The sequence below is a fragment of the Triticum urartu genome, chromosome 4A (assembly GCF_056163025.1).
Source record: "Triticum urartu cultivar PI428250 chromosome 4A, HENAU_Tu73, whole genome shotgun sequence".
Classification (NCBI taxonomy): Eukaryota; Viridiplantae; Streptophyta; class Magnoliopsida; order Poales; family Poaceae; genus Triticum; species Triticum urartu.
In genome coordinates this window covers 426053697-426125785 of record NC_141876.1, presented here as the reverse complement: position 1 = coordinate 426125785, position 72089 = coordinate 426053697, and the positions used below count along the sequence as shown (strand labels likewise).

Below are 72089 nucleotides of genomic sequence, written 5' to 3'. Positions count from 1 at the left end.
ACCTTCGTCTATCAATTGATAGTCAGGAGTAATTATGCATCCGTGCTATCGATGCTTATTATTCTTGAGGTCCGTCAAGCCATTCTATCTCGGAATGACTAGGAGAAACAAACTCCAGTACCTCATCCATATCCAGGATTGGGTCAAAATAGTTGTGCTCCGCAGATCAAAATGCCAATCCAGCTTTTGATTCTGTTCTACCCTAAAGTATTACCATCTTATGCCAAGAATGCCATGAAAATTGCACAACCTCTCATGAATTCTTGATATAGTGATACTCCTCGCCATCGTTGTTCATTCCTCGGTTCCTGTGTTATCATAACCGGAATGCCGACAAGTGAATCGTGATGTGTGAAATCAATACTCCTAGCAACTTCGTTGCTTGGTAGTTAAAGGACAATATTCTCATCCTTAGCGTGTTGGTTACTGAACCATCGTTCTGAGATTGATCGTGCTACCTAGTCTTTTTTTCCGGTGCACTCTTCGATCAATGAGTTAGGATTATTCAATCCCTTGCTTACTTGATCATGTCATCTTGCTCTGAAAAGCAAGATTGTTCTCGAGCTTAGTAACATATCAGTGGTTCGTGATTTTCCGAAGATCTTGTTGGAAGTATTACCTGGCTGTCACCTGACCGCTATGTTGAGTTCGTGATCAAGTTGGTTTTCTTATAAATCACCCCTTCTCCAAGAATCTGTGTTGGATATCCCTGAGCTAGTTGGTTGAGCTAGACAACAACTTGGAGAGTTGGAAGATAAAAGCTTGTCTGACTTAGTTCGTGTTAAGGGATATCTTTGTGTGTGTGTGTGTGTTGAACAAAGATGATATCTTCATCGATTTTTCCTCGTGACCGGTTGTTAGATCTATTGTCTTGTCAAAACTTTGACTCGAGTATGGGCTATCGTCAAGTCAAATCAGAACCAACGATGTTCGTAATGTTGTCTTGCTTGTGGCTGATTCCTCGAGCATACACCATTACATCTTTTGGTCTGACCAACACTATCACCGTGTTCACCTGATGGTGGAAGTCCAGTGATATGGAAATTCCGATGAGTTGCTATTGAGTCCATCAACAGCATTTTGTCTCCCCCATGAGTCATGTTGAACATCAACCTAGTGTTGGAAACTTTGTAAGCAATGCCTTCGTGTTCCGTTCATGAAGCTTATGCTTGGATGGAAGAAGTGACTTCCTCGAATTCATGTGCACCTGGTGCAAGTTGCCGCCGTGAGTTCGAGAAACATTGTTTTTGTTTCCCCTGGTACCATCCCAAGTCAGTTATGCATGTGTGAATGTATTCTATGGTTTGGTATATTAATTACCTCCACTCCATATGTATTCCTTAGCCCACCAAGCCACTGATTGACTTGTTCAAGGCAAAGAAGTCTACGCTTGGGTTCTAATCCATGGACTTGCGTAAAGACTTCGAAATCCTTGATGATGGTTCCCGACCAGAAATCGATAGTGTTTTATTATAAGACTACCATGTGGTCATTCTTGTCTTGGACAACATGCTCACATGTGTGTAGCAGAACCAGCTCATTTTTGGAGCTTATTATCGTAGTTCATTTCCGGAGAATATCGCAACGTCATCTCGTCGATTTGTGTTGCAAACTTTCTTTTCAGACATGCTGAGTCTGAAGTATCCTATCACCAACCAGATCTGAATCTCAGGCAGATATGATGGTTGGAACATTCCCAACAGTTGCATTTTGTTCCCAGCTTGCACCACCATTGTGCCAATTTCACATGGGCTGCCCTCCTCAGCACTTGTTGTCCAAGATCATCTTCAAAAGTGGACTTACTATGGGTCCCATCCATCCCCAATGATAAGCAAAATCATCCATTGTGTTGTCTTCAACAAGGTAGTCCACATCATCCATTCTGGTATGGGTACGGCATTCTTTCGAATTTGTTCACACGATCATTTGTGAATGCCTTAGGCTGGTATAAAGAATTTCAATGATCTTGTATCAAAAGTAATTCTTTTTGCCACTTAAGGGAATAGTTCTTTGAGTCACCTTCCCCGAGGTGCCCCGTTTTGGAATCATGGCAATTTCCCTCGCTACTTTGAAACCCTCGTCAAATTGTTTCTTCTATCGCTCCTGATGCAAGTTTTGCCTCTCAGCTCCAGAGATGTTTCTATGTCTCATTCCGTGAGTTGATCTTGTGATCATCAAGATGATCCTAAGTTGCTCGAACCTCAAGAAGATTGATTCTTCTAAAAATTGTCCCTTTCTACTCGTTGTCATGTTGGACGTAGTTCTCAAAGCAAGACGCCAAGATCAATATGATGCAATGGATCAATATATTCGAGAAGAGCAGTTGGGTCATGAGGATTGCATTAGTTTTGTGTCCCCTCTGTCTTCTTACCTCACGTCTTGAATCTTGGGACGAGTTTCTTGTTTAGTGGGGGTGAGTTGTCACAGCCCTAGAATTGTTTGCAATAGTTGCATAAGAGAGCATCCATGCATCATGTCTAATTTTATGAAAGTTGAATTGAGGTTTGTTGAAACCCTCAGAAATCAGTTCAAAAATAACCAACTTTAAAAATCTTCTCAAATGAGTCCAATAAAATGTTCCTGTTATTCCATAGAATTATTGGCAAGAGCTAAAATTCAAACCAATATTTTTATGAGCTCAGAAACGTTTATTTTGGCCATTTGAATTAATCCAATAATCATTTGCTTTGGATTTATATTTAATATATATTAAATATAACTTCAATAATTCTGGAAGTTTGTGAGTGGCTTTGTATATATTTTAGCAAGCCATATAATAACCTACAGAATTTATGAAAATGATTTAGTGGCTAAAACTAAATCAAAACAGAGAGGAAATAAAATAGAAAACAGAGAAGGAGGGAGTACCTGGGCCTTACCTAGCAGAAGAGGCCCAGCCCACCAGGGGCTGGGTGGTCTTCTTCCTCCTGCCAGGAGGACAGGCAGGTGCATGGCGAGCGCGCCGACGACGCCTTGCCACCTCCTGCTTCAGCCGCACGACCCCGGCCCTCCAGACGTGCCACGGAGACGCCCAGCGCTCCCTCTCGCTTCCACTCACTGCCCTGGACCTCTCTCTCTCTTCCTCGAACGGTCTCCCCCTCCTCTGTTCTCTCCACCGAGCGCAGCCGTCGCCACCGCTCGCTGCTGCCGCAGCCACCGCCTCCCCCTTGCCTCGCCGACGTGTCCACGGCCATCGCCTCATCGCCAACACCCTCTCCGCTGAGTCAAGCAACGCCGGACGCTGCCGACGCCGTCGTCTTCAACTTTCTGCCTCCTCAGATCGCCGGAGATGCCCTGTCGTCGTCCGTGCCTCCCCGAGCTCGCCGTTTTCTCCCCTGCACTCGCCATGAGCCCCTGAGCTTTTCCCCTCACCTCCCCCTATCGCTAGCTTCCTCTAGCCGCCGCCCCATGAGCTCCCGAGGCCGCCATCCGCCATGGCCGACCTCCTGCTCACCTCTGAGCTTACCAGGCCCAGCTGTGCCGTCCGCCATGCTCCTAGGCCCCCCTAGATGCGGCCTAGCTACCTGGTTCCCTCGAGGGCGAGCCGTAGCCCTACGCTCGTGCACCACTGAGCTCCGGCCACCGCACTTGTCGCCGTTGCCGTCGCTACGGGCCGCCCTAGCCACTGCCGCTTGCACTGCTCGATGCGGACGAGCACGAGCAACGCGTAGATGCCCTCCGCCGCGGGTTTGGTCGCCCGTGGGCGAAACCCGAGCCTCGCCGCCGCGTTTGCTCATCGTCGGCGGCTAAATGCTGGCCTAACAACTAATTAGCACTAAGCTAATGAGCCACAGACTCACAGACATGTGGGCCCCGCTGCCTAATTAACTCTGGTTTAGTTTTTGTTTAGATTAAACTAAACACACGGGCCCCACAGGTCAGTTTGACCCGGCCACGTCACACGTTGACCAACCCCACACGTCAGTGCTGACTTGCTGACGTGGCTATTGACCTGACCCCACCTGTCGGTGACCCAGACAGCATAGTGTGACTGACCAGTGGACCCCATTGGTCAGGTTTGACCTGGTCAGCCGCAGTTGACCTGCTACATCACAGTGATGCTATGCTGACGCAATAAGTATTTTCTGGATTTATTTTTATATAGGAAATTCCAGAAAATGTTGCAAACTTCAAAAATCCATGGAAATTAATCTGTAACTCCAAATGCAAAGATTTATATATGAAAAATGATCAAAAATCCAATCTATCCATCTGTACTGGTTTCATGCATGTTTAAACAAGTTAACTTGCTGTTTAGTGCAAAAACATGATAAGCACTATTTAAGATCACAAATGAGTTTGAACTTTGAATCTTTGGTTCAAAATAGCTCAAACCCATCTGGTTGTAGTTGCATTAGCCCAACACACTCATTTTACCATGTCATGATCATGCATCATATTGTGCATTGCATTGATTGTGTTTCTTTCTCTGTTGCCGGTATTTGTCCCCTCTCGATAGACGTGGTTTCGACGATGAGTTCGATGAAACCGATGAAGAGCTATAATATCTTCAGAAGTGCCAGGAAAGCACAACCCCCTTGTTCATCCTGATACAATCCCACTCTCTCGCTCCTGCTCTCTTTTACTGCATTAGGACAACAACGATTCATCTGTTACTTGTTGCGGTAGTTGAACCCCTTATCCTCTGCATGACCTGTCATTGCCATAGTAAATAGATGAAACCCACTAGAATGAGTAGGAGTTGTTTGAGCCCTGATATGCCTACTCATTCATGCTTGTTTGTCATGCCTGCTATTGCATAGAGTTGTGTCAGGTCTGATTCATCGGGAATGAATCGAAGGTGTGTGAACATGTCCTACTGTGTGTGAGCTAAGTGTGTGAACACGTTTTGGTAAAGGTAGCGGTGAGAGGCCATGTAGGAGTACATGGTGGGTTGTCTCATTGAAACCGTCCTCAGGAACTGAGTTCTGTGTCTGTGATCCATGAATAGCCGGCATGTGTTTCACTTCGTTCTTGTGTCTGTCCCTTTGGGGAAATGTCACGCGGTGACATTCGGAGTCCTGCCTAGCCTGCTACAGCCCGGGTTCCCAGAGTCCTGTTAGCCCATTGCTACAGCCCGGATTCACACGCTGCTGACCGACATGCTCGATGTGATTCATGTATGCCTGTCCCCATAGGTTGGTGCCTCTTTGGGTTCACGACTAGCCATGTCGGCCCGGGTTCTCTGTCACATGAATGCTAGCGACACTATCATATACGTGAGCCAAAAGGCTCAAACGGTCCCGAGTCATGGTAAGGCGACACCCGTGGGAATATCGTGCGTGAGGCCGCAAAGTGATATGAGGTGTTACCGGCTAGACCAATGTGACTTGGAATCGGGGTCCTGACATTTTTGCAATCAACAACAAGACACGTCAATCGACAGAAACAAAGATCAGTAACTTCTGAGTGATAAAATGCAAAAAAAACAGAGTTCTAAGATTACTACCGAATCAAGCATTCAAGAGCAGTCTCGGGGACTACACCACGTGGATGCACTTGGCGTGCCCCCATTGGTTCGATTTCCCACTCAACATGGTCTGTCCAGCATGAGTGGAAGGAGTAAAAAAAGAGAGAGTTCTAAAACTACTGCCGAATCAAACATTCAACAGCAGTCTCGGGGACTACACCTAGTGGGTGCACTTGGCGTGCCCCACTGGTTCGATTTCCCACTTAACATGGTCTGCCCAGCACGAGTGGAAGGAATAAAAAAGAGAAAGTTTTAAGACCATCGTCGATTGCCAGCAGTCAACAACGGTTTTGGGGACTACACCCAGTGGGTGCACTTAGCGTGCCCCCACTAGACCAAGAATTCAGTCGACATGACCTGTCTAATTTGAGTGAAAAGAGTTGCAAACAGCTACATGACACACACCCACTGGGTGTACAGGTACAAGGTGCAAACTCATGATAGATGCACATAAGGTTCCAAAATGCTCATCCATGGACATCTTATGAATAATAAAGCAGCAGTTTTCTAGTAGCATATCCTAACAGAGCAAAGATCAAGTTGAAAGCCGGTCAGAAATCAACTTACAATCCCACTTACTCAGATGTTGGTTTGAAGGGCAGAGCTAGCATCATAGGCGGCCTTGTTGGTTTCATACACCACCTTCATTTGGTTCTTCATTAAGCCTGCCTGGAGCATGGCTTCCTTGGCAGCGCCGACTTGGTCCTTTGGGACGTGATGAGCAACAAAAAGAGGGGTTGTTGGAACAGACGAGGTAGCCGGAGGAGCTGAAGCTTGAAGTTGCACAGTCGGAGCAGGGGCCTAAGTAGTCGACGCCAAGGGCTAGTCAGTCTACAAAGGATCAGCAGAATAAACAGAAGTCTGAACTAGATCACTAAGTTGCTGAATGACTGGTTCTGATGCTGATATTGAGTGAGAAGCTTTGCTAGCAGGCACCCTCTTGCTCAGAGTCCTGCCCCTCCTCCATGTATCCCTTTGTGGCACTTCTTCATCATCGTCATCGTCTGGAAGTTGGATAACATTTGTTGGCGCTACAAAACACTCAACCGTAAAAGTTCAGTCAACCATCAAAACAGTTGGCGAAGTAAGAGCTTGGCTATGGAGCTGTACCTGCTCAAGAAGTGGCCGCGTCTGTGGTTTCCGCGTCATCCTACTCCTTGTCCATATCCATGGATGTCCCAGAAGTAGCAGTGCTGAAAGATCCTAACTTCACTCAGTCAAACAAAGAAAGAAGTTCCCAATCAAAACAAAAACAAAGAGAAGAAACACTTACGCAGAAGCAACATGAACAACCACCTTGATCTTGGGCAGGGCCTTCCGGGGCTTTGGTGGGACAACCTTGGGATGTTTCACGGCCTTCTCCATCGGCTCTAGAGTCGAGGTCCGAGTGCACTTCGGAACTTTTGTACTTGGCGCAAATATTTTGCCGCGCCCGCCTGCAGGATCCTGCGACTGCTTGGAACGCCGTTCGGAGCAAGGCGGTGAGTCAACTTCCTCACTACTACCAGAATCCTATATGTCATCGTCGCTTCCATCTTCAGATTGCCAGTCGGCGCTTCCTCCATCACTCTCCACTCCCTCCTGGTGCTTCTCCCTGTTCGGCATTGAGTACATCTTGGTAAATCTGCAAAACATAAACTACAAGTATCAGTCGGATTCGGGAGAAATTGCAGATCGGAAGAAGAAAACACTCGGTATTTTGAGCCTGACCTCTTCTGGCTCGTGGTCAGCATCGAATGGCGGAATTCTTCTAGACCCCTGTAGGATCGAAAGTATGTCTAGAGGGGGGTGATTAGACTACTTGACCAAATAAAATCCTAGCCTTTTCCCAATTTTAGTTCTTGGCAGATTTTAGCAACTTTGGACAAGTCAAGCAATCTTAACACAATTCAAGCAAGCATGCAAAGAGTATATGAGTAGCGGAAAGTAAAGCATGCAACTTGCAAGAATGTAAAGGGAAGGGTTTGGAGGATTCAAACGCAATTGGAGACACGAATGTTTTTGTCGTGGTTCCGACAGGTGGTTCTATCGTACATCCACGTTGATGGAGACTTCAACCCACGAAGGGTAACGGTTGCGCGAGTCCACGGAGGGCTCCACCCACGAAGGGTCCACGAAGAAGCAACCTTGTCTATCCCACCATGGCCATCGCCCACGAAGGACTTGCCTCACTAGCGGTAGATCTTAACGAAGTAGGCGATCTCCTTGCCCTTACAAACTCCTTGGTTCAACTCCACAATCTTATTGGAGGCTCCCAAGTGACACCTAGCCAATCTAGGAGACACCACTCTCCAAGAAGTAACAAATGGTGTGTTGATGATGAACTCTTTGCTCTTGTGCTTCAAATGATAGTCTCCCCAACACTCAACTCTCTCTCACGGGATTTGGATTTGGTGGAAAGAAGATTTGAGTGGAAAGCAACTTGGGGAAGGCTAGAGATCAAGATTTACATGGTAGGAATGGAATATCTTGGTCTCAACACAAGTGTAGGTGGTTCTCTCTCAGAAAAAGTAAGTTGGAAGTGTAGGTTCGTTCTGATGGCTCTCTCTACGAATGAAGAGGTGGTGGAGGGGTATATATAGCCTCACACAAAATCTAACCGTTGCACATAACTTCCCAAACTCGGTGGGACCGAATGGTTAAACTTGGTCGGACCGATTTAGCAAAGCTAGTGACCGTTAGGGTTTTCGGTGGGACCGACATGCAACTCGGTAGGACTCATATGATTAGGGTTAGGGCATAACATAATCTCGGTGATACCGATTACACAAACTCGGTGAGACCGATTTTGGTAATAAGCTAACCAGAGAGTTTGTCAGGTAAACTCGGTGGGACCGATCGCTCATTTCGATGAGACCAAAACGTTACGAAGGGAAAACAGAGAGTTTACATTGCAAGCTCGGTGGGACTGACCGCTCATCTCGGTGAGACCGAAATGTTATGAAGGGAAATAGAGAGATTACAACCCCATCTCAGTGAGACCGAGATCCCTATCAGTGAGACCGATTTGCTTAGGGTTTGTGGCAGTGGCTATGACATTTGAAACTTGGTGGCGCCGGATAGGAAGAATCGGTGGGGCCGAGTTTGACTGTTAGTTTAGTTCATATGTGGATGTGAGAAAGTAGTTGAGGGTTTTGGAGCATGTCACTAAGCATTTTGAGAAAGAACCTCATTAAGCAACACCTCATCCCTCCTTGATAGTATTGGCTTTTCCTATAGACTCAATGTGATCTTGGATCACTAAAATGGAAAATGTAGAGTCTTGAGCTTTGAGCTTGAGCCAATCCTTTGTCCTTAGCATTTTGAGGGGTCCACTTTTCTCATCCATGCCATGCCAATCATTGAGCTTTCCTGAGATATTAATCTTGAAATAGCATTAGCTCAATGAGCTATATGTTGTTAGGAATTATCAAAACCACCTAGGGATAGTTGCACTTTCAATCTCCCCCTTCTTCGTAATTGATGACAACATATAGATCAAAGCTTCGACAAATGATAATAAGAGTGAAAAACATTGTCGCTTTGAGAAGTATGTGAAAAGCAAGAGCTCCCCCTAAATTTGTGCATAGTTTAAGATTTGCTTTGGACTGCAAATGCACAAAGAGTTAGGATCATGGGTTACTCTTCCATGTCACATACATCTTGGTGGAGCGCTAAAAATGATAATAATTAAAATACATGTACTCATCACCAAGCAAAGTGAGTGATCATATAAAAGGATAATGTCATCCAACAAGCATTAAGGTAGCATATGATCAAACACATGATCATCTAAGCAAGCACAAAGTATAAAGTATCTCAACCAAGCAAATAATAAAGTTCAACCACCAAGGAGAAAGCAAGAGAGAACAAAAGCAACACTCTTTCTCGAAGCCTATGATCTATACATTTTCTCCCCCTTTGGCAACAAGTTACCAAAAAGTTCATAAAAATGCGTAGTGCTAAATCGTCACTCAGGCTTGGTCTTCAGGTGGTGGTGTAGGCAGAACTCCAAGGACGAAGGCGACAATCGATGTAGATGGAGATGGTGGAGTAGGTGCTGGAGCTGGTGGCACTGAAGCTGTAGCTGGTGTAGATGAAGTTGCTCTAGTGTCTGTGACAGGCATAGCAGCAGACCTCTGACCTCTGGGCACTCTAGCAAAAGCATCAGTGGTTGTCTTCCCCTTCTTCTCCTGCACTTCCTCCCGAAGTTGCTCAACAACAGACTGTATCTCAGTAACCTTCACATCTAAGTCATAGAACTTCTGCTCCACGATCCTCTCCAAGCTCTCCTGGTTTGAGTCGGGGTAGCCAGTCCCTTCTCAATCCTCAGAGTGGAGGCAATCAAGTAGCCAAGCTGATCTTGCTTGCTCTTCAGAAGATACTGAGATGCCTCATCCATGGTTGGCATCTTTGCAGGCTTTTCAGCCCTTGCCTTCTCCTTCTTGGCTTGTGCGTGCACAGAAGATGGTTCATTTTCATCCATCACCACAGTGTTGTCCTCAAAGTCTGGGTAGATGGGCAGGTGCTTCTTGTCCAGTAGATATGTGCCAGTGCCCATCTTGGAGTTGATCAGCTCCTGGATCTGTGGGGCATACCCACAACTTCTCTTCTGATCTACAGCTGTCCTCTTTATGGTTTCCACAATTAGGCTCATGACTTTGAACTTTTGAGGAACATCAAAAATGTGCAGCAAGTTGATGGAGTGACCCCTGATCATCTTGTGATCACCTGACTTTGGCAAAAGAGTGTGCCTGAGGATCCAGTTGATTGTTGGCAAGCCTGACAGAAGGTAATGTAGTGATCCAAACTTGTGTGTCTCAAGAGCAGCATCTGGGATCTCTTTGTACATGTGTGCCATGGTGTTGTGATCCTTCTTCTTCTTGGCATAGACATCCAAGTCATCTTCTTGTTCTTCTGGGGCATTGATCAACTGAGCCCATTCTGCAACTGTTGATTGGTACCTAGTGCCTTCAGACATCCAGACAATCCTTCCATCTGGGTATAAGTGAGCTGTGGAGTAGAACTGCATGATGAGCTCATCATTCCACTTTGTGAGCTTCTGAGCCACAAACTCATCTACTCCACACGCCTTGAAGCTGTCATATACTCCAGGGAAGTGATCCTCATTTTCCTTAATGAATGTGCAATCGACCCATCTCATGTCACACACTATGGGCTTCTTGTCAAGTAAGATAGTCTCATAGAAGTCCCGTTGTTCCTTTGGATGGAACCTGTAGTCCACATCAGTTCTTCTTTTGGTGGCATATGGATCTGACTCTCTCCATAGCCTCAATCCTGAATCCTTCCTTATCTTCATGTTCTCAGCTACTGGATGAGTATCATTGTGGTCTGGAATTTTTGGCTTCAACTTCCTCAAGACATGTGACTCTTCTTCTTCCATTGCAGCTTCAGGCACTGGGGCCTTGTTCTTCTCCTCGGCAGGGATGTTCCTGGTGCTCCTCTTTGGTTTTGGCTTTGGAGCTGGAGCAGCAGTCTTAGGGTCGGTCTTAGGCTTAGATGGAACAGCCCCTGCCCTTATAGCATCTCCCATAAGCTTTTGAGCTTTGGATGCTGCTGTTGCATCCTCTTCCTCTTCTTCAGAGTCTTTCATTATTGAAGATCTCCCAAGCACTCTGGCAGTGGTCTTCTTGACCCTCTCTTTCCTTTTCTTTTCTGCCACAACTTCTCTTTGGGTGCAGATCCCAAAGTCTCTTGAGTGGATGTTCTGGCTTTTTACATGGGAGCTCTCTTGGCAGGAACCTTTTGCTTCATCCCTGGCTTAGTGGCAGCAGCTGTGCCATATTCTTTTTTCAGGACTTTCCTCTTTGAGGTGGCCTCTTCCTCAGCAGCCACATAGTCCTCATCCTCTGAATCTGAGGTTTTCTTCTTTCTGGTCCTGGTGGCTGCCTTAGGCAAGTTACTGGGTGTGCTCCTGCTTCCATCATCTGAGCTACTAGAGGGAATAGTGCCCTCAATCATGTTAACCTGCTCCTCAGATTTGTTCTGACTGTCACTCTGATCTGACATGATGCAAACACTGACAACAAACCCTATGAATAGATTATAGATGAGGTAGAGTGGATGAGCATCACAAAGTGCAGAGGTTTTTGCAAAAGAATGAATCAAAAACTTAGTTTTAGTTTTCCACAGAAAGCATTTCGGATCTACCAATTTGAAATCTCGGTGATACCAAACCAGCTGTTGGAACCTAAACTAGTGAACTCGGTAACACCGAGTCACAGTTCGGTGGCACCGAGACTGCTAGGGTTTCACAAAGACTCGAACTCGGTCACACCGATTTGCAATTCTCAGTCAGACCGAGAATCACATGTGCAATGGCCTGAGCCAAATTGGTGGAACCGATTTCAACAACTCGGTTGGTCCGAGATGGTTTCAGCAGAAACCTAACCCTAAATTTCAAATCCTCATCTAAACTACGGAGTGTTTTCATTGGATAGAGTGATCTCAATCGTGGCAAGGTACATGGCAAAACAATGTGCTGGGGAATCGGAGTGAGAACAGCAAAAAGATCAAGTCCATACCCTAGTTCGGCGATGGACTCACTACGGCGGCAACGGTGGAGACGATCCCGTTGACGGCGCTGGAGACCAGCGACTGGAGGCGGCTGGCGACGAGGAGGACGATCTGGAGACCCAGGGAGGCAGAGCAGGCTGAGCGCGGGCGAAGAGGTTCGGAAAGTTTTCCAAATTTTGGACCATGGGTATATATAGCCTGACCCTGTCAGTGTGACCAAGTGGAACAACTCAGTGGCACCGAGATGCATAACTGCGAGAAGTTACTGCAACTCGGTGTGACCGAAAAGTTCAAATCGGTTGCACCGAAATTAAAAACCTAGATCGACTTAGTGATCTCGGTATGACCGAAATGGATGAGTCGGTCATACCTAAACGCACAAAGAAGTTTTGGAAGTTTAAGTCTATGACGAATCAGGGACTCCGAGTGCTCCTCACACAGAGTGGTTCGAATCTGACTTGATCAAACTTTGTGATGCAGCATGAATAGAGTTTGAGAAGAGAAGAGCATAGATAGCTAGAGAAGGTTCTTAGGCATTCTTGTCCATCCACTTGGCAAGAGAAAAAGAAACCAACCAATCAAAACAACAAGTGGACGTCCTCGAATGAGTAAATTATGCAACGAACATGCTCACACAATAAAATGACAAATGAAATATGTGGCAAAGCATGCACAAACAATTCTAGCATCTATCAAGCAATTGGCGATGATTAGGTCATCTATATATGAGTATATTGACTTAGGAGTCAAATGAGAACATTTGATCATAGGTCATACTCATCGTTTAAGCACAAGTGGGGTTACCACTTTTACATAAAGTGTTGTTGTGTTCACACCATTAGAGTTGCTTTAGCTCAATTCTTAGAGTAAAGCTCCCCCTAGATGTGAGATCCCCCCTAAGAGGGATGAACTAACCTTGGGTTTTGTCGATGATGACTTCATGTAGGTGTTGAGGATGTGGATGCTCTAGGTTGATGTAGATTATTCGGAGCTATCCTTTGGAGTGAGTTGCACTTTCAATACCTACACGGGTTAGTCCCACAAGGAACAAACAAGGATATCCATAGACATAGAGTGATGCACACACAAGATGATGTCTATGAGAGCATTAGGTTACCTTGTCCCTTGTCTTACCAACAAGAGGGTTTGTGACTCCTTGAGCTAGTGCAAGATGTGAAAGTTGATTGACTTGTTCTCGCCAAAATGATAAGAGTGAAGTATGTTGGCGGAATCACCCTCAAGAACTCTCTAGTTCTTCTTCTTCGGGATCCACACCATCTTGATTGGAATCCTCTGAGTTGTAGTTGTAGTTGATGAAGTGGAACTTGATGTAGTCTTGGGAATCCACTTGACCAAGGTCTTAGGAGCTTCTTCAAATGCATCAATTTCCTCTTGAAGCTTGTCCTTGTGTTTTTCCTTATGGTCTTGTGGTGGAAGATCATCTTGAGCTTGTGTCCCTTTGAAAGAAGTAGGATCATACTTCTCTTGTTGAGGAACAAACTTCGTCTTGGGGTATTGATCTTCTTCCCACTCAACTCCATTGGCACTGAACTTTCGTTCAAAACCAATACCTTGATTCTTCCGGTGCCTTCCTTGCTTGCGTACAATTTCCTCGGATTGCTTACTCCCGGCAAGGCTCTTGTAAACACCTTTATCTATGATTCCCTTCAATAAGCTATTTTCTTGCTGAAGTGTAACTTGGCTAAGAGAATAATTAGTGGAATCAAGAGAACTACTAGAAGCAACAATATTGGATTTAGCATGATTATTGTTACTACTAGAGGAAGAATCCTTCTTGTTCTTGTTACTAGACTTGACTTGAGGCATGTAAGTGGATAAGAGTAAACGCTTGGCAATGTAAGAAGAACTTTTCTTGCAAAGATCATCAATGATTGCCTTTAAGAACTCATGCTCTTGCTCAAGATTGAGCTTCTCAAAACGTAATTTCTCATGAGTCCTTAAAAGTTCTCGATGATCTCCTAAGATAGTTTCATGAGCTAACTTAAGAGTGTTTAGTTCTTTAGTTAGAGACACAATCTTCTCCTTATCATTTTCATTCGTTTCATCTTGATTAGCATGATTAATTGACGTTTCATCATAGTATTCATCACTAGAGTTGTCAACAAGTAAATCATCATCACCTAACAAGTCATCTTCATCAGTATTGAAATCAACATACTCAGGGTGTGATACCTTTGGACCTTTGGCCATGAAGCATCTTCCAATTCCTTCATTTGGTGAATCAAATATGTCGTAGGAGTTAGTTGACACAAGTGCTAGACCGGCAACACCTTCATCTTGAGTATATTCGGAGTCGGAGTGATAGCTTCTCTCGGAGTGATTGTCGGAGTTAGAGCCGGATACCCATTCACCAACATGAGCTTGATGTCTTCGTTTTGTGTAGCTCCTTGATGACTTGTCCTTCCTTTCTGAATCCTTGCTTCTCCGGGATGTTCTTCGTTCATAATAATCATCTCTACTCCTTCTCTCTCTTGATGGTGATTCTTTTCTTCTACTTCTTTTTGGAGAATCTTCTCTTCTCTTATAGGGTGTCGTACACTCATTGGAATAGTGTCCGAGTCTTCCACAATTGTAGCAGTTTCGCTCTTGACTAGAAGATCTTTTTTCATTGTAGGACCTTGACTTGGAACTTCTTTCTTTGCTTCTACTCTTGTAGAACTTGTTGAAGTTCTTCACCATTAGGCTCAATTCTTCATTGAAGGTTTGTTTCTCACTTGATGATGTGGGAGCTTCACATGAGGCTTTGTAAGCACCACTTGACTTGTTATGGAGCTCCTCCTTATCCTTGAGTGACATCTCATGAGCAACAATTCTTCAAATGACTTCTGTTGGCTTGAGATCTTTGTAATTTGGCATCATTTGGATCAATGTGCATATGGTATCATATTTTCCATCCAAGGCTCTTAGGATCTTCTTGATGATGAATTTGTTGGTCATCTCTTCACTTCCTAAGCCGGCAATCTCATTTGTGATAAGAGCAAGCCTAGATTACATTTCAGCGACACCTTCACCATCCTTCATTTTGAACTTGTCAAGTTGACTTTGAAGCACATCCAACTTGGATTCCTTGACGGAGTCGATACCTTCGTGCATATCAATCAAAGTATCCCAAATTTCCTTTGCATTCTCAAGATGGCTGATTTTGTTGGATTCTTCGGGGCACAATTCGTTGAAGAGGATATCACAAGCTTGAGCATTGTATTGTAGCATCTTCAACTCTTTCGCGGTAGCTTCACGGTTCGGTTATCTCCCATCAAAGAATTCACCTTGCAAGCCAATACACACAATAGCCCAAACAGCGGGGTTATGTCCAAGAATATGCATTTTCATCTTATGCCTCCAACTAGCAAAATTAGTACCATCAAAGTAAGGACCTCTACGGTGGTAATTTCCCTCGCTAGACGCCATAGTCTCCTAGGTTGTGAAACCAAGGCTATGACCACCAAAAGCTATGGAAATCAAAGCAAATGGATCAAAAGTATGTCTAGAGGGGGGGTGATTAGACTACTTGACCAAATAAAAATCTAGCCTTTTCCCAATTTTAGTTCTTGGCAGATTTTAGCAACTTTGGACAAGTCAAGCAATCTTAACACAATTCAAGCAAGCATGCAAAGAGTATATGAGCAGTGGAAAGTAAAGCATGCAACTTTCAAGAATGTAAAGGGAAGGGTTTGGAGGATTCAAACGCAATTGGAGACAGAGATGTTTTTGCCGTGGTTCCGATAGGTGGTGCTATCGTACATCCACGTTGATGGAGACTTCAACCCACGAAGGGTAACAGTTGTGCGAGTCCATGGAGGGCTCCACCCACGAAGGGTCCACGAAGAAGCAACCTTGTCAATCCCACCATGGCCATCGCCCACGAATGACTTGCCTCACTAGCGGTAGATCTTCACGAAGTAGGCGATCTCCTTGCCCTTACAAACTCCTTGGTTCAACTCCACAATCTTATCGGAGGCTCCCAAGTGACACCTAGCTAATCTAGCAGACACCACTCTCCAAGAAGTAACAAATGGTGTGTTGATGATGAACTCTTTGCTCTTGTGCTTCAAATGATAGTCTCCCCAACACTCAACTCTCTCTCACGGGATTTGGATTTGGTGGAAAGAAGATTTGAGTGGAAAGCAACTTGGGGAAGGCTAGAGATCAAGATTTACATGGTAGGAATGGAATATCTTGGTCTCAACACAAGTGTAGGTGGTTCTCTCTCAGAAAAAGTAAGTTGGAAGTGTAGGTTCGTTCTAATGGCTCTCTCTACGAATGAAGAGGTGGTGGAGGGGTATATATAGCCTCACACAAAATCTAACCGTTGCACATAACTTCCCAAACTCGGTGGGACCGAATGGTTAAACTTGGTCGGACCGATTTAGCAAAGCTAGTGACCGTTAGGGTTTTCGGTGGGACCGACATGCAACTCGGTAGGACTCATATGATTAGGGTTAGGGCATAACATAATCTCGGTGATACCGATTACACAAACTCGGTGAGACCGATTTTGGTAATAAGCTAACCAGAGAGTTTGTCAGGTAAACTCGGTGGGACCGATCGCTCATTTCGATGAGACCAAAACGTTACGAAGGGAAAACAGAGAGTTTACATTGCAAGCTCGGTGGGACCGACCGCTCATCTCGGTGAGACCAAAATGTTATGAAGGGAAATAGAGAGATTACAACCCCATCTCAGTGAGACCGAGATCCCTATCAGTGAGACCGATTTGCTTAGGGTTTGTGGCAGTGGCTATGACATTTGAAACTTGGTGGCGCCGGATAGGAAGAATCGGTGGGGCCGAGTTTGACTGTTAGTTTAGTTCATATGTGGATGTGAGAAAGTAGTTGAGGGTTTTGGAGCATGTCACTAAGCATTTTGAGAAAGAACCTCATTAAGCAACACCTCATCCCTCCTTGATAGTATTGGCTTTTCCTATAGACTCAATGTGATCTTGGATCACTAAAATGGAAAATGTAGAGTCTTGAGCTTTGAGCTTGAGCCAATCCTTTGTCCTTAGCATTTTGAGGGGTCCACTTTTCTCATCCATGCCATGCCAATCATTGAGCTTTCCTGAGATATTAATCTTGAAATAGCATTAGCTCAATGAGCTATATGTTGTTAGGAATTACCAAAACCACCTAGGGATAGTTGCATTTTCAACCCCCTGGGTTTATCCTTGTTCCTAGTAATGCTCCACAGCCACTGAGCCACCGTCTCCTCGGCAACCTCCTCTGGGTGACCCGAGCGGTGTCTTCAGGGCCCGAGTACATCCACATCAGATGATCGCGGGCTTGGAGAGGCTGGATGCATCGACTGAGGAACACCTCCAATAGATCCATGCCAGTCAAACCCTCCCGAACTAAGTTAACGACTTGGTCAACTAAAAGGGACACCTCGCCTTTCTCCTCCAGGGTCACAATCAGTGAAGAAGGTTGGCGGAGTCGCTCCATATTGAAAGGGGGAGACCGGTCGACTGGCCAGGGGTCGGGACGTCTTTGAAGTAGAACCAGGTCGACTACCGTCCTCAGATTGACTCGGGAAGGGTCATGGAAGGAAAAGTGCTTCTACCCCTGGTTTGAATCCCTAAACCCCCGCACTTCTGGATCACGTGCGTCTTTTCGTCAGTCGGATTTCCTTTATTCACCGTTTGAGAATGGCAAGTGAAGATGTGTTTGAATAAACCCCAGTGTGGTTGGAATCCCAGGAAGTTTTCGCACAATGAGATGTACGCAGCAAGATACGTGATTGTGTTGGGGGAGGAATAGTGAATCTGAGCACCGAAAAAGTTCAAGGAACCCTGAAAGAACGGATGCGGACGAAGGGAAAAACCTTGATCGACATGGGTAGTGAGGTGGACACGCTCACCCTCGCGCGGCTGGGGCTCAGATTCCCCCTCCGGCAGCCTCCAAGATCCATCAACGATCATGTCATTCGCGGCGAGCCTCTCCAAATCCTCCAGCTCGACGGTGGAGCGGATCCAGTCCCCTGGATCCAACCAGGTGGTAGACCGGACCACGACGACGACCCCCGAGCCGTCTTCTTGCCTTTCACCACTGCCTTCTTCGCATGCTCCATAGCCGCAGTCTTCTCCTTCCCCATGGCGGCGGAGTGCAAGCAGGGCAGGCAGAAGCGTCGAGAGCAGAGAGATGCGCGGTGGAGAAGCAGAGGAGAAGAGGACCGAATGAGGAGCACTATGCATTGCATCGACCCGAGCGCTCTTTATGGGGCTGCTTCCGAGTGGCTGACCAGTGGGCCCAAGCGATCTTATCACATCCCGCAGCAGGCGCTTGCCCGATACGTGGCGAAAAAAGTGGCATGGAGATCGAGGCATCCTGTCTTTTCGCTCCGTTTACTGCGACACTCTCCATCCCACGCGCCTGTGAGATCCGGGAACCACAGACCAACCAATCGCATAGAAGGTTTCGCACTCTAATTCACTCGAAGATTACCAGCATAATTCATTCGACGACCACATAATCGATCAAGGCGACTGATGCAAGGTTGAAGTTCCAGTATGATTTCCAAACTCCGATGAAATACCTCTAAAGCATGGAATCAAGTTGGAACCAACTTCAACCCTTCTTCACTCGGTCCTCAATCCATTTGGGGGCTAATGATGATGACATGTACCTAGGGTGGGGTCATAGACCTGACCTAGACGCCCTACCCAAGGACACTACCCTAGATTCAAAGACATTCAAAGTATGACAGAAGATACCGACTGAAATCACCTTGGAGTGCAATCCACTCGACTAGCTATTCCACTCGGATACCCCAATTCCACTCGACCAAGATAAAGTCACTCGACCATATGAAGAATCACTCGGAGTATAGAAGATCTAAAGCCACCCCAGAATGACAACGGTTAGGCGTTCACTCCGTAGTCTTAAAGGTCATTAATACACCGGTGCGCGTCGGTCCTAAACAAACAGTTTTAACCCCTTTCTGCGAAGGCATTTGGAACTATCGCCAAGTGAGTGTGTGTGTGTGTGTGATAGGGTGTCCTTCCCACATGACCCAGAACTCGTCAGGGATAGGGCCTCCTGGGACCCAGGCTGGGGCCGTGTGCGATCGGGCGAGGCATCGAAACCCAATCATTTATGTAGGTATGTACATCCCACACGGTAATCCGAGAAAATCATTTCCGTAGATATGTACATCCCACATGGTGAAGCCCAAAAAACATTTCCATTCGTATGTATATCACACACAGTCAATCCAAGGAATATGTTTCCGTTCTTATGTACATCCCACACAGTCAATCCAGGGAAAACGTTTCCGTTCTTATGTACATCCCACACAGTTTTATGTATACGCTCATGTGTGAAAGGTGTAACTATCACACACGCTCTACCTTGGTTAACTGTTTGCTTTCATTAACTACATCACACACGATTTTGATGTAGAAAATTGTGTGGCATTGGGCTATCCATCACAAGCGATTTTACTGCCAGAACTGTTTACAAAGTTCCATGACCGTCTGTTCTCTTTTTATTTTTGCCTGCAATTTATTATTCCAATTGGAAATTTTGAAATATGAAACGTGCAATTCAAATTCTCAGCACAATGGTTCAACAAAAAATCCATAAATAAAATTGCCAGTACAATATGTTCAGTAATTACAGGGTTAGGCAGCAATTAACTATGATGAACCACAGTATTTAAAGGCGGTAAAGGTGAAGAGACAAGTGTAAATCATTTTGATTGCCGACGGTGTTGAAGAAGCGGAATGCCCATAATGTGCCTTCCTGCATGCCATAGGCACGAACCACTTTTGTCCAACCCCTTGTGACGATCACCCGCCCATCCTTCACCGCCTTCAGGAAGACTTCTAGAGCATTATCATGGTAGCATGAATTATATACTTTAACCTTACTTACCCCCACTCCGGTCATGCAGTTTGCAAGGTAATCATTAGTAAATAGCTTCGGAAACCACTGAAAAGAGAAAAATATCAGATAATGAGGTCTAATAGAGTAACTTGTTGCGGGCAGGGGGAAAAGGCAATACATTACTTACCATCCTAAAGTTCACTGTTGTCTTCGACAAAGTGTAAATAAAGAGCTTAATTCCAATCACCCGTTTCTTTCGCCTAACAATCTTTCTCAGTTTCCTCACTTGATGCTTGTTTATGAATATCTCATTGCCCCATACGCAAAAGGAATCGAAGCGTGGATCAGTACCGCTCATATATGTACCTACAAGCAACCAATAAATGTTAGAAGCTAAAATGAGATTGCACAAATGATGTAAAATACAACTACCTATGTTCCTAAGTATAAGTTTTTTTTGAGATTTCCATATGAACTACATATGTATGTATATAGAATTATAGATATAGTTTAGATTATAATCTAGATTCACTCATTTTGCTCCTTATGTAGTCTATATTGGAATCTCTAAAAATACTTATATTAAGGAATAGATGGTGTATAAGACATGGGATGCAGCTAACCTCGACGGCAAACAACAGCATCGCCCATTGTAGCCATGTGTAAGTACATGGAAAGCCAATGTTAACTACAACAGGGTTAACATCCACCAAAAATAGCAAATGTTAATAAAATGGCAGCATCTGTAGTGATATCTTCATTTCGAAAGAGTAGCACGGTAGCAAAGGGACGGATTAAAAAATGGATACAACTGTTAATTGCAACAGGCTTAACAACATCCTAATTCATGGTTTGTAAGTTTGTAGCCATTGAAATACAACTCTTTAAAAATGGATACAACTGTTAATTGCAACAGGCTTAATGGCCATTGAAACCGGTACTAATAAAAACGCAATTGGCAGAGTTAAACATCACAGGTCAGGTGCTGCCAGACCAGATAATGGCCAAGTTGTCTATAAAAAGGTAGGGAAAATAGCTAAAACATGTTAGGCATGTTTACTACAACATGCTTAATACATCAACCGTACAAAACATAGCCATTAATTGCAACTGGTATTGGTAATATTGAACTAGTGGGTACATACTTGGTAAGTCCTCAGAGGTAGTTGCTGGGGCACTTCATCTTGGCCAGAGCCCGCCCAAAGTTAGTGGCGAGCTGTTCCTCGGGTCAAAGCGTGGATCAGTGCCACTGACATGTGTACCTATAGGCAACCAATAAATGGTAGAAGTTAAACTGCAATTGCACAAATGGTGTGAAATACTGTAAGACATGGGATGCAGCTAACCTCAATGGCAAACAACAGCATCGGCTGTTATGACCCTCCGTAAGTACATGGACAAGCATGTTAAGTACAACAGGGTTAGCATCCACCAAAAATAGCAAATGGGCAGCATCTCTAGTATATCTTCATTGTGGAGAGTGGCATGGTAGCAAATGGACAGATTAAAAAATGGATACAACTGTTAGTTGCAACAGGCTTAACAACAACTTAAGTCATATTTTGTAAGTTTGTACCCATTGAAATACAGTTGTTAAAAAATGGATTCAATTGTTAATTGCAACAGACTTAATAGACATTGAAACCGGTACTGATAAAAATGCAATTGGCATAGTTAAACATCACAAGGCAGGTGCTGCCAAAGCAGAGAATGGCCCAGATGTCTAAAAAAAGGTAGGGAAAGTAGCAAAAACGTGTTAGGCATGTTTACTAGAACATGCTTAATAGATCGACCGTACATAACATAGCCATTAATTGCAACTAGTATTGGTAAGAATGAACTGGAGAGTACATACTTGGTAAGTCCTGAGAGGTAGTTGCTGGGGCACTTCATCTTGGCCAGAGCTCGCCCAAAGTTAGCGAAGGCGGAGGCGAGCCGTTCCTCCGGGTCGAAGCATGGATCAGTGCCACTGACATGTGTACCTACAGGCAACCAGTAAATGGTAGAAGTTAAACTAAAATTGCACAAATTATGTGAAATATTATAAGACATGGGATGCAGCTCACCTCGACGGCAAACAAAAGCATCAGCCATTATGACCCTGTTTAAGTACATGGACAGGCATGTTAAGTACAACAGGGTTAGCATCCACTAAAAATAGCATATGGGAAGCATCTCTAGTGATATCCTGAGTCATGTATTGTAAGTTAGTTGCTGGTATTGGTGAAATTGAGCTGGACACGGTAATATTTGAACATCACACAGTGTGCAGTACTGAAATAAACAAGGCACGAACATGCTTAATACATCAACCGTACAAATCATTGCCGTTGCAAGTGGTATTGGTAAGATTTAGATGGTCAGATCTTACCTGTTAAGTCCTAGGGGGTAGTCGCTGGGGGACTTCATCTGGGCCAGAGCCTGCACCATGTCGGCGGCGGCGGCGGTGGAGGCGAGGTGTTCCTCCGGGTCAGCACGCATAGCGGCCATCGCACCATGGACTGCCATCAGCTCCTGGCGAGGGGGATTTGGAGGCATGAGGATGTTTCGCAGGCGCCATTTAAGCAATCAGGCCAGGGACGTGATAGAGATCGGTGGGTTACCTGACTGGATCTGAGCAGAACGTAGATGTGGTCGAAGATGTGGTTGCGGCGGCGGCGGTTTGAGATGCCGGTAGGGGGAGGCGCGAGTGAAGGGGGGAATACTCAGGCGAAGGGGATGTGGTTGGAGGAATAAATTCTGAAGTTGCGCGCCTAATGAAAATTTCGGTGCGAAACTTGAAACTTGGGCGGGGGAAACACACAATGCAGACGAAGCGCGTAAAATACTCGTGTGCGAGAAAAAAGAAAGTTGGCATATCCCATCTCCAAAAAAATGTACACGTGTACTTGATTTTTTCGGTCAATGGTATGCCTAGTTTATTATGAGACATCGCACAGGTAAGTGACTTATGGGTCATTAACGCAAAAAAATGCAGATGGGTACGGCATAGAAATCGTGTGTTTTGTGATCTTCTAATGATTAACGCAAAAAAATGCACACGGACACACATGCTAATCAATGCTCAAAGCCCTCAAAGGATGCTCTTACCGACATTGTACGTTAATACTACAAACTTAAAGTACTACTGGTAATTTGCTCTAATGCTACAAACTTAAACTACTTCTCACATGCTGCCATCAGGGCCTGCTGGCCAGACGTCGGCGTTCTCCTTCCCGGCCTTGTAGGCGGCAGCCCACCGTGCTTCGATCTCCGCCAAGCTCTCCTCACCACGGCGTGCAGCCTCTTTTTTCTTGCGGCGGTGGGACTCTCTTTTCTTCACTGCTTTCTGCCTTTTCCGCTCCTTCTATGCGGCTTTGGCCGCCTCTAGATCCACCACCCATTCGGCCATGGCAGCCTCAAAGACCGCCCATGTAACTGTTTGGCCGCCGGCGGCGAGATGCCATCGCTTCCTTACCATGTGTGCGGTCGCGGGCGGCGAGGAACGCGGCATGGCGGGATGCACCGTTTCCTTACCAGTTACTGTGCGCCGCGGTACCATGGACGACGCCTGGAGAGAGCTCTGGGACGGAGGGGCCGGGCAGCCGTACAGTGCGGTGGTATTTAAGAGCTCAACGACAAACGACAACAGAAATTTGGCTTCCCTTACAATTTTGCTCGTTCATTATTGCACACGGTTCATCTCCGTCGCTTCCAGAAATAGTGTGCGCTGAGCCTATTGTGTGTTGTGTTATGATTGGCCGGAACCCCAGCCACGCGGATCGCGCGTGTGCACCATAGGATGCGCTGCGATCCAACGGCAATCCACGTCCCTCACATCACACCCGGGCACATGAAGCTGGATTGGATTTATATGTGCCAAATGCCTAGAAAATGCACATAATCCCCTAAATATGGTAAATGAGCCCGGAAAAATGCCAAATTTGAACGAGGTGATTTGCAGGGTGTATGTTCGTCGTAGGAAAAAAACCAGGGCAAAGAACGAAGAAACTTTGGATTCCCCTTCAATCTTGGAGATTTCCCTCTCGAAAGCATGGAACTTCCTCGGTGATGGTTCGATTTATGATGGGCGTGCATGACGAGCATTGTGGTTGGAGGACGGACGAAGAGGAAGACTATGATCCAAATGTGAAGGAAGAAATTAAAGGAAATATGCCCTACAGGCAATAATAAAGTTGTTATTTATATTTCCCTATATCATGATAAATGGTTATTATTCATGCTAGAATTGTATTAACCTGAAACTTAGTACATGTGTGAATACATAGATAAAACAGAGTGTCCCTAGTATGCCTCTACTTGACTAGCTCGTTAATCAAAGATGGTTAGGTTTCCTGACCACAGACTTGTGTTGTCATTTGATGAATGGGATCACATCATTAGAGAATGATGTGATGGACAAGACCCATCCGTTAGCTTAGCATAATGATCGTTTAGTTTTATTTCTATTGCTTTCTTCATGACTTATACATATTCCTCTGACTATGAGATTATGCAACTCCCGAATACCGGAGGAACACCTTATGTGCTATCTAACGTCACAATGTAACTGGGTGATTATAAAGATGCTCTACAGGTGTCTCCGAAGGTGTTTGTTGGGTTGGCATGGATCAAGATTAGGATTTGTCACTCCGAGTATCGAAGAGGTATCTGTGGGCCCTCTCGGTAATGCACATCACTATAAGCCTTGCAAGCAATGTGACTAATGAGTTAGTTGCAGGATGATGTCTTACAGAACGAGTAAAGAGACTTGCCGGTAATGAGATTGAACTAGGTATGATGATACCTATGATCGAATCTCGGGCAAGTAACATACCGATGACAAAGGGAATGACGTATGTTGTTATGCGGTTTGACCGATAAAGATCTTCGTAGAATATGTAGGAACCAATATGAGCATCCAGGTTCCGCTATTGGTTATTGACCGATAAAGATCTTCGTAGAATATGTAAGAACCAATATGAGCATCCAGGTCTCCGTCATATCTACATAGTTCCCGAACCCATAGGGTTCGCACGCTTAACGTTCGATGACGATTTGTATTATGAGTATTGTGTTTTGGTGAATGAAGTTTGTTTGGAGTCCCGAATGAGATCAGAAACATAACGAGGAGTCTCAAAATGGCCGAGAGGTAAAGATTCATATATTGGAAGGTAGTATTCGGGCATTGGAATGGTTCCGAGTGATTCAGGTATTTTTCCGGAGTACCGAGGAGTTACTAGAACCACCCGGGGAAGTGTTGGGCCTACATGGGCCTAAGGGAGAGAGAGGGAAGCCTGGGGGGCCTACGCCCCCCTCCTAGGGAGTCCGAATAGGACAAGGAGGAGGGGGCACGGCCCCCCTTTCCCTTTCCCTCTCCCTCTCCTTCCCTTTTATCTCCGGTGGAAGAAAGGAAAAAGGGGGGGGGGGCAATCCTACTAGGAGTGGAGTCCTAGTAGGACTTGATACGTCCATTTTGCATCATGTTCTCTTACTATTATTTATAATGTTTTTATCCATAATACTGCTTTTTGGAGTAATTCTAATGCCTTTTCTCTCATAATTTGCAAGGTACACACCAAGAGGGAGAATACCGGTAGCTGGAAATCTGGACATGGAAAAGCTACGTCAGGCTACCTATTCTGCATAACTCCAAACAAGATAAAACTTCACGAGGATTTTTATGGAATATATAAGAATTATTGGAGCCAATAAGTAACAGAGGGGGCCCACCAAGTGGGCACAACCCACCTGGGCGCGCCCTGGTGGGTTGTGCTCCCCTCTGCCCACCTCTGGTGCCCATCTTTTGGTATATAAGTCATTTTTACCTACAAAAAATAAGGAGAGGACTTTCGGGATGAAGCACCGCCGCCTCGAGGTGGAACTTGGGAAGGAGCACTTTTGCCCTCTGGCAGAGCGATTCCGCCGAGGGAACTTCCCTCCCGGAGGGGGAAATCATCGTCATCATCATCACCAACAACTCTCCCGTCTTGGGGAGGGCAATCTCCATCAACATCTTCAACAACACCGTCTCCTCTCAAACCCTAGTTCATCTCTTGTGTTCAATCTTGTTACCGGAACTATAGATTGGTACTTGTGGGTGACTAGTAGTGTTGATTACATCTTGGAGTTGATTACTATATGCTTTATTTGGTGGAATATTATATGTTCAGAATTAATATGCTATTTAATACCCCTCTGATCATGAGCATGTTTATCATTTGTGAGTAGTTACCTTTGTTCTTGAGGTCATGGGAGAAATCATGTTGCAAGTAATCATGTGAATTTGATATGTGTTTAATATTTTGATAGTATGTATGTTGTGATTCCCTTAGTGGTGTCATGTGAACCTTGACTCACTAGTGCAGAACCGGGCAATAGCACCGGTTCGTAAGGCCCTTTAGTGCCGGTTCGGTAACCGGCACTGAAGTGTGGGCACTAAAGCCCACCCCTTTAGTATCGGTTCAGCACGAACCGGTGCTAAAGGGAAACCACGTGGCGCGAGCCAGCTCTGGGGGCAGGGAGCCCTTTAGTACCGGTTGGTGACACCAACCGGTATTAAAAGGTTGGGGGGTTTTGGGTTTATGATTTCTTTTTCATTTAATTTTGTGTTTTCCATTTAATTCTTTTTTGTTTGCTGGTATTTTACGATACTACATATTGTACACGTTATGCATATATATAAATAGAATTTCTAGTAGAATCGATCATATATATATATACACACATGTCTCACAACCACCATTAATTAATTCACACATATATACACACATGTATATATATATATACAATTAGCTAGCTATATACAATTTCTCCTAATTGGTGCCTTCGGAGCCAGTGGCATTAGCCTAATTGGTGCCTTCGGAGCACGATAACAATTGGAAGTGGTTCATGGGGCCGGTAGCGGGTAAAAGTATTCTCCTTTGGGATCTATGACCTGGTTGAGCAAAAATCCCGCTATTTCCTCTTGAATTGCTTCTATGCGGTCCTCTGGTAGGAGCTTCTCCCGCACCTCTTTGAACTGTTAAGAAGGAGATCAATATGCATGTGTATTAGTTGTGTGACTAGATATCGATAATGGTGTAAAAATTGTGAATAGTGTTCTGACAAACGTACCCACTCCTGTCTTTGAGATCTGCTCCTTTCGGACGCCATCATGCGAATGTTCTCGCAAACGTAGTATGCACACAGATTATTCCCCGGCGCCTGCTTCAGGGCCTTTACGAGAATGGAATTTGATCAGATAATAATTAATCAAGCATGATAATTAAAGAGATGGCAGCTAGCTAGTACTACTTAATTACTTACCATGGGTCGATACCATTTCAGATTTTGTTTCCATGGGCCTGGAGTGGCCCTGATGAACTTTGCCCAAGCCCTGCCCGCCGACAAAGAAAATGAATAAATGGGTTATTAAATAGTTGTTATCAGGAAATGATCAACTAATTAAATAGGCCGAGATATAGTTAATAATGATTGAAATTACCTATTGACTATCCCCTTCACGATGGTGTAGTCAGTTGGTTTCTTAAGTAGTGAGTCTAGTACTTCAACTGTTCCTTCATCAACTTTAATGATTAACAAGATCTAGTGAAATCTGCATGCACACACGTTTGCATGTCTTAATTAAGCAGGCATATGTAAGCAAAAACATGTAGCTAGCTAGTAGGCAAAAACAGAATTTGTAGTACAAGACAGTGTGACTCACTCGAAGTTGTAAGGAAGTAGTATATCTTCATTGTATTTGAGGCGCTTGAAGAACTCTAGCATGCTTTCCTCTACACTTTTTTCGTAATATGGAACTAATTTCCATGTGTATTCATTAATGGTATTTGTATCAACGAACCCAATGCCATAGCGTCCACCTTTTTTCATTTCATAAATCTTCATCCTGCATAATACCACAGAAAATAATATAGTGAGGATAATTACAGGTAATGATTGATCAAAATGATCACTACAGCTAGCTTGAGACTTAAATTACAGAAAGAAATCACTTACAGACAATACCAACTGACGATAGATTTGTCGAGTGCGTCTTGATTGTATAACTGAAATAGTTCTGAATACTCAACGGACACAGCTTTCTCATGGTAGTAATGATCCTTCTTGACATTCACCATGAGGGACTCTCGATTGGAAATCTTGGTATTGTCCATGTACCATTGATGCAATTCATACATTCTCGTTGGGAGCTTCTTGACCTCATCTGGCTCGACCAAAGGTTGGCCCCGGACATATTTCCGTTTAATTTCCTCCTCTCTAGTCGGAGACATGGGCTCGATATCGAGGAGTTGTCCAACAGTGATCATGAGGCTTTTAGCCTGCTCAATATGCTCCTCGGTTATTACCACATCGCCCATCCCGGGAACGTTAACGGTTTTCCCACAATAATATTGGGCGCATGTACTCTCATGTGTTGTTGGCACAACAAGCGGGGGGGATTGATTGCGCCGCCTGTTCTCCCAGCTGGGGAACGGTTTTACCGCATGTTTTGCTAGCTGATTTGCTCGAGCTCGAGCTCGCCTCTTTCTGTATACGTGCTCGATTTAACTTCCTGAGGTGGCACTCATAGTCTGTGTCAATAGGCTTGGGAGCTGGTGCTCTAGCCATACGAATGAAGTGGTCAATCTTTTCCTCAGGCACTTTCTCCCTTGGTGGCGGTGGCGGTTTTGGTGCAAAATGGGCTTCCACCTCGGCCTTTGATATGGATGCGTTTTCCTCCTCGGACTTGTCGTAAGGCCTCTGCGGAAGAGGAGCGAGGCTTGGACCATATTGAAATCGCTTGCCTCCGCCTGTACCTCCAGTACTACCTCGACTATTACCGCTACGCACCATAGCTGAGGCGGCTCTCTTCCGTGATTGCTGAGGCGGCGAAGACGGCTGACGTGGCTGAGTTGGAGGAGGAGGAGTGGCCTGAAGCTGTGCCGGACTTGGAGGAGGAGTGTCCTGACGCTTTGCCGGACTTGGAGGAGGAGGAGTGGCCTGAAGCTGTGCCGGACTTGGATGAGGAGTGGCCTGATGTGTTGGTGGACTTGGAGGAGCGGGAGTCTGCTGACTCGGTGGCGGACTTCGACGAGGAGTCGGATGACGCGGTGTCGGTGGCCTTCGAAAGATGATGCAATCCTTTCTCCATAATATGATACAATGGTTGGCCTCTCCCAGTGTGTGCTCCTCGTCACCTCCAGGAATATCAAGCTCTAGCCCCGAATATTGGTCCACCACCTCATCAACCAAGACACGAGCATAGCCTGCTGGAGTCGGGTTGCAATAGAAGGTTGCCTCGGGGGGATTTGTAAAATCAAGGGCGTCCGCCACCTTCATGGATATGTTCTTCATTTTGAAGTGTAGCTCCCAGTTAGTGTTCTCCATGATGTCATCCACTGGGTAGCGATCCAGCAATGCGTCGCCTGGGGCGGAACCCATGCTGCTTCTCGGCATGGATGGGACGGTGCTATCCAATGCTGGATCATTCGCTAGCTGCTGTAGCTGCTGAGACCCCCTTTGCTGGCTAAGTGAGTCGATCTGCTCTTGCTGCCGCTGGAATTTGACTTACAAGTCCGCGTGCGCTGATTCTAGGCCTTGAAGGCGTTCATAGTCCAGCTTCCTCTGCTCCTCCTCCATCTTCCTCTTCTTCTCCTCCGCAATCTTCTTTCTCGCACGGGTTCTGTAGTCGGCATTCCAGTCTGAAAACCCCTCATACCACGGAATAGCACCCATGCCTCATGTTCTTCCCGGGTGTTCGGGATTTCCCAGGGCACGCGTAAGCTCGTCGTTCTCTCTGTTGGGCTGGAACACCCCCGATCGAGCCTCTTCTATTGCAACAAGTAGCTTATCTTTGGCTCCGTCTAGACATGCCTTCTTCGAAACTTTGCCTGTCTTCGGGTCCAACGCCCCCCACATGCGCATAGAACCAAGTCCTGCACCTGGGGGGCCAGCTCAATGTTTCTGGAGTGACACCTTCATCCTCCATCTCTTTCTCAGACTTATCCCACTTAGGCATTCCCACCGCATAGCCACCTGGCCCCAGCTTATGGAACTTATCCTTTTTTGCGGCATTGGCCTTGTTTATTCTCGACCATTCCTTATATAATTCCGAATCCTTGAATTTCACGAAATCGTCCCAATGAGCACTTTGCTTCTCTAGTGTTCCCTCGAATACTGGAGTCTTCCTTCCTCCCTTGACGTACTTGCCCCATTCACGATTCTTGTGGTTGTTGAATGCAACCGCCATCTTCCTAAGAGCAGCGTCCTTGACTTTCTCCACATTTGCATCTGTGAAATGATCTGGTAGGGTGAAATGTTCCATGATTGTTTCCCAAAGCAGAAGTTTTTGTCTGTCGTCGACAAAAGTAACTCCTGGACGTGGCTTTGCTGGCTCTCTCCATTCTTGAAGGGAGATCGGGAGTTGGTCCTTCACAAGAACTCCGCACTGACAAATGAACTTGTCCGCAATCTTCTTAGGCGCTAATGGTTCGCCATTAGGTTTGATGGCCTCGATATTGTACTTTACGCCCTCCTTCAACTTTTTGTTCGGGCCTCGTTTCCTGTTGCCTAAAGATTTGCTCGATCTGGATGGCTGAAAGAAGAAAGATCGATTCATTAATATATCTTCAAGTCATTTAAAACATGTGATGATCACCAGATGCCTGCTTATATAAATATATATACCTCGCCGGTCTTTGTTGTTTCAAGATCAACATTTTCTTCGTCATGTTCATAGTTCATGACTTCATCAATTCGGTCGTCGCGATCGAATATCATATCACCCTCCCCGGTGTTGTTTAGATATTCGGAGCCGTCATAATCTTCTTCATTCTGATCATCATCTAGCCCGCGAGGATTGCGTATGATATTGAACAGGGCCTCTTCTCCCTCTCTGCCGGTATTGTCCGCCATAGGTTTTATTTAACTAATCCAAAAGAACTATATTCAAATTACAATGCATGGATGCAATCAATTAATAAGGAAAAACTGAATCAATCATAGTACATAATAAGCATCATCGAATATAATCTCGAATACGTCGTCTCGAATAATAGATATAATCTCGAATACATCTTCTCGAATAATATATATAATCTCGAATAAATCATCTTGAATATCATATATCGAATACATCACTAGCTAGCTAGCTAGCTAATAAAGATCGAATACTAGAGAGTAATCTAGGAGGTGGACAACCAAAGTGAAGGAACCATCACTGGATCATAGCTCGGGTGATCTCCCCAAAGAACCTGCCAGGTATTGGAGAACCTGACGTCCATAGCAGCCATGTAGCGATGGACGTGCTCGTCCTCCTCCCTGACACGGCGACGTACCACCTCCGGCGGGGTCGGCTCCCTCCGCACAGAAAGTGGCCCACGCGAACGCCACCAAAGGAGATGAGGGTCGACGACGGGACCCGGGGCCGGGTTCCTCACCAAGCGTCGTGCCCCTGAAGGTAGCACCTCCCAGTGCCAGCCCGGCGGAGCCCAGTCCCGAACATGGGTCCTCTGAAGCAGGACGTCGTCGCGAACGGGTCGACGGCGAGGATGCGGGCCGGGCATCATCGACAACAAATACTATATGCCGCAAAAGTAAAGTAACATTTTTTAAATCATGGATTGTGATTTCATATATGCAAATTCTAAATTTTATAACTAAAACTAACATTTCTAATATTTCTATAACTAAAACTAACATTTCTAATATTTCTATAACTAAAAAACATTTCTATATAACTAACATTTCTAATATAACTAACATTTCTATATAACTAACATTTCTAATATTTCTATATAACTAACATTTCTAATATTTCTATAACTAAAAAACATTTCTATATAAATAAAATTTCTAATAATTCTATAACTAAAAAACAGAAAGATTGCTAACATTTCTATAACAATGTGTGTGTGTGGTACATGGCGGCCGGGGCAGGAGCTCACCGGCGAGGCGCGACGACGGGGGGCGGCGACAGGGACGGGGACGGAGACGGAGATGGCGACGGGGACGGGGCGGCGACGATGGGGACGGGGTGGCGAAGACGGGGACGGGGACGGGCCGGGCAGGGACGGCGGGAGGACGGGGCGGGGCGCGGCGACGGGGCGCGGCGCGGCGACGGGGACGACGTGGACGGGGACGGCGACGGACGGACACGGGGACGGCGACGAGGGGCGGCGGCGATGGGGCAGACGAGAAAGAAGCAGAGGGAGAGATGAGAAACTGACAATTTTTTTGAAGTGTTTTCTCATATAGAACAACCTTTAGTACCGGTTGGAGCCACCAACCGGTACTAAAGGTCTGTTTTGGCCAGGCCAAGCGGCGGGATGGCACCCCTTTAGTACCGGGTGGTGGCTCCAACCGGTACTAAAGGGGGTGCGCTGGGGCAGGTGTGGTGTGAAATGTTTAGTCCCACCTCGCTAGTCGAGGGGCGTCCGCACTGGTTTATAAGCCCCAGTGCGGTAGCTCCCTCGAGTTCCTCTCCAAAGCAGGCCTACTGGGCCTAAATGTTCTGTGCTGCCCTATGGGCCTACTGGGCCTTTACGGGCCTGCATCCTGGCCCAACAACAGGTTGGGTTTCTAGTCATATGCAGGCCGCTGTGGCGTAGTGGTGGGCTTTTTTTCTTATTTTTTTGCTTTATTTATTTTTGTTTTATTTATTTTTGAGTGGTTTTTTGCTGTATTTAGAGTTTCTTTGTGAATATTTTTGCTTTAGGTACAAAAAATTGCAAACTTTCCGTTAGTACCGGTAGTTTACAAATTTGAATAGTTTAAATTTTGAATTATTTGAAATTTGTGTGAATCACTAGTTTGTGAATAACTTAGCTTTGAAAATAGATTTTCCAGTGATTCTTTTTTCTTATATTTAATATTAGTGTGTTTTATCATTATATTCAATTTGGTAATTCTTAGGTTATTTAAAAAATGAAATGCCTTTGTAACGGATGAGTTTTCGTCCGAAACCCTGATACTTCGAAAGAGATTGTCCATTTTGTACACGAAGTGCATCCAGTTTTTGCGGTAACCCTCTCTACTTTTTTGCACATGCTATGTGGGTGAAATTATGATACCATGCCAACTTTCAACCTTTTCTGAGTTCATTTGAAATGCTTTTCAATTTCAGGGTCATTTAGCTGAAAAAATCAGTAAATGCATGAAAGAATTTGCTTGCACATAAAATTTCTCCGCGTTTCAAATGCCAAAACACATAACTAGCTACCCTAACTATTACAGAGATTCCCTCCTGGGTGTGAAACACAGAAGAAAGTGATTATGTGAAGCTGATCACATCCTAGATCTTTGGGTGTGAAACTTTTTCTTCGCGTGTGTCCCTTTGCGCCGTAGCCATGGAAAATCTTCATCATTTAACTGGATGATCGGGTCAATATTCATTGTGAATGGAGAAATTTCATCAAACTTTTCATAATCTCCTGACATGTCTATCTTGTCATCCACTCCCACGATGTTTCTCTTCCCAGAAAGAACTATGTGCCGCTTTGGCTCATCATACGATGCATTCGCTTCCTTATCTTTTTTTCTCGGCTTGGTAGACATGTCCTTCACATAGAAAACCTGTGCCACATCATTGGCTAGGACGAATGGTTCGTCTGCATACGCAAGATTGTTGAGATCCACCGTTGTCATTCGTTATTGCGGGTCTTCCGTTACCCCGCCTCGTGTCATATTGACCCATTTGCACCGAAACAAAGGGACCTTCAAACCACGTCGATAGTCAAGTTCCCATATGTCCTGTATATAACCATACTATGTTTCCTTTCCCGTCTTGGTTTCTACATCAAAGCGGACACCACTGTTTTGGTTGGTGCTCTTCTTATCTTGGGCAATCTTGTAAAATGTATTACCATTTATCTCATACCCTTTGAAAGTCATTATATTCAAAGATGGTAACTGGGACAGCAAGTACAGTTTATCTTCAATAGAGGTGTCATGCATGGTACGTGTCTGCAACCAGCTGGCGAAACTCCTGGTTTGTTCACGTGTAATCCAGTCATCAGACCGCTCCGGGTGTTTGGAGCGTAGCAAATTCTTGTGTTCATCCATATACGGAGCCACCAAGGCGGAATTCTGTAGAACTGTGTAGTGTGCTTCAGTGAGAGAATGTCCGTCCATACATATTATTTGTTCCCCTCCTAGCGTGCCTTTTCCATCCAGTTTTCCCTTATGCCGCGATTCAGGAACACCAATCAGCTTAAGGTCAGGAATAAAGTCAATACAAAACTCAATGACCTCCTCATTTTCATGGCCCTTGGAGATGCTTCCTTCTGGCCTAGCACGGTTGTGAACATATTTCTTTAAGACTCCCATGAACCTCTCAAAGGGGAACATATTGTGTAGAAATACAGGACCCAAAACGTTAATCTCTCCGCATAGGTGAACTAGGACGTGCGTCATGATGTTGAAGAAGGATGGTGGGAACACCAACTCAAAACTGACAAGACATTGCACCAAATCATTCTCTAACCTTGGTATGATTTGTGGATCGATTACCTTCTGAGAGATTGCATTGAGGAATGCACATAGCTTCACAATGGCTAATCGAACGTTTTCCGGTAGAAGCCCCCTCAATGCAACCGAAAGCAGTTGCATCATAATCACGTGGCAGTCATGAGACTTTAGGTTCTGGAACTTTTTCTCTGCCATGTTTATTATTCCCTTTATATTTGACGAGAAGCCAGACGGTACCTTAATACTGAGCAGGCATTCAAAGAAGATTTCCTTCTCTTCTTTGGTAAGAGCGTAGCTTGCATGACCCTGATGTATGTCGTCTTTTCCGTGCATACGTTGCTGGTCTTCCCGTGCCTCAGGTGTATCTTTTGTCTTCCCATACACGCCCAAGAAGCCAAGCAGGGTCACACAAAGATTCTTCATCACGTGCATCACGTCGATTGCGGAGCAGACCTCTAGGTCTTTCCAATAGGGCAGGTCCCAAAATATAGATTTCTTCTTCCACATGGGTGCGTGTCCGTCAGCGTCATTCAGAACAGGTTGTCCACCAGGACCCTTTCCAAAGACCACCTTCAAATCCTTGACCATATCATGTACATCAGCACCAGTACGGTGGCGAGGCTTCGTCCAGTGATCTGCCTCACCTTTGAAATGCTTGCCTTTCTTTCTTACGGGATGCCTGCTCGGAAGAAATCGACGATGTCCCAGGTACACATTCTTCTTACAATTAGCCAAATATATATTGTCGGTATCGTCCAAACAGTGCGTGCATGCGCGGTATCCCTTGTTTGCCTGTCCTAAAAGGTTACTGAGAGCAGGCCAATCATTGATGATCATGAACAGCAATGCCTTTAGGTCAAATTCCTCCCCCATGTGCTCATCCCACGCACATACACCTGTTCCATTCCACAGTTGTAAGATTTCTTGAACTAATGGCCTTAGGTACACATCAATGTCGTTGCCGGGTTGCTTAGGGCCTTGGATGAGCACTGGCATCATAATGAACTTCCGCTTCATGCACAACCAAGGAGGAAGGTTATACAAACATAGAGTCACAGGCCTGGTGCTATGGTTGCTGCTCTGCTCCCCAAAAGGATTAATTCCATCTGCGCTTAGACCAAACCATACGTTCCTTGCGTCATCTGAAAACTCCTTCCCATACTTTCTTTCGATTTTTCTACACTGCGACCCGTCAGCGGGTACTCTCAACTTTCCATCTTTCTTACGGTCTTCTCTGTGCCATCGTATCACCTTGGCATGCTCTTTGTTTTGAAACAAACGTTTCAACAGTGGTATTATAGGAGCATACCACATCACCTTGGCAGGAATCTTCTTCCTGGGGCGCTCGCCCTCGACATCACCAGGGTCATCGCGGCTGATCTTATAGCGCAATGCACCGCATACCGGGCAAGTGTTCAAATCCTCGTACTCACCGCAGTAGAGGATGCAATCATTAGGGCATGCATGTATCTTCTGCACCTCTAACCCTAGAGGGCAGACAACCTTCTTTGCTTCGTATGTACTATCGGGCAATTCGTTGTCCTTTGGAAGCATATTCTTTATCATTACCAGCAACTTTCCAAATCCCTTGTCAGATACACCATTCTCTGCCTTCCATTGTAGCAATTCCAGTGTGGTGCCCAGCTTTTTCTTGTCACCTATGAAATTCGGGTACAACAATTTTTTGTGATCCTCTAACATGCGCTGCAACTTCTTCTTCTCCAAATCACTTGCGCAGTTTCTCTTTGCATCGGCAATGGCCCGACCTAGATCATCAACGGGCTCATCCGATGCCTCTTCTTCAGCTTCTTCCCGCATTGCCGGCTCAGCTTCTTCCCACATTACTGGCTCAGCTTCTTCCCTCATTGTTGTATCATCGTATTCAGGGAACCCATGCCCAGGATAACTGTCATCGTCCTCTTCTTCTTCATTGTCTTCCATCATAACCCCTCTTTCTCCATGCTTGGTCCAAACATTATAGTGGGGCATGAAACCGGACTCAAACAGGTGGACGTGAATGGTTCTTGACGTAGAGTAATTGTGACCATTCTTACAGCCAGCACATGGACAAGGCATAAAACCATCCGCCTGCTTGTTTGCCTCAGCCGCAAGTAGAAAAGTACGCACGCCATTAATGAACTCGGGAGAGCATCGGTCATCGTACATCCATTGCCGGCTCATCTTCAATACATAGCACCGAAAACACCAAATTAATACAATACATAAAGTTCAAACATAAAGATCATACAACACTTAAATGCAACAAACAAATAACTCTCTAGCTAAAGAATTTAAATGCAACAATAAATGCGATCAAGATCGCAACTAAGGTAACAATTGATCCAACAGCATAATGATACCAAGCCTCACTATGAATGGCATATTTTCTAATCTTTCTAATCCTCAAGCGCATTTTATCCATCTTAATCTTGTGATCATCGACGACATCGGCAACATGCAACTCCAATTCCATCTTCTCCCCCTCAATTCTTTTCAATTTTTCCTTCAAATCCTCGTTTTCTCTTTCAACTAAATTTAACCTCTCGACAATAGGGTCGGTTGGAATTTCCGGTTCAACTACCTCCTACATAAAAATATCTATGTTAACTTGATGGGCATAATTTGTCATAAACACGAAATGCAATGAATAGTTTTAAAAGAGAATATACCACATCCGAATCATAACCCGGACGAGGGCCGATGGGGACGGATATCAAAACCATGACACTATGTATAACAAACAACGTATGGGTAAGATAATTATACGAGTAACTATATATCCAAATCACACAAACGTCAATTTTTTATATAAAACTTCATGAACAAGAGGCTCACCACAAGGTGGTGCCGGCGACGGGACGTTGCGGGCGATCGACGGTGGTTACGACGGAGATTTAGAAGGCACTAAGTAAACCACACCTACATATGCAAACTAAGTGTTATTTTTGACCTCAAATTGCATATAAATCAAATACTAGCACATATATATAATTCCTCCCAAATTACTAAACTCAAAAATCAATCACTATATAAAGCATTGCACGAGCTAATCTAGCAATGAGAGATGAAAGGACAAAGTTGCTAACCTTTGTGATCATTTGAATGGATGGGGGCCTTCAAATCTTGACAAATTTTGGGCAAAATGTGTGATGAGCTTGAGAGGAAGAGGGAAAAGAACAGAGCGGAGAGGGGAGGGGAAAGGGGAAGAACAGAGCGAGCTCGGTGGACGAAGGGTCTATGTAGGACGACCTTTAGTACCGGTTCATGATACGACCCGGTACTAAAGGTGTTGGAGGGGCCCGGGACAGACAACATCCTGCCACCACTCACTTTAGTACTGGTTCGTGGCACGAACCGGTGCTAAAGGTTCACCACGAACCGGTACTAATGATGTCCGCCCGCCTAGCCGTTGGAACCGGCACTAATGGACACATTAGTGCCGGCTCAAATTCAAACCGGCACTAACGTGCTACACATTTGACCCTTTTTCTACTAGTGACTACATGACACCTCACCATATTTGGGCCTAAGGGAATGCATTGTGGAGTAGCAATTAGATGATGGGTTGCGAGAGTGACAAAAACATAAACCCCAGTTTATGCGCTATTTCGTAAGGGACCGATTGGATCCAAAAGTTTAATGCTATGGTTAGAATTTATTCTTAATAATTTTCTCGTAGTTGTGGATGCTTGCGGGATGGTTAATCATAAGTAGGAGGTTTGTTCAAGTAAGAACAACACCTAAGCACCGGTCCACCCACATATCAAATTATCAAAGTACCGAACCCGAATTAAGCCAACATGATGAAAGTGACTAGATGAAATTCCCGTGTACCCTCAAGAATGATTTGCTTATCATAAAAGACCGCTTTGGCCTGTCCTTTGCCTCAAAAGGATTGGGCTACCTTGCTGCACTTTTGTTACTACTATCGTTACTTGCTCATTACAAATTATCTTGCTATCAAACTACTCTGCTACTTACAATTTCAGCACTTGCAGACATTACCTTACTGAAAACTACTTGTCATTTCCTTCTGCTCCTCCTTGGGTTCGACACTCTTACTTATCGAAAAGAGCTACGATTGATCCCCTATACTTGTGGGTCATCAGGACTCCCCCCCATGGCGCGCCCCTCCTGGCCGCCGGCCTCCTCCCCCCTCCTTTATATACGGGGGCGGGGGGCACCCCAAAGGCACATCAATTGTTCTCTTAGCCATGTGCGGTGCCCCCCTTCACAGTTTACTCCTCCGGTCATAGCGTCGTAGTGCTTAGGCGAAGCCCGTCGCATATCACATCACCATCACCGTCACCACACCGTCGTGCTGACGGAACTCTCCCTCGACCCTCTACTGGATCAAGAGTTCGAGGGACGTCATCGAGCTGAACGTGTGCTGAACACGGAGGTGCCATACGTTCGGTACTTGGATCAGCTGGATCGTGAAGACATTCAACTACATCAACAGTGTTAACCTAATGCTTTCGCTTTTGGTCTACGAGGGTACGTGGACACACTCTCCCCCTCTCGTTGCTATGCATCTCGTAGATAGATCTTGCATGATCCTAGGATTTTTTTTTTGAAATTGCATCCTACGTTCCCCAACAGAAACAAGCTCAGATGAAGATGAAGTCCCACTACCCCAACCTGGGGACATGCATGTGGAGTTCAAAAAGTCAAATCTCCCTAATAAAACAAAGAAAATTAAGATCGAGTTTATCCCTTTTTGCCTTCTATAGGAGAACAAGCAGGAATTATGCAAAAGGATATTAATGCTTGAGTAGGAGATCGATGGTTTAAGGGAGGAAAATTCCATCCTCGAGCATAAGCTGAGGAAAAAGGACAAGCCCACAACATCATCAGATCCATCATCACAACCTCCGAAGAAGGAAAATTGAGTACATGGGTATGGGAACTCCCCTTGGCTTGTGCCAAGCTTGGGGGAGGTGTCCCGGTATCATATCACCATCACATCTTTACCTTTATCGTTTTTCTTAGTTCGATCCTTTTGGTTATATCTTGATCTAGTAGAATAAAAGTTTTTAGTATGATCTAGTTTTGAGCTTTGCTTTGTGTTCTATCTATGTAATCGAGTCTGTGAGTTATATAATAAAGAGTAGTTTTGAGTTGAGGGCTTTGCTTTCTTGCTATGATCTTGAGGGAAATAAAAAGAATAAAAGAAGTAAAAAGATTATATAATGATCTTATGGAGAGTGATGACTTCACATATAAGAGGTCTGATGAATAAAATTTGTTGGGAGTTGACAAACATAGTTTTGGTCATTGTTGCAATTAATAGGAAGTAATAAAGAAAGAGAGGTCTAACATATAAATATACTATCTTCGACATCTTTTGTGATTGCGAGAACTCATTAAAATATTACATGCTTAAAGGTTGATGCTGGACAAGGAAGACAACATAATGGGTTATGCTTTCTTATATCCGAATAGAAGTTATATTGTCATGGATCCTCCAACATGTTGAGCTTGCTTCCCCTCCTATGCTAGCCAAATCTTTTGCACCAAGTAGAGATGCTACTTGCATCCAAACACCCCTTAAACCGGTTTTTCCATGAGAGTCCATTATATCTACCTATGGATTGAGTAAGATCCTTCAAGTAAGTTGTCATCAGTGCAAGCAATAAAAATTGCTCTCTAAATATGTATGATCTTTTAGTGTGAAGAAAATAAGCTTTACACGAACTGGTGATGTGGAAGAAATAAAAGCGACAGACTGCATAAAAAAGTTCTTTATCACAAACGGAAATATAAAGTGACGTTCTTTTGCATTAAGATTTTGTGCATCCAACCATAAAAGCTCATGAAACCTCTGCTTCCCTCTGTGAAGGGCCTATCTTTTACTTTTACCTTCTACCCTTATACAAGAATTATGGTGATCTTCACCTTTCCTTTTTCCACTTTTTCTTTTTGGCAAGCACTATATGTCGGGGAAAGATCCAGATATATATATATATATATCCACTCGGATGTAGGTTATCATAAAGTATTATTGTTGACATTACTCTTGTGGTAAAAGGTTGGGAGGCGAAACTATAAGCCCCTTCTCTGTGTCCGATTGAGGCTTTGAACTCATAAGTATCACGTGAGTGTTAGCAATTATGAAAGACTAAAAGATGGTTGAGTATTTGGACTTGCTATACAAAAGCTCTTACATTGACTCTTTCTGATATTATGATAAATTGCAATTGCTTCAATGACTGAGATCATAGTTTGTTAGTTTTTGATAAAGTTTCTGATTCGTACTTTACCTTGTGAACGAATTATCACTTTAGCATAAGAAATTATATGTTAATATATGTTGCTGTTCTAAAGATGATCATGATGCCCTCATGTTCATATTTTATTTTATCGACACCTCTATCTCTAAACATGTGGACATATTTATCGATTTCGGCTTTCGCTTGAGGACAAGCGAGGTCTAAGCTTGGGGGAGTTGATATGTCCATTTTGCATCATGCTTTTATATTGATATTAATTGCATTATGGGATGTTATTACACATTATGGTACAATACTTATGACTTTTCTCTCTTATTTTGCAAGATATACATGAAGAGGGAGAATACTTGCAGCTAGAATTCTAGACCGGAAGGGAGAAAATTTGAGAGACCTATTCTAAACAACTCAAAAAGTCTTGAAAATTTACGGAGAAATATTTTGGAATATGTAAAAAATACTGGGCGAAGAAATATCAGAGGGAGACCCACCAAGTGGCCACAAGCCTGGGGACGTGCCCTTAGGGCTTGTGGGCCCCCTAGCAGGTCTCCGGTGCCCATCTTCTGCTATATGAAGCGTTTTGACCTGGAAAAAATCATATGGAAGCTTTCAGGACGAAGGGCCACCGTCTCGAGGTGGAACCTGGGAAGAAGCAATCTAGGGCTCTGGTGGAGCTATTCTACCGGGAAAGTGCTACCTCTTGAGCTTGTGTTGGTTTTCCCTTGAAGAGGAAAGGGTGATGCAGCAAAGTAGCGTAAGTATTTCCCTCAGTTTTTGAAAACCAAGGTATCAATCCAGTAGGAGACAATGAACAAGTCACCTAGTACCTGCACAAACAATCAAGAACCTTGCAACCAATGCGATAAAGGGGTTGTCAATCCCTTCACGGTCACTCGCAAAAGTGAGATCTAATAAAAATAGTAAGGTAAATATTTTTGGTATTTTTGTTGTATAGATTGGAAAGTAAAGATTGCAAAATAGTAAACAAGATGCGATGTAAATAAAAGAGATGCAATATAATAAGAAAGAGACCCGGGGCCATAGGTTTCACTAGTGGCTTCTCTCAAGATAGCATGTATTACGGTGGGTGAACAAATTACTGCCGAGCAATTGATAGAAAAGTGCATAGCTATGAGAATATCTCAGGCAATGATCATGAATATAGGCATCACGTCCGTGTCAAGTAGATCAGAATGATTCTGCATCTACAACTATTACTGCACACATCGACCGCTATCTAGCATGCATCTAGAGTATTAAGTTCATAAGAACAGAGTAACGCATTAAGCAAGATGACATGATGTAGAGGGATAAACTCAAGCAATATGATATAAACCCCATATTTTTATCCTCGATGGCAACAATACAATACGTGCCTTGCTGCCCCTACTGTCACTGTGAAAGGACACCGCAAGATTGAACCCAAAGCTAAGCACTTCTCTCATTGCAAGAAAGATCAATCTAATAGGCCAAACTAAACTCATAATTTGAAGATACTTGCAAAGATATCAAATCATGCATATAAGAATTCAGAGAATAACCAAATAATATTCATAGATAATCTTGTTCATAAACCCACAATTCATCGGATCTCAGCAAACACACCGCAAAAGAGTATTACATCGAATAGATCTCCAAGAATATCGAGGAGAACTTTGTATTGAGAATCAAAGAGAGAGAAGAAGCCATCTAGCTAATAACTATGGACCCGAAGGTCTGTGGTAAACTACTGACGCTTCATCGGAGAGGATATGGTGTTGATGTAGAAGCCCTCCGTGATCGATTCCCCCTCCGCCAGATCGCCGGAAGAGGCCCCAAGATGGGATCTCACGAGTACATAAGGTTGCGGCGGTGGAAAACTGGTTTCGTGGCTCTCTGCGATCGATCTAGGGTACAAGATTATATATAGGCGGAAGAAGTACGTCGGTGGAGCTACGAGGGGCCCACGAGGGTGGGGGCGTGCCCTCCTGCCTCGTGGCCGCCTTGTGGCATTCCAGACTTCAACTCCAAGTCTTCTGGTTTGCTTTTGGTCCAAGAAAGAACATCACAAAGGTTTCATTCCGTTTGAATTCCGTTTGGTCTTCCTTTTCTGTGAAACTCTAAAATAGGCAAAAAAAATAGAAACTGGCACTGGGCCTCTGGTTAATAGGTTAGTCCCAAAAATAATATAAAAGAGCATATTAAAGCCCATTAAACATCCAAAACAGATAATATAATAGCATGGAACAATCAAAAATTATAGATACTTTGGAGACGTATCAGGAAGCTTCCCTCCTGGAGGGGGAAATCGAAGCCATCGTCACCACCAACGATCCTCTCTAATAATATAAATCTCAACATAACGAGAGGTAATTTAGTAACATGAAAATTTCTATGACCATATTTTCCTCTCTAATAATAATTACATGTAGGATCATATTCAAATTCAACGATATATCTATCATATAAAATTTTCTCTTCATGATCCACATGCACAAAAGTCTTATAATCTTCCAAAATAGTGGGATTAACATCAACTAAAGTCATGACCTCTCCAAACCCACATTTATCAAAATTTTCATAAGATTGAACACTCTCCGAATGTGTGCGATTATTTTTACCTAAAGTTGACTCTCTTCCAGACCCACTTTCAATACTATTGCAAACATTATTATCAACAGCATATTCATCATGAGGCATAAACAAATTTTCAGGATCATAAGATGAATCACCCCAATCATGACCATAGCAATAAGTAGTGGACATAGCAAAATTAGCATCCCCAAGCTTGGGGTTTTTCATACTATTAGCACAATTGACATTAATAGAATTTGTAATAACATCATTGCAATCATGCTTTTCATCTAAGGAGCTATCATGAATCACTTCATAAATTTCTTCATCATAATTTTCAGATTCACAAATCTCAAGTAAAACTTCATAAAGATAGTCTAGTGCACTAAACTCACTAGTAATTGGATCATCATGATTGGATATTTTAAAAAGATTAGCAAGTGGATGGGGATCCATATCAATAGATTTTTAGCAAGCGAAGATGCAAGAAAATAGAAGACACATGGCACACAAGCAAAGAAGAGATCTGACGAGAAAATGGCGAACAAAAAAGAGCGTGAATAAAACAGTAAATTTCATGAAGTGGGGGAGAGGAAACGAGAGGTGAATGGCAAATAATGTAATGTGAAGGAGAAGAGTTTATGGTGGGTACTTGGTATGTCTTGACTTGGCGTAGATCTCCCCAGCAACGGCGCCAGAAATCCTTCATGCTACCTCTTGAGCAAGCGTTGGTTTTCCCTTGAAGAGGAAAGGGTGATGCAGCAAAGTAGCACAAGTATTTCCCTCAGTTTTTGAGAACCAAGGTATCAATCCAGTAGGAGACAACGCACAAGTCACCTAGTACCTGCACAAACAATCAAGAACCTTGCAACCAACGCGATAAAGGGGTTGTCAATCCCTTCATGGTCACTCGCAAAAGTGAGATCTAATAAAAATAGTAAGGTAAATATTTTTGGTATTTTTGTTGTATAGATTGGAAAGTAAAGATTGCAAAATAGTAAACGAGATGCGATGTAAATAAAAGAGATGCAATATAATAAGATACCCGGGGGCCATAGGTTTCACTAGTGGCTTCTCTCAAGATAGCATGTATTACAATGGGTGAACAAATTACTGCCAAGCAATTGATAGAAAAGCGCATAGTTATGAGAATATCTAAGGCAATGATCATGAATATAGGCATCACGTCCGTGTCAAGTAGATCGAAACGATTCTGCATCTACTACTATTACTCCACACATCGACCGCTATCCAGCATACATCTAGAGTATTAAGTTCATAAGAACAGAGTAACGCATTAAGCAAGATGACATGATGTAGAGGGATAAACTCAAGCAATATGATATAAACCCCATCCTTTTATCCTCGATGGCAACAATACAATATGTGCCTTGCTACCCCTACTATCACTGGGAAAGGACACCGCAAGATTGATGTGGAATGCTACCTATCATAATTATCAATGTAATTTTCTTTATTTTGGCAGGAATGTTCATATCCTAAAGATTCAAAACAAAAGTTTACTATTGACATAAAAACAATAATACTTCAAGCATACTAATAAAGCAATCATGTCTTCTCAAAATAACATGGCCAAAGAAAGCTATCCCTACAAAATCATATAGTCTGGCTATGCTCTATCTTCATCACACAAAATATTTAAATCATGCACAACCCTGATGACAAGCCAAGCAATTGTTTCATACTTTTGATGCTCTCGAACTTTTTCAATTCTCACGCAATACATGAGTGTGAGCCATGGACATAGCACTATAGGTGGAATAGAATGGTGGTTGTGGAGAAGACAAAAGGTAGAAGATAGTCTCACATCAACTAGGCATCTCAACGGGCTATGGAGATTCCCATCAATAGATATCAATGTGAGTGAGTAGGAATTGCCATGCAACGGATGCACTAGAGCTATAAGTGTATGAAAGCTCAAAAAGAAACCAAGTGGGTGTGCATCCAACTTGCTTGCTCACGAAGACCTAGGGCATTTTGAGGAAGCCCATCATTGGAATATACAAGCCAAGTTCTATAATGAAAAATTCCCACTAGTATATGAAAGTGACAAAATAGGAGACTCTCTATCATGAAGATCATGGTGCTACTTTGAAGCACAAGTGTGGAAAAAGGATAGTAGCATTTCCCCTTCTATCTTTTTCTCTCATTTTTTATTTGGGCCTTTCTCTCTTTTTTATGGCCTCTTTTTTCCCTTTTTTCGTCCGGAGTCTCATCCCGACTTGTAGGGGAATCATAGTCTCCATCATCCTTTCCTCACTGGGACAATGCTCTGATAATCAAGATCATCACATTTTATTTACTTACAACTCAAGAATTACAACTCAATACTTAGAACAAAATATGACTCTATGTGAATGCCTCCTACAGTGTACCGGGATGTGCAATGATTCAAGACTGACATGTATGAAAATTTATGAACGGTGGCTTTGCCACAAATACGATGTCAACTACATGATCATGCAAAGCAATATGACAATGATGAAGCGTGTCATAATAAATGGAACGATGGAAAGTTGCATGGCAATATATCTCGGAATGGCTATGGAAATTCCATAATAGGTAGGTATGGTGGCTTTTTTGAGGAAGGTAAATGGTGGGTTTATGGTACCGGCAAAAGTTGTGTGGTACTAGAGAGGCTAGCAATGGAGGAAGGGTGAGAGTGTGTATAATCCATGGACTCAACATTAGTCATAAAGAACTCACATACTTATTGCAAAAATCTATTAGTTATAAAAACAAAGTACTATGCACATGCTCCTAGGGGGATAGATTGGTAGGAAAAGACCATCGCTCGTCCCCGAGCGCCACTATAAGGAAAACAATCAAAAAATAAATCATGCTCCGACTTCATCACATAACGGTTCACCATACGTGCATGCTACGGGAATCACAAACTTTAACACAATTATCTCTCAAATTCACAACTACTCTACTAGCATGACTCTAATATCACCATCTCATATCTCAAAATAATCATAAGGAATCAAACTTCTCATAGTATTCAATGCACTTTATATGAAAGTTTTTATTATACCCATCTTGGATGCCCATCATATTAGGACTAATTTTATAGCCAAAGAAAATTACCATGCTGTTCTAAAAGACTCTCAAAATAATATAAGTGAAGCATAAGAGATTAATAGTTTCTATAAATATAACCACCACCGTGCTCTAAAAAGATATAAGTGAAGCACTAGAGCAAAATTATCTAGCTCAAAAGATATAAGTGAAGCAGATAGAGTATTCTAATAAATTCCGATTCATGCGTGTCTCTCCCAAAAGGTGCGTACAGCAAGTATGATTGTGGTAAACTAAAAAGAAAAGACTAAAATCATACAAGACACTCCAAGCAAAATACATATCATGTGGTGAATAAAAATATAGCCTCAAGTAAAGTTATCTATAGATGAAGACGAAAGAGGGGATGCCTTCCGGGGCATCCCAAGCTTAGGCTTTTGGTTGTCCTTGAATTTTACCTTGGGGTTCCTTGGGAATCCCCAAGCTTAGGCTCTTGCCACTCCTTATTCCAAAATCCATCAAATCTTTACCCAAAAACTTGAAAACTTCACAACACAAAACTTCAACAGAAAATCTCATGAGCTCCGTTAGTATAAGAAAATAAACCACCACTTTAAGGTACTATAATGAACTCATTATTTATTTATATTGGTGTTAAACCTACTGTATTCCAACTTCTCTATGGTTCATACCCCCCGATACTACTCATAGATTCATCAAAATAAGCAAACAACACGCGAAAAACAGAATCTGTCAAAAACAGAACAGTCTATAGAAATATGGAGGTTTCGAATACTTCTGTAACTCCAAAAATTATGAAAAATTAGGACGACCAGGATAATTTGTATATTGATATACTGAAGTTGTAATTGGTATTTTATCGCTCTCTGGTAAAAATGATAATTATTTTTGTGAGCGCATGCTTTCTGTTTTTATCAGCAAGATCAAACAACAATCACCCAAGAAGATTCTAAAGGCTTTACTTGGCACAAACACTAATTAAAACACAAAAAACAATCATAACAGTAGCATAATTGTTCAAACACTCAAAAACAGGAAGAAAAAAGCAAAAATAAATTTTATTCATTGGGTTGCCTCCCAACAAGCGCTATAGTTTCACGCCCTTAGCTAGGCACAATATTTCAACGATGCTCACACAAATAATAATAATTGAAACACGAAGAGAGCATCATAAAACGTGAGACAAATAAGTTTAAGTCTAACATACTTCCTATGCATATGCATTTTCTAAGCAAACAAATTATCAAGACAAGCGAAAACTAGCATATGCAAGGAAGAAGAAAGAAACAATATCAATCCTCAACATAACGAGAGGTAATTTAGTAACATGAAAATTTCTATGACCATATTTTCCTCTCTAATAATAATTACATGTAGGATCATATTAAAATTCAACGATATATCTATCATATAAAATTTTCTCTTCATGATCCACATGCACAAAAGTCTTATAATCTTCCAAAATAGTGGGATTAACATCAACAAAAGTCATGACCTCTCCAAACCCACATTTATCAAAATTTTCATAAGATTGAACACTCTCCGAATATGTGGGATTATTTTTACCTAAAGTTGACTCTCTTCCAGACCCACTTTCAATACTATTGCAAACATTATTATCAACAGCATATTCATCATGAGGCATAAACAAATTTTCAGGATCATAAGATGAATCACCCCAATCATGACCATAGCAATAAGTAGTGGACATAGAAAAATTAGCATCCCCAAGCTTGGAATAGAATTTATAATAACATCATTGCAATCATGCTTTTCATCTAAGGAGCTCTCATGAATCACTTCATAAATTTCTTCATCATAATTTTCAGATTCACGAATCTCAAGCAAAACTTCATAAAGATAGTCTAGTGCACTCAACTCTCTAGTAATTGGTTCATCATGATTGGATCTTTTAAAAAGATTAGCAAGTGGATGGGGATCCATATCAATAGATTTTTAGCAAGCGAAGATGCAAGAAAATAGAAGACACATGGCACACAAGCAAAGAAGAGATCTGACGAGAAAACGGCGAACGAAAAAGAGGGCGAATAAAACAGCAAATTTTGTGAAGTGGGGGAGAGGAAAACGAGAGGCGAATGGCAAATAATGTAATGCGAAGATAAAAGTTTATGGTGGGTACTTGGTATGTCTTGACTTGGCGTAGATCTCCCCGGCAACGGCGCCAGAAATCCTTCTTGCTACCTCTTGAGCATGCGTTGGTTTTTCCTTGAAGAGGAAAGGGTGATGCAACAAAGTAGCATAAGTATTTCCCTCAGTTTTTGAGAACCAAGGTATCAATGCAGTAGGAGACAACGCACAAGTCACCTAGTACCTACACAAACAATCAAGAACCTTGCAACCAACGCGATAAAGGGGTTGTCAATCCCTTCACGGTCATCAAAAGTGAGATCTAATAAAAATAGTAAGGTAAATATTTTTGGTATTTTTTTTGTATAGATTGGAAAGTAAAGATTGCAAAATAGTAAACGAGATGCGATGTAAATAGAAGAGATGCAATATAATAAGAGACCCGGGAGCCATAGGTTTCACTAGTGGCTTCTCTCAAGATAGCCTGTATTACGGTGGGTGAACAAATTACTGCCGAGCAATTGATAGAAAAGCGCATAGTTATGAGAATATCTAAGCCAATGATTATGAATATAGGCATCACGTCCGTGTCAAGTAGATCGAAATGATTCTGCATCTACTACTATTACTCCACACATCGACCGCTATCCAGCATGCATCTAGAGTATTAAGTTTATAAGAACAGAGTAACGCATTAAGCAAGATGACATGATGTAGAGGGATAAACTCAAGCAATATGATATAAACCCCATCTTTTTATCCTCGATGGAAACAATACAATACATGCCTTGCTGCCCCTACTGTCACTGGGAAAGGACACCACAAGATTGAACCCAAAGCTAAGCACTTCTCCCATTGCAAGAAAGATCAATCTAATAGGCCAAACTAAATTGATAATTTGAAGAGACTTGCAAAGATATCAAATCATGCATATAAGAATTCAGAGAAGAACCAAATAATATTCATAGATAATCTTGTTCATAAACCCACAATTCATCGGATCTAGGAAAACACACCGCAAAAGAGTATTACATCAAATAGATCTCCAAGAACATCGGGGAGAACTTTGTATTGGGAATCAAAGAGAGAGAAGAAGCCATCTAGCTAATAACTATGGACCCGAAGGTCTGTGGTAAACTACTCACGCTTTATCGGAGAGGCTATGGTGTTGATGTAAAAGCCCTCCGTGATCGATTCCCCCTCCGCCAGATAGCCGGAAGCGGCCCCAAGATGGGATCTCACGAGTACAGAAGGTTGCAGCGGTGGAGAAATGGTTTCTTGGCTCTCTGTGATCGATCTAGGGTATAAGAGTATATATAGGCGGAAGAAGTACGTCGGTGGAGCTACAAGGGCCCACGAGGGTGGGGGCGCGCCCTCCTGACTCGTGGCCGCCCCGTGGCGTTCCAGACTTCAACTCCAAGTCTTCTGGTTTTCTTTCGGACCAAGAAAGATCATCACAAAGGTTTCATTCCGTTTGGTATTCCTTTTCTATGAAACTCTAAAATAGGCAAAAAAACAGAAACTAGCACTGGGCCTCCGGTTAATAGGTTAGTCCCAAAAATAATATAAAAGAGCATATTAAAGCCCATTAAACATTCAAAACAGATAATATAATAGCATGGAACAATCAAAAATTATAGATACTTTGGAGACGTATCAGGAAGCTTCCCTCCCGGAGGGGGAAATTGAAGCCATCGTCACTACCAACGATCCTCTCACCGAGAGGGTGTCAATCTCCATCAACATCTTCACCAGCACCATCTCCTCTCAAACCCTACAGTACAAAAAAAGACACATCCGTGACATTTGGGCTGAATGAATTTTTTTTTCTTTCATGCTTATGACACTTCTATGACCATAATTGTGACAAAAGCATGTATCATCATAGATGTGGTGGGCTCCTACTTCTTTGACCAAAACTCATGACAGAAAATGGGCTTTTCGTCCTGGGCGGGCCGGGGACGCACCTGCATGACATTCTTTGGGCCGTCCAGGACTTAAAAATCGTGGTAGATGTGAGGGTGAGGAAATTTTTGTGGAGTTCCCCTTTACGGTGGGTTGGTCGGGACTGAGTGATGCACTGTGGTTTGCGCTTTTCTCTCGTACGCACGCGTGGTGCGAGACGTGTCGCTATACTGAACCCGAGTGAGAGGCGTTCACTTTACTGAACCCGAGCGATCGCGTGCTGCTACTGAAGCCGATCGATCGATCCCTTTGCTGTTAACTGAACCCGACCGACTCCTTCGCTACTAACTGAACCCAAGCCGAGGCTTTCACGAGTCGAGACGTGGTGAGTCAAGCCGGTTGGGTTGGGTGTGGATGAATAGTTCCCCATGGGGGTTGGATGAACAGGACCCCGACCGTGTGTAGGTGGTTGTCGCTAGATGAACATGACCACGTGGTAGTACGCGGTTGCGCTGGATGAACAAGACCCCGAGGAGGCCGCCACACACGCCCAACCGGTTGGGGTGGATGAACAGGACCCCGTGGAGTCTGGATGAACAGTAGCCCGTGGATGAACAATGGCCGGTGGAGGCTGGAGGAAGTCGACGGTGGATGAACAGTGGCCCGTGGAGTCTCGTTTTGCGGTATGCCGCACACCCCTACGATGAACAGGACCCCATTTCGACCGTAGGCGGCTGGAGAGAAGTCCGTTTCATCTGTTTTGCAGTACGCCAGACCCCTCCCGATGAACAGGACTCCGTTTCGACCATAGGCGGTTGGAGATTAGTCCGTTTCGTCCCCTTTGCGGTATGCCAGACCCCTTTCGATGAATAGGACTCCATTTCGACCATAGGCGATCGAAGAGAACTCTGTTACCTCCGTTTTGCGGGACACGAGACCCCGAGTCGATGAATAGGACCCCGGTTTGGCTGTTCCGTCCAAGTCGCTTGGCTCTCGATGAACAGGACGCATTCCGACCCAGCCGGTTGGCTGCCGATGGACAAGCCGTCGCTGTACGCATTCAAAACCCCACCCGTATGTACGTACATAGCCGTATTTACTTTCTTGCATCTTGGCTCTACGTACGTGTACACGATTTAGACAGGACTGCCTCAACGTCTACGTCACATGTGCCGCTCCTTGCTCGTCCACGGTTCATCCTTGCAGAGAGACTGATCGATCAGTATGTACGTACACGTTCGCGACCAGAGAGACAACCGTACGTACGGTTCGACCGGGTGGGTCCTAGCTGTCAGGGAGGATAAGGAGGCACTTCCTTGCGTGCGAAGATATAGTTGATGGGTCCCAGCAGTCAGGGGGGGATCTTTTATTTTGCCCGTAATAAGGACACACTTCCTTGCATGCATAGATGTAGGTGGTGGGTCCCAGCTGTTAGGGGGAGAAGGCATTATTTTTCAGCGTAAAAAGGATTCAGTTGCATGCATGCGTCCATGGTCGTGGTGCGTCCCCACAGTCAGCCTCTCCACGTACAGTCATCTTCCGATGACTCTCGTTTGTTGACCATGTTGACCACACCGTGCAGAGTGCACCAAAGCCGATGGACGACAGTGAGGCCCCAGACTGGAATGCTTCAGAGATGGGGAAGATGTGGCAGTGGAGTCGCAGACGGATAGAAGTGGGAAACTTGACTGGTTCGGGTTTGGGGTGGGCCTACACTCGGCAGAGAATAACATGAGGTATGGAGGAGTGGAGGGATGGCCTGGCCGTCGGTGGGGTAGCATTTTGCTTCGAGGCACACAAAACAGCGCTGCTGGACACCGAAGGCTGGAGCAGGCGGTCCCGACAGCGCTGGGGGAAGAAGACAAGAGATTGAAGAAGAATGTCGGTCGTTGGATGTAAATCCAATGCCTTGCTTAGGCTTCAACCTTTGTATTTTTTGCGAAAGTGCTTAGGCTTCGACCTACTAGCCCACATGTCAGCCAGTCCATTTGGTGGGCTGGGTGAAACATTGATGTAGCGTCTATGCAGCCCGTTTATATATTATGTTAGAATTTAAAGCCCATTTGCATTTTTCTCGAAATCCACGGACTTGCTAGGCTGGGTGAAAATATCATGTTGGGATGGACGGAGAAAGGTTATAAAAATATAAACACATGATTGCACGTCTATTACTGCATTGGCAGTAAAATCTTTGCAAGCTTATATACGCAATCACCAGTTAACTTGCCAAGTTATTTATAACCAATTATTATTATTTTGTAAGAACTTACAATTTATGAAATAAAATATTATTTTAATTTGATGAGTTAATAGGACGTGGGGTATTATTATTTTTAGGCTAGACGTGGGACAATTGAGTTGGTTCTAAGGAAAAGTACTGAGAGAAAACTTAGATTACATCGAAAAAGAAAGTGGGAGAAAATTCAGATATAGGATTAATAAAAACGAAAAATAAAGGAAATGGGAAGGTCTATACAATGGTTGGATGAACAAAAGGTTTAACGAAACCTTATGTTGTTTATATTATATATATGTAATAAAATAAGATATATATATATATACTATTATAGAAGGGAAAACATAGGTTCAGTTTTGCATTCTGATAAAAAATAGAACTGAGTTGTGCGTCGTCTTGAAAAAAGAAACATAACTTGGGCGGCTGATGTTATAGACAAGCTAGGCTGGGAGGCCCAGAGGCCGCTTGATACCTACTGGACCCTAAAAAATTGAAATCAGTTGGATCAACTATGTCTGCATGTCGTGGGCTGCGCATGTTAAACAACTAAACCTAGGCCATGGACCTGGTGGGCCGGGGACTGTCAGCCTCTCGACGAACAATTGCCTCCTGATTCCTCTCGTTTTGTTAACCATGTTGGGAACGACAGACGGCGGCACCGCGGTAAGAGCACAAGGGCGGAGGACGACGTCGAGACCTCGGCCCGAATGAACCAGAGCTGGGGAAGACGCAGGCAGAGGGGAGTACGAGGGTTGACTTGTTCGGGTGTAGGGTGGGCCAGTGGAGCTGCCGCCATCGCAAAATTTGTGGGAGTAGAGGGATGGCCTGGCCAGCACCATAGGCTAGGATGGGTCACCGAGGCGTGCATGGCAGCGCCGCCAGCCGCTGTTGGAAGAGGACGAAAGATTGAACAAAATAAAGAAATACAAATGGATAGGTGGTTGGTCCCAGATGCCTGTGTACGAGACCTGCTGGGTCCACCTGAGAAGGAGAATATGTTGGGAGGAAGGAGATTCAAAGCACGACAGCCTAGTGAACTAATTACATACATAAAAATAGCCATTAAAAAAGCAAACAAGTTAATGGGTTCTTAGACCAAATATTTCAGACAAAATAAATAATTACGACACATAGACTAATGCATGAAACACTCAGATGATAAAGGTGCTTAAACAGATAAAGTACATCATCTAGACCTTCCTGACACGCTTGATCATGATGTTGCGGCTGTCTGTGTACTCGTTTGTTACGGGAAGCAGACACACCTTCATGTCCAAGATCCAACTGTACATGTCGTAGCATGCGTATGCGTCCTTGGCCGCGTAGGTTATGTAGGCTAGATTCAGAGGTACCTCTCACGTGTTTAGGTTCTTGGTATCGACGTCTTCTTTCATGTTGGCATAGCAGGGGTCGATGATGGTCACGGCAAGGTCAACCATAGAGTCCTTCTTCTTCCCGTTGTCGATAATCTTGTATTACTTTTAGATGTCGAGAAGCTTGGGAATGGAGTTGCAAACATTCTAACCTTAATTCCCATTTGTTTCCTTCGTCTTCATTTTGCAGGTTCTACATAAAGTGCACATGAAGGGAAGAAGAACTTAGCTTACTTAGTGTAGGCCTTATTTTTCTTCTTCTACCATTTCTCTTAAATGTAACTTCTAATTGCTCATTGTACACTTTCTATATATGTATTATGACCAATAAAGCATTTCCTTGATATTTATTTATATGTCTTTGCATGTATATTTTTTCCAATTGCAATTTCTTGTGGTATTCCTTAAAGTAATACTCCCTCCGTAAATAAATACAAGAGCGTTTAGATCGCTACTTTAGTGATTTAAACGCTCTTATATTTAATAAATACAAGAGTGTTTAGATCGCTAGTTTAGTGATCTAAACGCTCTTATATTTCTTTATGGAGGGAGTACATTTTTATTGTTTGAATTTCAAATACTTGGAGACTTATATGATTATTTAATTTAAACCTAAGTCTGATTTCAAATGTCACCTGTAATGTGATTTATGCACTTTAATCCTTATCTCACATAATATTTTTATATTGTGCTCCAAACATGACAAAATGAGCAAGTCATGTTCAATTGTCCCACACCTGACTAGACTTAGTAGTTTAAAGGGAAAGGTTTCAAATTATTTTTCCTAATTTTGCCCAAAGCAACAGTGTAAAGCACACAATCAGGTGCAGGGCTTGGTTTGGTAATGCCCAATTTTAAAATTACCATTTTTTAGCATGCATGAATGCAAAGATGCACAGGCAACACTTATTATTCCTATGTTGGCGAACTATGAGTCATCACTTACGTGTTGTAGATTTACAGTCAGCTGCTGCAGAGGTAAATCTACAGCACAGGCTTCGGCAAACTCCATGAGACAGTGGTGGGTCATTGTGTATAACCATAACTAACTGGTACTATATGAGGTTAGCTCTAGATGGAGTCTCAGTAAGATAAAGCCAGCTGGTTCTATTATTAGGCTTGCTTTTATCGTGCAAGTGTATGCATGCAGCCGCTAGCTACCTGCATGTGGGAAAATTAAATGCGTCCAAGACAAATGGTGCACACTGTCTGCTTTTCTTTTCCTCGGTGTGCACCGCAGCTCATGGTTGCCTGCTCCCGTTTGGTAGCTAGACGCTAGCTAGACGGTGTATCAACTTCCTGCTTGCCTTTGCGTCGTGGTCCCCCGTCTTGAGCGATCATTCATGGCAGTGGGTTCGACGATCCAGCCCTATCTGTAATGCTCGCTCCGACTTGGCACGTCGTCGATCTGTTTACGCAAATCCTTTCGCTCTACTGTGCAATCGATAGGATTGCCTTGTACTGGTTTACAATCTGATCGATTGTCCATGCACATAGCCGACTTCAGATGCTTGCATATACTCCCTCAAAAAAAAAAGATGCTTGCATATACATTTCGCCACGTAATGGCTTAAAACCTGCGGAAAATAGCTCGACGCTGTGGCGAGAAGAAGCTCGAATGCGGGCGTTGAGTTGTGCGGCTGCTAAAAGGGTCAACGGTCAACTCCAGTAACTGCCAGCTACCTCGACACTACTGACTAACATAATGGCATTGACAGGGCAGGGCATATATATGCATTCTCACAATTTTCTATTTTGAAAAAGAGCATTCTCAGAAATATCATTGATCATGATACTCCATTATGCAGAGCGTGTGCGTATTGTTTCTGACACTCTTCTTCACAGCCACTTATAGTTAGCCTTAATCTTTGTTTTAATGCTCTAGCTAGGCAATGCACACCGAATGAAAAGTCTCAATGACTATAGAGCCATGCATGAGGTAGTAGTACATACCAATCTTATGTACTCCCTCTCGGTCCTTTTTAATCCGCATATAAGTTTTATCCGAAGTCAAAGTATCTTTACTTTGATCAATCATATATCAACATTCACAATGTCAAATTAATATTTAGATTCGTTATGAAATGTAGTTTCATAATATATATATATATATATATAGTATTATAGATGTTAATATTTTTTAATATAAATTTGATCAAACTTCGCAATGTTTGACTTGACAAAAATCTAATACGCCGAGTAAAAATGACTAGAGGAAGTATTACAAGTACTATCCATGTCCAACAAGGTAACATGCGTCTGCTGCGGGTGCGATTAGTTGAGCGGCTATAGCCGAGCGAGCGCGTGAACATAAATGCACCGGCACCAAATCGAAGCATGGCCATCCCTCGCGCGCTGCCACAGAACTCTTCCTACGTCCATGTGCATGTGTAGCTAGCCGAGCGACAGGCTCCTGGATGGATAGGCCCCGTCTCTGCTCATCCAGCAGAGCTCGCGACTGCGCGTGCCCTCTTTCTTCCGCTTCGCCTCTCCTCTCTCTCGCTGCTGGCGTTCTTTGACTCTGCGAGCTGAAACCCTCGCAGTTGAGAGTTGAGACGCCTTCTCCTAGCTAGCTAGGCTCGCTGGGTTGTCATATCCTTCTGCCAACTACCTACATTTACTCCACGCGCGCACACAGATCTTCGCTCTAGTCTTCATTGTCCGATCCACTTGATCGGGTTTAGCTCAGCTCAGCTCAGCTCAAGTACTATAAAACTAAGGCAGCGTCCTTCGCTTCAAGCATCGATCGCAGCAGCAACATCCTAAACTCAGTCCACTTCTCCAGTTAGCCCGCTAGCTTCTCATGGGGAAGATGGCGAGGTGCGTGTGGATATCGGCGCTCGCGGCATTGGCCGTCGCCCTTGTTCTTGGAGTGGCTGCCGAAGCGCGTCTCCTGGAGAAGCAGAACTTGGGCGGTGGAGGAGGCTTCGGTGGCGGCGGCGGCTTTGGTGGTGGCGGTGGCCTCGGCGGAGGCGGAGGCGGTGGTGCCGGTGGTGGGCTTGGTGGAGGGCTTGGCCATGGTGGAGGCCTTGGTGGTGGGTTTGGAGGTGGTAAAGGAGGCGGTCTAGGCGGTGGTCTCGGGGGAGGAGGTGGTTTTGGTGGTGGTGCCGGCGGTGGTCTTGGTGAAGGTCTTGGGCATGGTGGTGGTCTTGGTGGAGGTCTTGGGCACGGTGGTGGTCTTGGTGGAGGTGGCGGTCTTGGGCATGGTGGCGGTCTTGGTGGTGGTCTTGGTGGAGGTGGTGGTCTCGGTGGTGGTGCAGGTGCAGGGGGCGGGCTCGGTGGCGGAGCTGGAGGTGGTCTCGGTGGTGGTGCAGGTGGAGGAGGTGGACTCGGCGGCGGCGTAGGAGGGGGTGGTGGCTTGGGTGGTGGTGCAGGAGGCGGTCTCGGTGGTGGGGCTGGAGGTGGTCTGGGTGGCGGTGCAGGTGGAGGAGGTGGGCTTGGGGGTGGTACTGGAGAAGGCGGCGGCTTAGGAGGTGGGCTTGGGGGTGGTGCTGGAGGTGGTCTCGGCGGTGGTGCAGGTGGAGGAGGCGGACTGGGTGGCGGGGCTGGAGGTGGTGGTGGATTGGGAGGTGGCGCGGGAGGCGGTCTTGGTGGTGGGGCAGGAGTTGGCTCTGGTGGCGGGTTTGGTGGTGGCGCTGGAGGAGGGGGTGGGCTTGGTGGTGGTGCCGGCGGCGGCCTAGGGGGTGGCGGTGGCTTCGGAGGCGGCAAAGGTGGTGGTTTTGGCGGAGGATTTGGTGCCGGAGGTGGTGGCGGCTTAGGTGGTGGAGGTGGTGGAGGTTTTGGAGGCGGCGGCGGCATTGGCGGACGAGTGTGAGAATAATGCATGCATAATGCATGGGATGCAATAGTTGCACGTTATTGGATATATATAGGTGATAGATACCATATGTTATCGACAAAACTTGAGCATTTGTATGTTTACATTTTGACGTGTGTTTATGATTACATATTTATCATCTTCCGGAATGAATAAAGTGCTTGTGTTTTAATTCCTCCAATCCGCTATTGCTTTTTACGAATTAATAGATGTACTCCTGCATTATATAGTCCAAAAACATGCATACGTACTGAGTTCAAAATCGGCAATAAATCTGTCGCGATCCTGCTACAAAAAATCTATCATACAGTACAGTCTCAATTAGATCTTAGACATCGCAGATGACATTACCCCTAGCAAAAATAAATAAATCATACATGACATTCCATCCACGAGTAACAACGACTAGCAAGCAACAAGTGTACAAGTTCCTAGACATGCATGCATTCAGGCAATCAGTAGTAGAACGCCGGGAGCCACTCCTTGCCGTTGATGAAGTCGACGGTGAGGAACTTGGCCGCCTCCGCCTGGTCTAACCGCCGCGACCACGGCACGCGCTGCGACGCCTCGGCCCCTGGCCCCGTGCAGTTGAACTCGCCAAGCATCAAATGTCTGCAAATTGGAGCAAACGCACGATCACAAACAAATACATCGATCATTTTAAGGTATCCACTTCATCAATGGGAGGCTCGTTGTGTTTGCTTGGGTGTACGTACTCGGTGCTGCCCAGATACACCTCCCCTACACCGTACACCTTGCCCTTGAGGAACACGAACCCGCTGCTGTTGTCCTCCTCCTTGCATGCGGTCCTGCGCCGCGATGGAGCCCAGGATCAGCGTCCGCCGGTCGGGCTTCACGAAGATCTCCGCGCACTGCATGTAGAGCACGCGTTCGAGATGACGCCGATGTATGAGAATGCTGCGCTAGATCGTACGCCCTTGCTAGAGTAGAGCGCGTGCTTGCCTGGAATATGGACTGGCCGCCGCCGAAGATGAAATCGATGTTGCCCTGATGTAGCAGCTCTCGTAGTAATGGCGGCCGGCCTGGTCGAAGAGGGTGTGGTGGGGGCTGTAGAACGCGCGATGGTACTGGTAGAAGGCCACTTTGTCGCCGCCGACCATTGCTGCCACCGTGCGGATATCCAGGCTATTCGGCAAGGATGTGTCTAGGACTCATCTAGTCACATCTAAATATAACATCAGCACACATCATCAAACGAATAACCCCCGCCATGTCCTCTTGATCGTTTGTTTTTCTTCTTTTTGTTGCTGTTGCGTGCATCTCCAGCCCAAGAAAAAGAACTCACGTGCCCACTACCACACCCCGTGTCTTTACTTGGCCTGCTATGAGTACTGAACAGATTTCTTTTTAAACAAGCCTACTAAACAGGTTGTTTCACGGGCCTGAAAAATAGGCTAGTGGACAAAAGTGAAAATGCTAAGTGGGACTAAAAGAGAAGGCTACTGCACAAAATAGGCACACTTGTTTGCAAAGGTTTATCACTTTTTTTTTCTTCATGTTTAACCCTGATAGCCCCTGTGGATGACATGTGTAACACACACAAAAAAGTGTTCAAAAAACTATTATGGGCTTATGTAAAATTGATACATGATCTGTATAAACTTACAAACCCTGTAAAGAAACATTCAAGTATTCTCTCTATGAAAATTATGCCCAGAAATAAAAGATCATATTTTGCGAAAACTTGCTTTACTCAAACTCAAATATTACAATCACGACGTATGATGTCAATGACTTCCTCTGGACCAGATCCAAGCCACACAGCTGTTCGAACTTGTGACCTCCCAAAGTTGGTCATAAAATGACTAGCTAGGTTTTGACTACGCCGTATATGAGTAACTAGACAATGCCCCGCGCTTTGCGGCGGGATGGTAGTGTGACAAATAGCTTAGAGGAGAAGAACACTTTCAGAAGAAAAAACAATAAGATAAAAGATAAAACTACAGAATTTAGCTTGCATATGATGTAACAATGAAATCACCTTTATTTGTATGATCAGTTCATGACCAAACTTGTACACGGTCTTAGTATTTTATCAAATGATGAAAAGTAGTATGTCCATCTCAATGGAAAGAAGACAATGCAACTTGATGTTGTGCTAATACAAAATGATTACTCCTTCCGATCCAAAATAAGAAAAATAATTTATTTTAGGAAGTACACTAATCAGAAAAGGGACAGAAAGAAAACATCATGCCATCAGGGCAATCAGACATAATATATGCAAAGCTACATCTACAAGTCTGCAGTACAAATTGCTTGTCTCCACCTGGAATGAATTAATTCTAGCCTCCTTTGGTTTCGAGGAATTTTGTAGGATTTTCATAGGATAGGATTTCTATAGGAAAAATTCCTTCAGAGCTCTTTGGTTTGTAGGAATGAAATCCTATTCCTATGGAGGAATTCTTCCTATCCTCCACATTTCATAGGAAAATAAACATTAGTCTAGACTCAATGGAAAAAAATCCTATGGTGTGAATCAAAGGGCATCTCCTTTTCTATTCCTATGCATAGGATTTGAGATGCATGTCATCTTATTTCCTATGACTTTCCTATTTCTATGATTTTTCAATCCTATGAACCAAAGGAGGCCTTAACTTTAATCTATCTCGGGTACATGACTTCAGTCGACTTACAGTGTATCAGGCATTTGGATTGCAAAAAAATGTGACACATGTGCTGAAAATAGTACAAAGGAAGCACAGATCAAAGATCCGGGTTTGTAGACTCTTTCTCCCCACAACAATTGGATAGCCTCGGCGGAATCAGGAAATGCTGCAAGGAGTATAGGTGGAGCATGCAAGCGCAGGCCAACCAAACGTCCTATTGTCGGTGATGCAGCGTGATGACCTGCTCGTTAGGTGGTAGAAATTGGACAGATGTGCGAAGAAAACATAGTGAGAGATGAGGGAAGACAAAAATGCATGACCAATTGTGTTGCATGAGTCTGCAAGTAAGTCTGGTCTGTAGTAGATGGCAGGCCAGATGGTGCAGATAGAGAGCATCATGGTGTCGGCCAACATTATCATGGAGTTGGCTCGGCATCGGCAACGTCCTCAGCAGTGGTGGCCACGCCTCCTCATCCGACTGGGTTGGCATGGTCGACGACATGCAGCGCCTCACTCTCTTGCCGTCACCATCATCTATGGCACCAATGTGGTCGACGGCCGCATCGACGCGTTGGTCTGCGTTCAGAACAACAAAAGGCTTAAGTGATCGAGAAAGGAAAGGGGAGAAAATACATGAGCCCTTGATGGAGAAACCGACCTTAGCCATGAACACGTAGAATTGTAGTCAATCTTTCAAACGTATCCTCCTTCTTCCCAGATGAAAATGTAGATAAACCAAGTCCTGTGGGAAATCAACCTTCTAACTCATGGAATCTACCAAATATTAACCACTCCAATGTCGCTCGGCAAGCGACGGTGGCCAGAAGATCCCTTGGTGGAGCCATGGCGAAGAGTTGCAGTATTCCGCTTATGAAGACTGGGATAGGGAAAGGTTTCATCCTATGAAGATATGGTTGCTTGGTATATATAGGAAGGACAAAAAAAGATGCATGGAAGGGGAGGAGATATGCGTGACACTCGAAGGGGAAGGGGAGAAGACGTCACAAAGAAATTGTCCGGTGGTTGCACAGCTGATATTGTGTCGTTTCGTTTGCATCTAGTAACAGTGGGCTGCATGTGGATGGAGTAATGGGTTGCCTGTCAGCATGCATGTGCTTGCTAGTATTTAGCATGCGAAGGAAATTGAACCCAAAGAATTGGAACGGACGGCTCTCAGGAACTTTTTTTTTTGGAACATGTCAGTTTTTTTTACAGACGCTGATGTGGCAGATTGCTTGGAAACTGAACACTTAGGCTGATCGTAATGGGAGTATCATAAATAGTATCATGCATGCCAACTAGGCAATTTAGATGATGTGACATAGAATTAAATAAAGAAAGAGAATGTTGAGTATCATAGTATTATGATACCATATCATAATAAATGTTACACTACTATGTGTCATGCATGGCAATAAATAAAGTCATCTATGATACTACTGTATGATACTATGCATTAGAGAGGTAGTATCATACACTAGTATCATATGCATGATACTAACTTATGATACTACCCATTACAAGCAGCCTTATGTGTCATCTTGCTGACATGAATAGTGTGCATGTTAAGAGAATTGTTAGTGAGGATCAACTTCCTAAGAATGTTAGATACAAGAACTACGTTCCTCTAGATTATCCTTGATTTCCTTCACTAAAAAGGCATACTTTGATTTATTTGTTCCACCGCACCGCACCATCTTTATTCTTCCACGCAATCCGACTCCACATCTATGTGAACTCTGAAATCATCTTTTAAGGCAAAAAAAACATAGACTTCTTTACACACAGTATAGTACAGTCTGCGAGAGTAGGTGCTGGATTCAAAAAATGTAAGATTAAATATTCAAAAAGGGCCCAAAAAACTTACAAAAACTTACATATCCTACCTAATTTACATGAAGTAATATATACTAAAATTTATGTTTCAAATTCTTTTGACAAACACATGGCCTATATATAGCAGTCAAAAGTATTCTTAGATTTTCCAGAGAGAGCTGTTGCGGAAAAAGAAAAGGAAACATGTATAATTCAGTGTTCAAATGCACAAAATTTTCATTCATTTTCACTTGGACAATCTAATCCTGCCTAAAAAGCAATGATTTTTTTCATACATATGTTTTCCCTTGGTTCTAGACTAACAAAGCAACCAGTCTAGTGTTTGTGCAACCCAATTACATTTCACAACATGGAATAAACAATGAAATAATATCGTCAGTCATAACAGGACTCTCGACAAACACACAAACTCCTAGTTGCAAGTCGATGCTCGGCTTGCAATTGGGGACTCTCGATAAACACACACTCCTACTTGCGAGTCGATGCTCGACTTGCAACTGGGGACTCTCAACAAACACGCACATTCCTAGTTGCAAGTCGATGCTTGGCTTGCAACTGGGGACTCTCGACAAACACACACAACCTCTAGTTGTGAGTCGACGGTTGGCATGCAACTGGGGACCCTCGACGAACACACACACACACACCCTAGTTGCGAGTCGATGGTCGGCTTGCAACTAGGCACCATCAACAAACACACCGACTAGTTGCGAGTTGATGGTCGGCTTGCAACCGACAAACACACACACCCTTAGTTACGAGTCGACAGTTGACATGCAACTGTGGACCCTCGACAAACACACACACACACACACACACTAGTTGCGAGTTGGTGGTCGGCTTTCAACTGGGGACCCTCGACAAACACACACACACACCCCCCCTTAGTTGCGAGTCGATGGTTGGCTTGCAACTGGGGACCCTCGACAAACACAAACACCCTCCTAGTTGCGAGTCGATGGTCGGCTTGCAACTGGGGACCCTCGACAAACACACAAAAAACACCCCTTAGTTGTGAGTCTATGGTTGGCTTACAACTGAGGATCCTCGACAAACACACACAACCCTAGTTGCGAGTCAATGGTCGGCTTGCAACTGGGCGCCATCGACAAACACCCCCTAGCTGTGAATCGATGGGCAGCTTGCAACTGGGCGCCATCGACAAACACCCCCCCCCCCTAGTTGCGAGTCGGTGGTCTGCTTGCAACTGGGGACCCTTGACAAACACACAAAAAATACCACTTAGTTGTAGTCGATGGTTAGCTTGCAACTGGGCGCCATTGACAAACGCACCCCTAGTTGCGAGTCGATCGTCGGCTGGCAACTAGGGACCCTCGACAAATACGCACACACACACACACACTAGTTGCGACTCGAAGGTTGACATGCAACTGGGGACCCTCGAAAAACACAAACACTATTAGTTGTGAATCGATGGTCGGCATGCAACTTGGCGCCAATGATAAACAAACACACTCCCTAGTTGCGAGTCCATGGTCGACATGAAACTAAGGACCATCGACAAACACACATTGACAACTGGGGACCATGAAAAACACACACGCTCTTAGTTGCGAGTTAATGATTGACATGCAACTTGGGACCATGACAAACACAGACACCCTTAGTTGCGTGTCGATGGTCGGCTTGCAAGTGGGAGCCATCGACAAACACACCTCCCTAGTTGCGAGTCGATGGTAGGCTTGCAACTAGGGACCCTCGACACACACACACACACACACACACCCTTAGTTGCGAGTCGACGGTTGACATGCAACTGGGGACTCTCGACAAACACAAACACTCTTAGTTAGGAATCGATGGTCGTCATGTAACTTGGCGCCATCGACAAACAAACACACCCCCCTAGTTGTGAGTCGATGGTTGACTTGCAACTGGGGGCCTCGACAAACACAGACACCCTTAGTTGCGAGTCAATGGTTGACTTGCAACTGGACCTGTAGAAACTCACTTCCCCACCCCCGCCCGCCTAGTTGCGAGTTGTTGGTCGACATGGAACTATGGACCCTCGACAAACACACTCTCCCCCCAAGTTGCAAGTCGATGGTTGATTTGCAACTAGGTCCCACGACCAAACAGATACACCCCTAATGACGAGTCAATGGTCGACATGCAACTGGGGGTCTGAGGGAGTCCTAGATTAGGGGGTCTCCGGACAGCCGGACTATATCCTTCGGCCGGACTATTGGACTATGAAGATACAAGATTGAAGACTCCGTCCCGTGTCCGGATGGGACTCTACTTGGCGTGGAAGGCAAGCTAGGCAATACGGATATGTATATCTCCTCCCTTGTAACCGACTCTGTCTAACCCTAGCCTCCTCCGGTGTCTATATAAACCAGAGGGTTTTAGTCCGTAGGACAATATACAATCATACCATAGGCTAGCTTCTAGGGTTTAGCATCTACGATCTCGTGGTAGATCAACTCTTGTAATACTCATATCATCAAGAACAATCAAGCAGGACATAGGGTATTACCTCCATCAAGAGGGCCCGAACCTGGTTAAACATCATGTCCCATGCCTCATGTTACCATCCGCCTTATACGCACAGTTCGGGACCCCCTACCCGAGATCCGCCGGTTTTGACACCGACATTGGTGCTTTCTTTGAGAGTTCCACTGTGTTGTCACCATAAGGCTTGATGGCTCCTTCGATCATCGCTCTCGATGCGGTCCAAGGTGAGGTTTTCCTCCCTGGACAGATCTTTGTATTCGGCGGCTTCGCACCGCGGGCCAATTCGCATGGCCATCTGGAGCAGATCGAGAGCTGTGCCCCTGGCCATCAGGTCAGATTCGGAAACTTGAACTACACAGCCGATATCCGCGGAGACTTGATCTTCGACGGATTCGAGCCCATGTCAGGTGTGCCGCACAGTCACGACGAGCATGACATAACTCTGCCGTCGGACAATATGCGGGAGATCGCATCTGCAACTACTCTGGCTGTCAATCCGGAGCAAGTCACGCCATCCTAGAGCGGAGGGATAGACCCCGCCATGGAGGCCGCACTCTCAGTGGCGATAGAGCCGGATACTGACTTCACCCCTTACGAGAGTCGTGTCGTCGAACCCCTGGATTCATCTTCGGCCACGGACTCCGAGCCGCTTACATTTGTGCCAGTCGAATCCGACTGGGCGCCGATCATGGAGTTCACCTCCGCGGACATCTTTCAGCACTCACCTTTCGGCGATGTGGTAAATTCATTAAGGTCTCTCTTCCTGTCAGGAGAACCTTGGCCGAACTATGTCCGGCTAGAATGGGATACGGACGACAAAGAAATTCACTGACCACCCACCACCCACTTAGTAGCCACTGTTGGGGAACGTAGTAATTTCAAAAAAAAATCCTACGCACACGCAAGATCGTGGTGATGCATAGCAACGAGAGGGGAGAGTGTTGTCTACGTACCCTCATAGACCGTTCGCGGAAGCGTTATATCAACGCGGTTGATGTAGTCGTACGTCTTCACGTCCGACCGATCCAAGTACCGAAAGCACGGCACCTCCGAGTTCTGCACACGTTCGGCTCGGTGTCGTCCTCGCCTTCTTGATCCAGCAAGAGGGGCGAAGTAGTAGATGAGTTTCGGCAGCACGACGGCGTGGTGACGGTGTTGGTGAAGAACAATCTCCGCAGGGCTTCGCCTAAGCACTATGAAGACTATGACGGAGGATAAACTAGAGGGGACGGGGTTGCCGGCACACGGCTTGGTGTTTCTTGGGTGCTAGCCCTACCCCTCTATTTATATGTTGAGCCTTGGGGTCGAAACTTGGAGTGAAAGCCTCCACAAAGTCGGTTTCACCCGAAAGGCAAGAGTCCTTCTCGGACTCCAGGGCCAGACACCAGGGTTCCCGGCGTCTGGACCCAGATGCCAGGGACCCTGGCGTCTGGCCCCCGGACTCCGCAAAACTTCCTTTTGCGCTTTCCAAAAACCTTGTGGGCTTTCCCCTTTGGCCCAAATAAAGTGTTCTCGTACCCAAACATTTCGGGAAACATCTGGAACCCCTTCCGGTGATTTCCGAAACCCTTCCAGTGACCAAACACTATTATCCCATATATCAAAATTTATCTCCGGACCATTCCGGAGTTCCTCGTCATGTCCGTGATCTCATCCCGGACTCCGAACAACATTCGGTCATCAACATACATAACTCATATAGTACTATATCGTCAACGAACGTTAAGCGTGCGGACCCTACAGGTTCGAGAACTATGTAGACATGACCGAGACAACTCTCTGGTCAATAACCAATAGCGGGACCTGGAGGCCCATATTGGCTCCTACATATTCTACGAAGATCTTTATCGGTCAGACCGCATAACAACATATGTTGTTCCCTTTGTCATCGGTATCTTACTTGCCCGAGATTCGATCGTCGGTATCTCAATACCTAGTTTAATCTCGTTACCGGCAAGTCTCTTTACTCGTTCCGTAATACATCATCCTGCAACTAACTCATTAGTTGCAATGCTTGCAAGGCTTATAGTGATGTGCATTACCGAGTGGGCCCAAAGATACCTCTCTGACAATCGGAGTGACAAATCCTAATCTCGAAATACGCCAACCCAACAAGTACCTTTGGAGACACCTGTAGAGCACCTTTATAATCACCCAGTTACGTTGTGACGTTTGGTGGAACACAAAGTGTTCCTCCGGTAAACGGGAGTTGCATAATCTCATAGTCATAGGAACATGTATAAGTCATGAAGAAAGCAATAGCAACAAACTAAATGATCAAGTGCTAAGCTAACGGAATGGGTCAAGTCAATCACATCATTCTCCTAATGATGTGATCCCGTTAATCAAATGACAACTCATGTCTATGGTTAGGAAACTTAACCATCTTTGATCAACGAGCTAGTCAAGTAGAGGCATACTAGTGACACTCTGTTTGTCTATGTATTCACACATGTATTATGTTTCCGGTTAATACAATTCTAGCATGAATAATAAATATTTATCATGAAATAAGGAAATAAATAATAACTTTATTATTGCCTCTAGGGCATATTTCCTTCAGTCTCCCACTTGCACTAGAGTCAATAATCTAGATTACATAGTAATGATTCTAACACCCATGGAGCCTTGGTGTTGATCATGTTTTGCTCGTGGAAGAGGCTTAGTCAATGGGTCTGCAACATTCAGATCCGTATGTATCTTGCAAATTTCTATGTCTCCCACCTGGACTAAATCCCGGATGGAATTGAAGCGTCTCTTGATGTGCTTGGTTCTCTTGTGAAATCTGGATTCCTTTGCCAAGGCAATTGCACCAATATTGTCACAAAAGATTTTCATTGGACCCGATGCACTAGGTATGACACCTAGATCGGATATGAACTCCTTCATCCAGACTCCTTCATTTGCTGCTTCCGAAGCAGCTATGTACTCCGCTTCACACGTAGATCCCGCCACGACACTTTGTTTAGAACTGCACCAACTGACAGCTCCACCGTTTAATATAAACACGTATCCGGTTTGCAATTTAGAATCGTCCGGATCAGTGTCAAAGCTTGCGTCAACGTAACCATTTACGATGAGATCTTTGTCACCTCCATAAACGAGAAACATATCCTTAGTCCTTTTCAGGTATTTCAGGATGTTCTTGACCGTTGTCCAGTGATCCACTACTGGATTACTTTGGTACCTCCATGCTAGACTTATAACAAGGCACACATCAGGTCTGGTACACAGCATTGCATACATGATAGAGCCTATGGCTGAAGCATAGGGAATATCTTTCATCTTCTCTCTATCTTCTGCAGTGGTCGGGCATTGAGTCTTACTCAACTTCACACCTTGTAACACAGGCAAGAACCCTTTCTTTGCTTGATCCATTTTGAACTTTTTCAAAACTTTGTCAAGGTATGTGCTTTGTGAAAGTCCAATTAAGCGTCTTGATCTATCTCTATAGATCTTGATGCCCAATATGTAAGCAGCTTCACCGAGGTCTTTCATAGAAAAACTTTTATTCAAGTATCCCTTTATGCTATCCAGAAATTCTATATCATTTCCAATTAGTAATATGTCATCCACATATAATATCAGAAATGCTATAGAGCTCCCACTCACTTTCTTGTAAATACAGGCTTCTCCAAAAGTCTGTACAAAACCAAATGCTTTGATCACACTATCAAAGCGTTTATTCCAACTCCGAGAGGCTTGCACCAGTCCATAAAAGGATCGCTGGAGCTTGCACACTTTGTTAGCTCCCTTTGGATCGACAAAACCTTCCAGTTGCATCATATACAACTCTTCTTCCAGAAATCCATTCAGGAATGCAGTTTTGACATCCATCTGCCAAATTTCATAATCATAAAATGCGGCAATCTCTAACATGATTCGGACAGACTTAAGCATCGCTACGGGTGAGAAGGTCTCATCGTAGTCAATCCCTTGAACTTGTCGAAAACCTTTCGCAACAAGTCGAGCTTTGTAGACAGTAACATTACCGTCAGCGTCGGTCTTCTTCTTGAAGATCCATTTATTCTCAATTGCTTGCCGATCAACGGGCAAGTCAACCAAAGTCCACACTTTGTTCTCATACATGGATCCCATCTTAGATTTCATGGCTTCTAGCCATTTTGCGGAATCTGGGCTCACCATCGCTTCTTCATAGTTCGTAGGTTAATCATGATCTAGTAGCATGACTTCCAGAACAGGATTACCATACCACTCTGGTGCGGATCTTACTCTGGTTGATCTACGAGGTTCAGTAATAACTTGATTTGAAGTTCCATGATCATCATCATTAACTTCCTCACTAATTTGTGTAGGTGTCACAGAAACCGGTTTCTGTGATGAACTACTTTCCAATAAGGGAGCAGGTACAGTTACCTCATCAAGTTCTACTTTCCTCCCACTCACTTCTTTCGAGAGAAACTCCTTCTCTATAAAGGATCCATTCTTATCAACGAATGTCTTGTCTTCAGATCTGTGATAGAAGGTGTACCCAACAGTCTCCTTTGGGTATCCTATGAAGACACATTTCTCCGATTTGGGTTCGAGCTTATCAGGTTGAAGCTTTTTCACATAAGCATCGCAGCCCCAAACTTTAAGAAACGACAACTTTGGTTTCTTGCCAAACCATAGTTCATAAGGCGTCGTCTCAACGGATTTCGATGGTGCCCTATTTAACGTGAATGCGGCCGTCTCTAAAGCATAACCCCAAAATGATAGTGGTGAATCAGTAAGAGACATCATAGATCGCACCATATCTAGTAAGGTACTGTTGGAAATATGCCCTAGAGGCAATAATAAAATGATTATTATATTTCCTTGTTCATGATAATTGTCTATTGTTCATGCTTTAATTGTATTATCCGGAAATCGTAATACATGTGTGAATACATAGACCACAATGTGTCCCTAGTGAGCCTCTAGTTGACTAGCTCGTTGATCAACAGATAGTCATGGTTTCCTGGCTATGGACATGGGGATGTCATTGATAACGGGATCACATCATTAGGAGAATGATGTGATGGACAAGACCCAATCCTAAACATAGCACAAGATCGTATAGTTCGTTTGCTAGAGTTTTTAGATTGTCAAGTATCTTTTCCTTAGACCATGAGATCGTGTAACTCCCGGATACCGTAGGAGTGCTCTGGGTATACCAAACGTCACAACGTAACTGGGTGACTATAAAGGTATACTACGGGTATCTCCGAAAGTGTCTGTTGGGTTAACACGGATCAAGACTGGGATTTGTCACTCCGTATGACGGAGAGGTATCTCTGGGCCCACTCGGTAATGCATCATCATAATGAGCTCAAAGTGACCAAGTGTCTGGTCACGGGATCATGCATTACAGTACGAGTAAAGTGACTTGCCGGTAACAAGATTGAACGAGGTATTGGGATACCGACGATCGAATCTCGGGCAAGTAACGTACCGATTGACAAAGGGAATTGTATACAGGGTTGCTTGAATCCTCGACATCGTGGTTCATCTGATGAGATCATCGAGGAGCATGTGGGAGCCAACATGGGTATCCAGATCCCGCTATTGGTTATTGACCGAAGAGCCGTCTCGGTCATGTCTACATGTCTCCCGAACCCGTAGGGTCTACACACTTAAGGTTCGGTGACGCTAGGGTTGTTGAGATATGAATATGCAGTAACCAGAAAGTTGTTCGAAGTCCTAGATGAGATCCTGGACGTCACGAGGAGTTCCAGAATGGTCCGGAGGTGAAGAATTATATATAGGAAGTGCAGTTTCGGCCATCGGGAGAGTTTCGGGGTCACCGGTATTGTACCGGGACCACCGGAAGGGTCCCGGGGGTCCACCGGGTGGGGCCACCCATCCCGGAGGGCCCCATGGGCCAAAGTGGGTTGGGGAACCAGCCCATAGTGGGCTGGTGCGCCCCCTAAGCCCATCCCATGCGCCTAGGGTTGGAACCCTAGGGGTGGGGGGCCCACCTTGCCTTGGGGGCTACTCCACCCTTGGCCGCCGCCCCCCCTAGGAGATCCCATCTCCTAGGGCCGGCGCCCCCCCTAGGGGAGCCTATATAAAAGGGGAGGGTGGGAGGGTGCAGCCACACCTTGAGTCTTGGCGCCTCCCTCTCCCCTGCTACACCTCTCTCTCTCGCAGTATACGGCGAAGCCCTGCTGCGGTGACGCCCTGCATCCACCACCACGCCGTCGTGCTGCTGGATCTTCATCAACCTCTCCTTCCCCCTTGCTGGATCAAGAAGGAGGAGACGTCACGCTGACCGTACGTGTGTTGAACATGGAGGTGCCGTCCTTTCGGCGCTAGGATCTCCGGTGATTTGGATCACGTCGAGTACGACTTCCTCATCCCCGTTCTTTGAACGCTTCCGCGCGTGATCTACAAAGGTATGTAGATGCAATCCAATCACTCGTTGCTAGATGAACTCATAGATGGATCTTGGTGAAACCATAGGAAAATTTTTGTTTTCTGCAACGTTCCCCAACAGTGGCATCATGAGCTAGGTCTATGCGTAGTTCTCCTTGCACGAGTAGAACACAATTTGTTGTGGGCGTAGATGTTGTCAACTTTCTTGCCGCTACTAGTCTTATCTTGCTTCAACGGTATTGTGGGATGAAGCGGCCCGGATCGACCTTACACGTACGCTTACGTGAGACTGGTTCCACCGATTGACATGCACTAGTTGCATAAGGTGGCTAGCGGGTGTCTGTCTCTCCCACTTTAGTTGGAGTGGATTCAATGAAAAGGGTCCTTATGAAGGGTAAATAGAGGTTGACAAATCACGTTGTGGCTATTACGTAGGTAAGAAAACGTTCTTGCTAGAACCCTTTTGCAGCCACGTAAAACTTGCAACAACAATTAGAGGACGTCTAACTTGTTTTTGCAGCAAGTGATTTGTGATGTGATATGGCCAAAGTTGTGATGAATGATGAATGATATATATGTGATGTATGAGATCATGTTCTTGTAATAAGAATCACGACTTGCATGTCGATGAGTATGACAACCGGCAGGAGCCATAGGAGTTGTCTTTATTTTTGTATGACATGCGTGTCATTGAGAAACGCCATGTAAATTACTTTACTTTATTGCTAAACACGTTAGCCATAGTAGTAGAATTAATAGTTGGCGAGCAACTTCATGGAGACACGATGATGGAGATCATGGTGTCATGCCGGTGACAAGATGATCATGGAGCCCCAAGATGGAGATCAAAGGAGCTATGTGATATTGGCCATATCATGTCACTATTATTGTTTGATTGCATGTGATGTTTATCATGTTTTTGCATCTTGTTTACTTAGAACGTCGGTAGTAAATAAGATGATCCCTCATAATAATTTCAAGAAAGTGTTCCCCCTAACTGTGCACCGTTGCAACAGTTCGTTGTTTCGAAGCACCACGTGATGATCGGGTGTGATAGATTCCAACGTTCACATACAACGGGTGTAAGACAGATTTACACATGCAAACACTTAGGTTGACTTGACGAGCCTAGCATGTACAGACATGGCCTTAGAACACAGAAGACCAAAAGGTCGAGCATGAGTCGTATAAAAGATACGATCAACATGAAGATGTTCACCGATGTTGACTAGTCCGTCTCACGTGATGATCGGACACGGCCTAGTT

The 72089-nt window shown here is 44.5% G+C and overlaps 1 protein-coding gene and 1 pseudogene across 1 annotated transcript; both read right to left on the bottom strand.

Annotated features, from left to right (window-relative positions):
• Window positions 1–55944: 55944 nt before the first annotated feature.
• LOC147976054 (uncharacterized) lies at window positions 55945–58567 on the bottom strand. The gene has a single exon (XM_087518514.1). It carries the CDS (start codon window positions 57528–57530, stop codon window positions 56499–56501), a length of 1032 nt encoding a protein of 343 aa, XP_087374640.1. The 5' UTR covers window positions 57531–58567; the 3' UTR covers window positions 55945–56498.
• Window positions 57978–58643, bottom strand: LOC147976053 (putative pectinesterase 67 pseudogene; annotated as a pseudogene).
• Window positions 58644–72089: the final 13446 nt, after the last annotated feature.

Excerpts from the sequence above, each read along its gene's own strand:
- LOC147976054 (XM_087518514.1), bottom strand. The coding sequence starts at position 57,530 with ATGCATTATTCTCACACTCGTCCGCCAATGCCGCCGCCGCCTCCAAAA.